The 72,089-nt window shown below is 39.5% G+C and overlaps 1 protein-coding gene and 1 long non-coding RNA gene across 5 annotated transcripts; one reads left to right on the top strand and one right to left on the bottom strand.

Moving 5' to 3' along the window:
* Positions 1 to 28,781: 28,781 nt before the first annotated feature.
* Positions 28,782 to 65,713, top strand: bnip3 (BCL2 interacting protein 3). Of its 4 annotated transcripts, XM_052027793.1 has the most exons (7): positions 28,808 to 29,092; positions 45,086 to 45,171; positions 49,851 to 50,013; positions 59,138 to 59,222; positions 61,953 to 62,059; positions 63,963 to 64,112; positions 65,575 to 65,713. In XM_052027793.1, the coding sequence occupies exons 3-7, from the start codon at positions 49,883 to 49,885 to the stop codon at positions 65,618 to 65,620; spliced, it is 519 nt and encodes a 172-aa protein (XP_051883753.1). In that variant the 5' UTR covers positions 28,808 to 29,092; positions 45,086 to 45,171; positions 49,851 to 49,882; the 3' UTR covers positions 65,621 to 65,713. The 4 variants fall into 4 exon arrangements, with proteins under 4 accessions (XP_051883751.1, XP_051883753.1, XP_051883752.1 ...); XM_052027791.1 differs by lacking the exon at positions 45,086 to 45,171 and having other exon boundaries at positions 28,782 to 29,092; XM_052027792.1 differs by lacking the exon at positions 45,086 to 45,171 and having other exon boundaries at positions 29,073 to 29,182.
* Positions 29,221 to 36,131, bottom strand: LOC127576973 (uncharacterized). The gene is made up of 3 exons (XR_007957302.1): positions 35,992 to 36,131; positions 35,728 to 35,827; positions 29,221 to 29,615 (listed from the first exon to the last, which is right to left on the bottom strand). It is a non-coding gene; the product is annotated as an uncharacterized LOC127576973 (long non-coding RNA).
* Positions 65,714 to 72,089: the final 6,376 nt, after the last annotated feature.

Below are 72,089 nucleotides of genomic sequence, written 5' to 3'. Positions count from 1 at the left end.
GATGATGAGATTTCAAAAAATTCTGAGATTGTTTTACAGTAGAGCTTTGTATATTAAATTTCACTTTTCCACATTTAATTTGAATTTTAAATTATTTTTCCACTTGCTATTGCTATGCACCAATGAAACCAAAAGTACAGGTTCCAGAGCAAAAGCCTGCCATGGAGATGCAACAGCAAATTGATATGGTCCAACATCTGTCATGTAGCAAAAATAGTGAAATGGTTTCACAAATAGGGATTGGATTTAAGAAAGAATTCAGGTATGTGGCTGGAAAAGCAATTTCTAACCCAAGAGATTGAGACAACACATCGATAGAAGGAAAGGAAGGAAGTGATGGTGGTGGGGGAGGAAGGATGAAGTGGTGGGAGGTAGAAGAAGTTGGGGCAAGATTCTTTATATCTGGCCCTGCAATCATTGAATTTGAACCTTGCAGGGACTTGTATTGCTTCAGTCTTCTCATGTAAAGAAAGAATTCGGTATTCCAAAATCTGGTTTTACTGAGCACAAATAGCCAGGTGCAAGCTGTGTCAGTGCAAACCAATGTTGATGCGAGGCTTCCCCTTTTGCGTTCCCTTTATTTGCACTTGCAAACAGACTAATGCCCATTTCAGATGTGGGCTCTAGATATTAACATTGTTTCTTTTGCAATATGGCCAGTGGCAAACTTTCATTTAGAAATACTTATCATATTGGGAGCCTGGATATCTTGTTAACATCCACAGATATGAACTGGATATTTTTATACCATGTCAATATGTTAGGACAAAATTATGAAAATGTTTTCCAGTGAAAATAAAACGATATTCATTTGAATAGTTCCAGTTAAACATTTTGCATGAATATAGTCAATGATCTAAGAAGACTATTACTGTGAGTTTCTGAGGTGCAGCAATCAAAATTGGTGTACTTTGCCCATATTCTACAAGAGAGAACTGCCCAACACAGGCTGTCCCTAAGTAATGAATGGGTTCCAATTTAAAGATGTCCATAAGTCAATTTTGTCCATAAGTCAATTTTATCCATGTTGGAAAATACTCAAAAATCACTCGATATGGTAACCATACCTTCACAGTATTGTGATGGATGACATCAAAACCGCATAAGACTGACGAAAAAGAACAATTACTAACAGTGGAGAGAGAGAGGAAATATTTGTAGCAATGAACGTATGTACGTACGTGGGACTTCTAAATTTAATGATATTATTGGGAGCTTGTTCACATGTAGGGTTGTCCATAAATTGGGCATTCTTAACCCGTAGATGGCCTGTATTACAAACTTATACCAAATCAAATAGATGATAAGTAAGACATTGCAGAGAACGGACTATGATGTTGCTCCATTTCTAACTATCATTCAACAACTACTACGGAGGATCTCTCCTACAAGTATTAATCCCATTTAGTCTTTGAAATAAGCTCTTGAAAAACAATTATGATTTCTGGGTAATTGTAATATTTAATCAAAATTCACCAGTTTTAGTATTTTAACATTTACTACTCTGCCGTAAAACTCATTTAACAGTCATGCTGTTTCTCAGGCACATGGTAATATCTAGTTGCTATGCTGTTACACTGCTCCAGCCTAACATTCTTCCTCTAGGGTAAGCTTCTCTGTTGTTATGGATGGTCTTTAACTATAAAAAGGAGAGCCAAAAATGTTAGAGCCTCAAGTGCCAGAGATGCAATCATCCATGTGTCTGGGTAATAACAGACATATTGTGATAACATACCATGTAAAACATGTAGTCTCATGAATGCAAGTGACTATAGAGAAGTGAATGAAAGAGTACATCTGTAATTGAACATGGTAGGGTATAAAGGAACCTCAATCACTTTCTGAGTATCAGCCTAAATCTTGCTGGAAAATAGCATATGGCAATGTTAACATATTTATGGCCCAGAAACATGTCAAAAGAAGAGATTTTGGCAGGAGTTTCAAATTGCTAAAATTTGCTGATTATGCCATTCCACTGTTTTCCACATCCTCGATCTTCATATTACTTCTAAGAACCTGTTGAATTTATAGACTTGGCTCAGTTTACAACAGTCACAAAATGTTAAAGTTGGCACTTAACAAAGTAAATACACTTCTGATGGTATGAAAATATTGCAATGCTAATTTGCTTTGTAGGCTCAGAAAAAGAAGTCTTTATGACAGTGGCTTGAGGCTATAAAATATGCCGGGTAAATTCTCCACCCACTCAATTCCGTTGAAATTCATTCTGTTGAAATCAATGATTTTAGAATGTAAAGGTGATCCACTCTGCCTCTTACTCCCAATGTGGACAAGGTAAAGATTTATCTCCTTATTTTTAGGTGATATTGATAAATAATTGAGCTTCACTCTTCGTACAGCAACTTAATGATGTGTTTCTGTACCATAACTAATGTCAAACCGAGTATTGCTCATTTAAATACCAAAACTACCACAGTGTTTTATAGTATAGTCGTATCTCTCTCTCTCTCTCTCTTGCCCGCGCACACACGCGCGCAAAGTTTTCTCTCTCTCTCTCTCTCTCTGGCAAACTTCTCTCATTACTTGAGGATAACCTGAAAACCCCAAATCCTACTCTGTTGATAACTGGTCCTTCTGAACTCTCTCTGTCCTCACGTCACTCACACAAATGTCATAAACCATTCCCATGCTAGATAGGACCGCATTATGCTCCTTTTTCTTTACTCAATTTTTCTTTGACTCCCTCTGTTCAACTCGCACAACTCAACCTCCTTGACTGAATATCTACTTACTTTGTTGAATATCCATCCACAAAGGTACTGTTACCTTCCACCTTTAGAAATGGCTTAATCACTGCACTACTTGCTCTGACTAAGCAAAATAGAATTGTTCATTATTTATTTTTGTTATCCTTATTCTTTCAGTGGCTTATGATACTATTAAGTTCACTGCTTCCCACTCCAGAAGCAGTCTGGTCATGATATTATCGGAAAGATGCAATTACGCTGAAGAGGATGCAGAGGAAATTCACCATGTTGCCTGGGCTGAAGCGTTTCAGTTATGAGGAGAGACTGGAGAGGCTGGGTTTGGTTTCCCCTGGAGGTTAGGAGGGGACATGTTTAAGGTATATAAAATTATGGAGGGTATAGATAGGGCAGACTTCAGGAAACTTATCATGAGATGGATAAGACTAAAAGGCATAGATTTAGGATAAAGGGGAAGATATTTAGAGAGGATCTGAGGAGAAGCTTCTCACCTAGAGAGTGGAAAGTACTTAGAATATATTGACCAAGGGAGTGGTGAAAGCAGAGTCAGTGACAGCATTTAAGTGTCAAGCTGAGCGTTGGAATCGCCTAGACATAGGAGGCTCTGGGCCAAATGCTGGAAGATGGGATGAATACAGATAGGTGCCCACTGGTCAATGAAGACACTATGGGCAGAATGGCCAGCTTTCATGCTGTATGACTTTATGACTAAGCTCTTGCCAATAATTCACTGGTCTGACAATTTGCTCACATCATTCCATTCTTATCTGCCTTCCTGCATTCTATGCTTCCACAACATATACCCCTACATAAAACTTACATTCCCAAAGAATTGCCCATGGTGTACTCCATGCTTCCATCTTTGGCCCTTTCCTTTTCCTTAATCATATCTTGATTCAACAGTTGTCTCTCTGCAGTCCAGTTGTCTTTTTAATATTAAGTAATGAATGAGTTAAAACTTACTACAGCTCAACAATGGCAGATCCAAAGCAAAAGTTTGGCTCTGCCCGTAGCTTTCATACTTCAGTCGTTGATTCCATCTCTCTTCTGAGAGAAAACTCAGCCTGATGATGCCCATCTTCATGAGCCTGCTTGTCACTGTACTAGCTTTTCCAAATCCTCCTCAGTAGTCCCAAGATCCAACCAAAACAATATGCAGAATTTTGCCTGCCTCATCCTATTCTGGGTGTCCTTTTCATTTTGGCAAACTCCACTCCCTTAGTGTAATTTCATGATCATTGTTCTCACATTCAAACCTTTCCAATGTTCTCCAGAACAATCCTCCTGGGAATACATTCTACTCTTGTAGGCAGAATGTACTGCCATTATTCAGTCAATAGTGTCAGGACATTCATCCATCTTGTACCATGACAGGTACTCAGTTTTCAAATGCCCCATTACTGTCATATCTTTCTCTAACTTGCAAATTATGATATTGGCAGTAAGGATTTCTGTTTACATTAAACTGTAGCTATGAAAAACTCTTTAATTATGGTGAGCATTGGCTTTTAGTAAACGTAAGTTTCTTGGAATTACCCTATCTGGTGTGTGCACACGTGTGTGCATTTGCACATGTGTATATGCATGGCTTACTGCCAAAAAATACCCAGAACATCCATTTTGCCATTGCCTGTTTTGGAGAAACATTAATAATTGTATTGAACCAGTAGAATAGACTAACAATAAATATTAATGTTATTTAAAATAGGGACACATTATTAATCCATATTTTATATAATATTTTAAGTTTTATTTTTATAGTTTTTTGCAAATATATCATATTGTTATTGTGGATAACTCCTGCCAAAAACTTTGTAATATTGTTAAAGAAACAGTCTATAAGTAATGTAAGTAACGTAATCTGTACATGTTCTCCCATACAGTGATGAAACTAATGCCGAAACCAACACTTATTTTTTTCTTGAAATTTAGTTTAAAATTTCACAGAATCTATGTCACATATATTTTCACCGTGCAATCTTCATCACAGAAGCTACAAAATTTGTAATGATCTCCAAAATATGGTCATTTAGATATGTTAAAGAAAGCAGCCTTCCAAACATTACGTTTGTCACTGATCAGCATGTAACACTCAAAAGTCTATATATTATTAATATAAATTTCAAGAATTTCAATGTAATTTCATTTTATAACTTCACAAAAACATGGAAGCAAAGTGTATGACAGCATAATTCAGTTGACATATTGGTATCGAGCAATTCTTTGCCTGTAGTGTTGGAAGGGATCTTATTAAATTAAAACGTTACCACATAAAAAAAACAACGTGCAGACAGCCCCAGGATGATACTTCCTTCTCCTGATCTTATACTTGATATTGTTCTATTTACAGCAATTTTTCCCTCTTTATTCCTGTTGCCTTTTATTATTTCATTACATTAATTTCAGTGTCGTTACTATAGATACAAAAACATAAAACAATTAAAATGTGCTGGGAGGGGAAGGGGGCTGGAGTTGGGGAATTAACATGGAAAATGCGAAAGGAACAAATAGGATCTATAGCCTTTTCTGTGACCTGTTAGCTTTTTTCTAGGCCTGCAGTGTGGATTAGATGCCATGTTGTGCTGGCAGTGCAGGCAGCTAGGGTGCTACTATTCAGCTTTTTTGGAATTCAGCATTTTTAATAGCATACCAGTCATGCTAGGTATCAATTCTTATTCAGCACTTTGAGCAGTCATATGTCAACTGCAATTAGGCTACTGCCTACTAAATGCTAGCTTTGATTTGTTTTGTTTGCCGCCCTTCAATGAACATTAATAATAACTTAAGGCTCACAATTACATCTCTATGAAGGCCTTTTTACAAAAGAGCATTATAGTAGTGGTGCAGTAATCCTATTCTTCATCATCTGACAGCATTGTTATGTGGAATGAATGCCTGCTAGATTGCAAGACTATCCACAGAATCTTTAACTTCCACAATCCACCCTCCCCCAGTCTCATCCCTGAGCCAGGCACCTACCATCTTCTTTGACTAAAGTTAACATTTAAAGAGCATCTAGTTGGGTTTCACAACACAGACAAAATTACCACACCACGCACTAACACATTTTAATGCACAGCTCATTGCACCTGTCCAGTCATAAAATAAAAGGCTTTTTTGTTGGTGTCAATAAATTTAAAAAATGATCCCTGCAGAATTAACCAAAAACAAGAGTGAAAGGCAGTACATCACTGCTCCAGACCCATGCAAAGTCTCAAATGAAATACAAACAATAAATATCCATTCAAAGTAGAATTATGAAATAAAACACTAATAATATCTTAATTGAAAATAGATGGATGACTATATTCCAACGAACCATGACAGTTTTGAGTGATCTCCCAGATTACAAATGTCCCACAATCAAAAGCTACCGTCTGCATTTTAAACAGTGACCAGACTCGAGGCCTTTTCCATCAATTAGGATACTGACTTTAGTGAGATAAAATGAAATTTATAGCTGAGTTGAAATAAAGCCTTCCTGGTCAATCAGATTTTAAATGATACTAAGCAAGAGCCCTTGGACAGCTGTGTCATTATAAACATGCAAATTTAACAGATACTGAGACAGTTTAAGTGATAAAACCGAAGAACATCTGTCAAATGTAATATCTGTTAAGAAATCAAATGTTTTTTAAAATAGCTCCAGTTTTTTTCTATTATGATAATAATATTAAATAGGCCTAATTCTTCTTTGGCTTTCCTTCAAGGCACTGCAGCTTATTTTATCCTGATACAACCAAGCAACACAGTACATCAGATATATAATGTAGCCTGTAGCATGCAAGGTGAAACATCTTCAGACAGAATAAAATCACTAACCTTAAAATGCATGTTCCAAAGTGCAATGCACAGACTGCTGTATATGGTAGTGTTCTAACATTGAGGAGGCGCCTTTTGCTGTCTGCATCACCAATTATCCTCCCAAGCTGGTTTTTTTCACAAATTCATTTAAAGGTATTTTGGCACACATGCAGGACAGCATTATCCAAGCAGAGTGGATCTCTCCGGATGTTTTAGAATTTAATTCAGGCCCTCAGCCTCTCCAATAAAAGGAAATGCTGGAGTATCAATGATTCATCAAAAACCACTCCGTGCATAATTTGAAATGAATCAAACAAGATATCTGCTTACCATGTGCACAGCCCCCAAGTGAAGAATCAGGCCAGCAAAGAGGGACTGAGGATGTATTTCACACACGAGCTGCAGCTTCTCAGTGATTCACTCTGAGCCTTGCTCCCTCCTGGGAGAATGAGCTCATTCCAAGCCGCCAACAGCCGCCCCTCAGCCATTGCAGTGTCACTGCAGATCGTATACCGAGTGCAGGCACGTCATTAAAGGAGATCAGTTATAAAGCCAACCCGTACCATCCCTTCCCTAATTTACAATCTGAATGGGATATCTCTTGTTAGTCTGTCACCAGGCAAAAATAAGCAAACACCTGTGATAGGTTGAAGCAGAGAATTTAAAGTCAGTCAGAAATTACCCCAAGGTCCTTCAATATTAAGACATTTTATCTACTTGAGAACACAGTGAAAAAAAATTAAAGGGTTACCATGGCACTCCAGCTGCCTTTTCATTCACACAATATTATCTTTTTTGAGGCAGGATAATATAAATGCACAATAGCAGAATGTTGCAGTGTGCAGCAGTGACTGTCTGCATTCATTTTTAGAAAAGCTACAGCACATTTATCATGTTTAACATGACTTCTAGATGCTTACATACATAATCCTGCAGGAAAGGGGTACAGACAGGTCATCTGTGATAACAGCGTAATTACAAACGTTCACTATGTAATTAGTTAATTAAGTGAAAATTATACAAATTGCTTCTAAAGTGATATAAATTGCAATTGCATTGGGGAAGCATTGATGTGAACTTTACTGTTACTCTGAAATGATTCCTAAAACAAACCTTCAAAATCTAACTTAGCAAAGTAAAACTATTATATCGATGTACAACATAATGTTCCAAAAAAAACATCATTGTATATATTTGCACACCAAAATTGTCGGGTGCTAACCAGCATGAATTTATTTATTCATACCTGAATCAACAGTATCTGATTACACACAACAGACATTAACTGAAAGCACATTGATGGTGTCATATTTATGTCAAGTTGCTACACCATAATAATTTAAAACACAGGGATCAGAAGGATTCTTGGCTTTCAGTTGACAAAACTCTTTATATGTATATCAAACACACACACACACACACACACACACACACACACACACACACACACACACACACACACACACACACACACACACACACACACACACACACACACACACACACACACACACACACACACACACACACACACAAAAAATAGCGTTTTAGAGAAGGATTGAACCCATCCTAGTAATGATTGGCCCAGTCTCAAATTAAACGAACATTACAAGACAAAATAATTTAGATTCAGATGAAGAAGAAATTGATTTTGTACTCCTCTGCCAGCCTTCAGAAATTGGACCCTATTTTCTCTTGACTGCCTCTATAATGCCGGGGTTACACTTTGGCAAATGATCTACCAGCAAATGCAATCAACTTGGCCACTGGCCAGGAGTGAATCAATTGCTTCTCAATACTTAAAAACATTCTTAATGCAGATTCAGGACATTAACTGCACTATGTCTCTTAACTTTTAGAAACAATTTGAAGATCATGGGTAAAAGCTAGCAAGTACTTCTTTAATGATAATTTGCAAAATTGCTATGACTTTATAAAGCTTAGTGGAAGCATTATCAGGACCATGCAGAGGTCTTACTTGCCTCTAGAATAAAGTGGTTGGAAGTGCGCTGCACCTCACAAATACAGTGATTTTCTCTTCATCCCCTCAGTAAGGCAACATCAAATGCAGTCCTGTGGACTGAGAGATATATAACACCATTACTGAATCTTCAGGTCGACATCGGTTCGAGTTATGTACCGTTTTAGTTGTTGGTAATAATATATACTAATGTTGTATCAACAGAACTCTCAACTTACTCTTTTGTTCCTCTTTAATAAGGTACAATAACTTTATTTTGAAAGAAATATGCACATCTCAATCAACAACGGTCCAAATGGAGTCAAATTCAAGTTGTGTAAATAAATTTCAGATGAACAATATCAATTTATGAGTATAGAGAGCACTCAATTTGGGGTAATGATCATTTCCTTTAGGCATTTGAAAAGAATGCTGAGAGAATGACATATATTGAAAAGTTAAGAATTGAAAACCTATTCTAGCATTAGTCCACATTGCCAATAGAGCATACTTCATAAAGACTTTGAGTTGGTTGCAGTAATTACATGTGCTAACATAATTATAGCTTACACCCAATTCTAGTACATCTGCTGCTGAAGATCCCAAACCTTCAATGTAGTTGTCTTCATAGCGTGTGTGTCAAAAGTTCTATGCTTATTCTTACTGACAAAATTGTGTCACAGCACAAAAATGCAATCATTAGAGAACTCATCACACAAGTTAAAACTGCCCTCACCATCACAAAATATGGTTGCTCAGAGTCAGTTCTTGTGTAACATGCATCATTTTCAATCTTAATGTGCTTCAGCAGAATCTTACTTCAACAAACTTTCTGGGGATTTCTGGATTGGATTACTGTCAATTTTAAAATGCAGAATAGTTTTCAACCAAAGTCAGCATGAACCCAGCAGAGATGCCATAGCACTTGTCAAAGATGCTTATCATTTTCAAGTTTGGTCTTCATTTTAATATTACTTGCCAGTGTAGGAGGCTAAGCAATCAGCTGGCTCCTATACCTGGGCTGAAAGGTTAGGGAGCTAATTGCAGAGAGAGGTGTGCTCCTATTTGTCTTTTGCAGATGGAATAAATTAGATATTTTTGTTTGAGCAAATCCAATCTTCGATGGCAGATTATTTACAATTATGTGCAATTCACTCAAAGAAAAGTCTGTACAATTAGGGCAGTGAAATTTTGTACATGTGTATCTATGTATCAAAAAAATTTGCCAGAAATAATCTATTAGCATATACAAATGTTTCTACAATGCTAAAAATATACTGAAGACAAAGAAAAATTTGTTTTCTTTCTATAGGAAAGCTTTCCAGTGGCTCAGTATTTACTATGCTCCATCAAGCTTAAGCTGAAGACTTTTTTTTAGAATCAGTGAAAACCTAATAGCCATTGAATGAGTGTTTTAATTTTAGTGTGCTTAACCTACTGCATATTTCCCACCAGTAACTCATGGTTCAAGGTAAAGAAAAACAATTATCTTAAGAACAAGTTGTTCCATTCTTGGAAATGCAAATAATGATAACATGTTCCAGCCTGGTCTTGATCTGTCAGAGTTATGAAAGAAATTGATTCATTTTCAAATAAAAAGGTCAACATTTGGGAGAATTTTTAACCCTAATTATTATTGGCGAGGATATCTACCCAAAACAACAGGATCATTTCTAAATAACCAATATTGTTATCAGGACTTAGTGATATTGTTTTTATATATTTATATAATATTTTTACCAAGGTCCTGTTTGAGATGCAGTGTGGATTCCTGAGAGGTTAGACCTCACTTGTACAGAAACCAGGGCCAGAAGATGCTCACTAAAATTACTTCTTGAAATCTTTTCTGAAATTTCTTGTGGACTGGGAAAAGCATGGCACTCATTCAGGCCCCACAACAAGACCACGCTTTTCCCCCTGACTGAGTCCTCAAGGCCATTAAACACGAGCCATGGACTAGTTCTCTGGATCCTTCACTGTGGCCAGAACCCAGCAGATTTAGTCACCAGATTCCAATTTTCCTGGCCAATTTAGAAGTTGGGCATCTCTGGTGTAACCACTGAGGCTACAGCCCCAAAGATGGACATCATCTGAATCTTGCAATTTATGAGTAGGTGTTCCAGTTCATTGCATTTTATTATCGGGGAAGAGACACCAGAATTTGAGGGCCTGAGGTGGCAAAATTGGGCTCAGTAGCAATCATTTTCTCGGTGCTATAATGCCCCTTAGGGCTTCAAAATGATGCCTTCTGATGCAATATTTGAAGGGCACTCTACTGGTAAAGGGGATAGCATGTAACAATTAATGCCCACTAGATAAGTGGAGGTTAGACTGATCATAGAGTCATATTGATTTGACATAAGTGCTGTCTTCCTGGAGCTCCAACTCCAGCTAATAATCTCAATTAACTTTGCACAGCTGAACATGAGGAAAAGCTGCAAGGAACACCTACTTAAAGGATTTTTAATTACTCACAGGTCAGGATACTGGTTCATTTCTTGTTACACAGGAGTTCATTATATAGTACATACAGCAAGAAGCAGGCCTCTAGGCCCAACCCCTCCATGCTGTAATTGCTTCCTCCTAAGGTACAAGTCTACACCAGATAATAGTGCTCTGTGGAATTGTTGCAAGTTTCAAAGGTTTGTAGGGAATGGTGTGGCAGGAACAGAAACACTTTTTGCTGGCCAAAGCTTCAATGCAAGACTGTTTTCCAGACAAGGATGGGCTAGCAGTCCTACCTCTAGGAATGGAATATGACAGGAATAATGAGCAGAAACCACATAGGGCAGGACAAGTTGCTAGAAGAAGGACAAAGAGAGACATTTGCAGCAAAATGCTACATTCACCCAGGGTCTCCAGGGAACAATTCCCCAGCCCAAACCTCAGCTGGAAACTGTGGGAGACTTCAAGGAGGTTGTCACTGGAATCTGCTGCACACAACTCCAACTTGAGAGCTGTGCAAGTCTCCCTGTGCCAGTGGTTGTGGAAATGGCTGTGGTGGCTGTGAATTTGAATGTGCTTTGTTCCTTCCTGGCTGTTGTTGGAATAAGTGGAAAGACCTCACAGTTTGTAATGTGTTTTTGCAAGGCCACTGAACCTCTTTGTGTGAAGAGAGATGACTTCAATGCATTTCCTTTCACCAGAGAGAAACAAAGAGGAGTCACCATGAGTTGATATAAACCTTCCTAGTTTCCATGTTAGAAAGGATGGATTCCAAGTTCTGTGTACATCCCTATGCAATGTTGGTGTCAGGCATTTCCAGGTTCCTTCTCACTGCAACCAGCCTTTCTGGCTGACTTCCCAATGTGTCATCAATTTGGTATTGGTATTGGTATGTTATTGTCACTTGCACCGAGGTACAGTGAAAAACTTGTCTTGCATTACCATTCATACAGATCAATTTATTACACAGTGCGTTGAGATAGTACAGGGTAAAAACAATAACAGAATACAGAGTAAAGTGTCACAGCTACAGAGGAAGTGCATTGCAATTTCAGTGTGTGCATCTATCACCTACTTTCCATAGCTTGGTCAAGTGAAGGTCTCATCCGAGTCCCCCTGCTGTGGATCTGAGACTTTTGCTAATCCTGGCTACAACTCACTGACAGCATTTGGCAGCTCATTGACTGTCAAGGCTGTAAACAGATTTTTAAAGTAGCTTTTAAATACAGTACATATGATAGAGATATTTAAAATCTATTGTGCATTTAAAAGCTATTGACATTGATATAAATAGTTGAAAAATAGAACATTTAAAGGAATAAAAATAAATGCATTTAGTTCAAAACAAGTAAAATAAGTATAATACTTACCTAACACATAACAGTTACCTTTCTCCACACAGTCAGTGTTGTAATTCTTTAAGAAACAAGGTTCCATTTAGAGATGCTGTGATTGTATTGTTATCAAATTCGCACACAGAAACACATGGTGTCTTAACAGTTGAACTGTAAGTTTTGCTGGTAGCATAGTGGTTAAATTACTGAACAAGCAGCCAGACTTCTGCACCAATAATCCATTAAAGAATTACAACCCCAGCTACAATAGTGGAATTCATACTCAAGCTGAGGAAGTTAAGTTCAAGTAATTAAATAAATCAGGAATTCAACAAAATATTCTTATTAATGGTAACTATCAAACTACTGTACAATAATAACCCATTTGGTTTAGTTATGTCCTTCAGGGAAGGAAACAGCCCATCCTGGACTATTTAGGACTCCAGGCCTACCAAAGTGTTGATTCTCAGCTGCTTCCTCGCTTCATGGGCAATTTAGGCAATGCTGCTAATCCCCACATGCTGTGAATGAGTTCCCTAAGGCCTATTAATCATCTAGGTATTTATCCTCCATGTGAGAAGTAGCTTGAATCCCATGCCCCTATTACGTTTCCACATTTCTTTTAGTCAAATGAACTTTAATCAATCGATGGATGTCCCAAAGCATATTACAACCATGAATCACTTTTTTTGAAGTTTAGTTCCTATTGTAAAGGAGGAAAGTGATATAATCCAACACTCACAATACCTCAGGTAAAATAAATTATTTGTCCCTTTGATCAATACATCACATATTAATATCATGATCCTGAAATCCCAATAATTTCTGCTCTTCAACAGCACCCAGCATAATTATAACTTTATTTCCTTTAACAAGAATGTTTCACGTCACATTTGAAGACTTTTAATTCTATTTTTGACCCATTTCATCATAGTTTCCATAATTTGAATCCCAGGCTCCTCTGCTCTTCTACATCACCAGCCTGCTCCATTCACAATATTATTGTTACTAAAATGTACCATTTCTCATTTACTCATTTTGAATTCCAAATTCCCTAACTTTACTCATTTCAACAATGCAATACTCTTCCCTTACAATTTTCTTTGATATTTATGATGTTTACTATTTTGGTATCATCTATGGATATTTGCATCTCTTTATCCAGTCCTTTATTCAATTCACTGATGTAAACAGTTCTCAAAAGCAATCCAAGAACAATTCCATTTTCAGCATTAAACTATCACTCTAAGAAAATGCCCTTACCTCCTACTCTCTATTTCTTCCCACTTCATCAGCTTTAAATCCAAATTGTCTATCCTCCCTTTGCCTTGCTCCAAGAATCTGCTGTGCCAAAAGCCTTACCCCAACTTTGTCACTTCCTCAAGTAACTCTATTAGATTTGACAAACTCCCCCTTCTGTTCAAAAGTCCATGATGTCAGGAGTTCTTTTTCCCTTCACCTAAATACCCAATGGTTGCATTTCTCATTAAACTTTCAAAAGAACTCCTTACTATATGAGTTATGGTGATCAACTGTGTTGGTTCTGACTTCATTTTTCAAGGCAGATATTGCACTGACCAGTCTTCCAGAACACATCTATCTATAAATTAAAATTTATAGCAACATGTTTTTTTTTTTCCATTTTACATTAATCTTGTATTTGCCTTACTCTATTTACTGTAGGGTGTTTTTTAAAAGGTAAATGATAATTGGTATCACAGATTATAATAATTTTTTTAAAAAATAGATAAACAATTGAACTCAGATTGGTATTTGTGATTTATTATTCAGTAAGGCTGTTATCAGTATTCATTCTTCTCGGTCTGAAAGACCATGACTGGGAAGAAATGATGTCTTTTTTCCTTGGAAAGTCTGAAGACTGATTTAAGTGTTGCAGGCTGGTTTGTAATAGATTGACTTCACTGACAACATGACATTCTATTCTTGAGGCCTGGCCAATGACCAAGAAAGATTGCTCACTGAAGTCCAAGATATAAAAGCCAGAGACAAGCAAGGATATGAAAAAAAAGCCTTAATGTTTACAATTAATTTTATAAATTCTTGAGCTATTGACACATACATGGAGTTTTGTTGCAAAATTTTAAACTTGTTTGAGTATTAATAGAGTGCTGTTAACTCTTGAAATTGTTTTTGACAATATATAGCAATGTTCTGTCTAATTCCTGTGACAATTTAAGAACACTGCTCTAGGGGGTAAAAAAATAGTTATTTTGTCACATTTTCTTACAACCTGATCAATATTTACTGTAGACACAAGAGACTGCTGATACTGGAATCTAACTTCAGTTTCAATGGTTATTAGAAAGTTATGAGATTTCTGCTAGCGTGTTTGCCTGTGTCTGCAATGAAATATAGTGGTATCAAGTGGAACTTCAGAATTTGCAGGGTGATTTATTAGCAAAGGGGACATTCAACAAAAATTGGATACTCCAAATAAATGTAGCTGTTGCTATTAATAATGCAAATAATAAGAAAAAGAGTGAAAAGACTAGCCATGGGCACATGAGATTATTGTACTCAAACGTACAAAATGTTTCCATGTTGGATCATATTGTCAAGAAATTTAGGGGATGGAAGGAAACCGTATGGCTCATAATATACATGACAACCAAGAATGAATTATTAGGGCTAATCCCACTTCTGCAGGCTTTGGCACTTCAAGGGAATATGATGATTTCTACCATTCAGGCAGTGAGCTCCCCTACCAATCTTAAGGTGATTTTTTAATCCTCTTTTACCCTTGCACAAATGAATTTAATTCTCTGTTCCTTTATATTCACCACTGCTAAGGAAAATGGGTCCATCCTCTTTGCTCAATCTAGGCCACTCATGAATTTATACATATGATTAAATTTCATTCAACATCCTATGATCCAAGAATCCCAATAAGATGGACTTCCACTGAGCCTCATTTACCCCAAATGCCCATCCATGAGATCATCTCTTCACCTTTCTTTTGTTTTTAACAAATATTCCTTCTGTCAAACAATTTGCAAGAAGAGGTGCCTACACAAGCAGGTTGATTTTCTGTATCTTGCCCCTGTGAAAGAACTCTGCTTGCATTCCTGGGGCCAGGTATTTTTGCACAATCAGGCAAACTACAGGAATAGAATGTAACATAGCAATTCATAGAAAGTTATATAGCATGGAAAAGGCCCTTCAGCCCAACTCATCCATACCAGCCAAAGTGCCTTTCTGAGCTAGTTCTATTTGCCAACATTTGGAACATATCCCTCTAAGCCTTTCTTATCCATGTATCTATCCAAATATCTTTTAAACACTTAATTGTACACACCACTTTCTCTGTACTCACCAAACTCTGTGTGAAAAACTTGCCTTTCAGGTCCCCTTTAAATCTTCTTCCTCTCACCTTAAACCTATGCCCTCTAGTTTTAGACTCCCCTCCCCTGGGAAAAAGACTGTGACAATCCATCTTATCTATTGCCTCTCATGATTGTATAAACCTCCTTAAGGTCACCCCTCATCCTCCTTCGCTCCAAGGAAAACAGTCCCAGCTTATCCAGTCTCTCCACATAATTCAAGCCCTACAGTCCCAGCAACATTCTTTTGAATTTTTTCTGCACCTCTAGCTTAATCACATGTTTCCTGTATTATGGCGACTAGAACTGCACACAGTATTGCAGGTGCAGTCTCACCAACATCTTGTACAGCTGTAACATGACTCAATGCCCTGTCCGATGAAGGGCATATACCTGCCATATGCCTTCTTCACCAATTTGTCTACCTGTGATGCCACTTTCTAGAAACCATGTACTTGTATCCCTAGGTCTCTTTGTTCTACAACACTCCCCAGCTCCTGCAAATTGGATTCAATCCTGCCCTCCAGCACTGTCTGCAAGGAGTTCACATGTTCTTCCTGTGTTCCCATATGACAAAGTCCTGAGAGTTGGTGGATTAATTGGTCAACATAAAATTGTCCCTAGTGTCGTGAGTGTGGGGAAAATAGGGTACAAGAAAAAATAGTGAGGGAATGGAATTGTTCTGTGAGCTGAAATGCTCTCAATGGTTTCCTGTTATGTAGTAAGAAAACATGGAAAACCTAACTTTATATGTAAATGGTTCAAGCATGTAATTTTCTTCTTCAAAAATGTTATAGAATTGAGAGATTTTTCCTGGACTAGAGTATAAAGGGAAATAAAATGGAGGCAAATGGATGAGGTTAAGACACAGATTTGTCATTACCTTACTGATAGCAGAAGGCACTAAGAACTTCAAGCTTCTTTGACCAGAGCCTTTGGAAATCCAGTGAAAATGGCGGTAGGCCTACACCACCTCTCACATTACCCATAAACCTACTTCTTCATTCATAACCTGCTTCACATGTGGCAGAGTCTGTGGGTACAACATGCCTTTGTCAATAACCTTCAATGTCTCAGAACTTGAGTAGAAATATGTCATCGCCATGGGACTGCCAAGAAGGAATAGTAGAGAAGATAGAAGAGATGAATGACCTACATGTGTTCCTATGTTTCATCACCAATAGTGAGTTCATAGACAGTGATGCCCAATGCATTCCATATTAGAGATAAACAATGGTAACATCATAGAATTATTACTGAAATTCAATTTATTAAAAATTAACAACTGGTTGACACAAACCATTGATGGCAATATTTATCTTCTCTCCGGGGACAGCAGTGATCCTTCACACAAAAATAATTTTCATATGAATTAATGGAAATAAAATTAGTAGAGTTTTTATGTGGTCAGCTATTTGCTTTATCATTTAACTGCATTGCCCCTCCACCACCCCCACTCCCTTCCAAGTAGTGAAGGTGAAAATCTACCTACTCTGTATTGTAGGCAATTGGGAATTGCAGGTAGGAGCAGGACGGGTAATTTGAAGCAGGTTCTTCTCTTTTAAAATAACTTAATTTGGTGTTCAGACACTGTTTAATAGGTAATAATATGATTAAATGCAAGTTGGCATTAATTATGCAAGATTAGGGAAAACAATCCTATGTTGTGATGAAGAATAGGCTTTAACATTACTGCATTTTAGAAAATGAGATCGAGTGAGATTTCATTTTTCCTGTGCATTAGCTTTAGATTTCATGTTTGTAGGTGAGCAACTTGTTCCCATCTCTAACTGGTCTGTGTAACCATATTTTTCACAAAATTGAATTGGGATTACAAGTTGAATTATTTGATATTTGTTTATAGTTGGAGGCAGACTGAAACTGCTAATAAATGCCTGAATATGAAGAGAAGTTACAAATTAACTTACTGTAGGATAATATCTATTAGTGAATAATTGCACATCATCAGGAATCATAAAATTGTATTAAAGTCAATCCTAAGGCCAGTATGACTGTTTGGACCCCTTAGATGCTGTAGCAAGCTTTGCACCAAAGTTGATTCTCATGGAGAGTGATTTGATGGCATGCATCTCCCCTACAGCTAAAGCCTACTCCAGCTGATATTTTCAGGCGACATCCCATCCAAGTATGTCTTAGTCCGCTTTGGATGGGATGAGATTATTGATTTGCAGATCAGGTCATCAGGCTAAATATACTAGAGCCATGTTAGAAGCAAAGAAGCATTTTACAAGAACACAATCCACAATGAAGGGTGGAAACTGTCAAGAAAATTGTTGCCTCGGTTACAAGCAAGGGTGCAGAACAAATGACAACTATTTTCAAAGTGTCAGTTAAATTAACACAATCCTTAACAATTATAGAGGACCCATTTCTCAAACTCCAAAAATAGAACTTCAATAAAAGGGGCATTCAAACAAAAGTTTCACTTCATCTAAATCCTAACCAGTATGGCATGAAAATTGCTCTCACTGATAAGAAACAGATAATATAGAGAAGAAATTAATTACCCTGACATAATAAACCAAGTTTTTTTAAAGTTTAATCAGAGTTTTTCTAGAATTAATAAATAGGCCAAAATTTAATATTCAATACAGTTGAATAATTTAGAATAAAAATGAATTGATTAGCATCAAAACAGAGGTGGGTTAGGATCTACTGAATTATTTCATCATGTTGCCTGAACTCATATTAAGGATATTGCACACTTTATTGTTTCATATGTACATCATATAAATGTACATATTTAAGGCTATTATACACGATAGTCTAATTTTGCTAGGACTTATTTTGGCAATGACAGTACTGTCAGCATAATCATGTAAATTTGTTGATTTAAGCAGCTCATTCCTGGAAATTCCCAAAGTATTCCTGTAAATCTTTTATTGTTTTATTATCATTATTGTTGCTAACTGAACTACTATATTGTGCAGTATACTTGCTTAAATGAAATGTCTTATTTCCAGCATAAAGTCTTTGCTATAAATTCTTGTTGTCTCTAAGTAATAACTAGCCAATAGACATTAAGTACATCTTAAAAAATGTTTGGCCTTGATTTCTTTTCTGAGATTTTTCTGTCAGCCGGGGATAGATCGAAACTAACTGCTTAGAACCATAGAACCATAGAACACTACAGCACAGAAAAACAGGCCATTCGGCCCTTCTGGTCTGTGCCGAAATGTTATTCTACTAGTCCCATTTACCTGCACCCAGTCCATAATCCTCCAGACCTCTCCCGTCCATGTATTTATCCAATTTATTCTTAAAACTCAAGAATGAGCCCGCACTTACTACATCAGATGGCAGCCCGTTCCATACTCCCACCACTCTTTGAGTGAAGAAGTTCCCCCTAATGTTCCCCCTAAACCTTTCCCCTTTCACCCTAAAGCCATGTCCTCTTGTACTTATCTCTCCTAATCTAGGTGGAAAGAGCCTATTCTCATTAACTCTGTCTATACCCCTCATAATTTTGTAAACCTCTATCAAATCTCTCCTCATTCTTCTGCGCTCCAAAGAATAAAGTCCTAACCTGTTCAATCTTTCCCTGTAACTCAACTCCTGAAGACCCGGCAACATTCTAGTAAATCTCCTCTGCACTCTTTCAATCTTACTGATATCTTTCCTATAGTTAGGTGACCAGAACTGCACGCAATACTCCACATTTGGCCTCACCAATGTCTTATACAACCTCACCATAACATCCCAACTCCTATACTCAATACTTTGATTTATGAATGCCAGGATGCCAAAAGCCTTTTTTACAACCTTGTCTACCTGCGATGCCACTTTCAGGGAATTATGTATCTTAACTCCCAGATCCCTTTGTTCCTCCGCACTCCTCAGTGCCCTACCATTTACTGTGTATGTCCTACCTTGATTTGTCCTTCCAAAATGCAACACCTAACACTTGTCTGCATTAAATTCCATCTGCCATTTTCTGGCCCATTCTTCCATTTGGTTCAGATCGCTTTGCAAGCTTTGAAAGCCTTCCTTGCTGTCCACAACGCCTCCAATCTTAGCGTCATCAGCAAACTTGCTGATCCAATTTACTACATTATCACCTAGATCATTGATATAGACAACAAACAACAATAGCCCCAGCACAGATCCCTGAGGCATACCACTAGTCACAGGCCTTCAGTCTGAGAAACAATCATCCACTACCACTCTCTGTCTTCTCCCACACAGCCAATTTCAAATCCAGTTTACAACCTAGTGTCTGAACCTTCTGAACAAACCTCCCATGTGGGACCTTGTCAAAGGCCTTACTAAAGTCCATGTAGACAACATCCACAGCCTTTCCTTCATCTACTTTCTTGGTAACCTCCTCGAAAACACGATCTACCATGCACAAAGCCATGCTGACTATCCTTAATCAGCCCTTGGTTGTCCAAATACTTGTATATCCGATCTCTCAGAACACTTTCCAATAATTTACCCACTACTGATGTCAGGCTCACCGGCCTGTAATTACCTGGCTTACTTTTAGATCCTTTTTCAAACAACGGAACAACGAGCTACCCTCCAGTCCTCCGGCACCACACCCGTGGCTAAGGACATTTTAAACATATCTGCCAGGGCCCCTGCAATTTCTACACTAGTGTCCCTCAATGTACGAGGAAATATCTTATCTGGCCCAGGGGATTTATCTACCTTTATTCGCTGTAAGGCAGCAAGCACCTCCTTCTTTTTAATCTCTATATGTTCCATGACTCTATTGCCTGTTTCCCTTCCTTCCATATCCACTATGCCCGTTTCCTGCGTAAATGCTGATGCAAAAAAATTGTTTAAGATCTCCCCCATCTTCTGAGGCTCCACACATAGACGACCACTCTGATCTTCTAGGGGACCAATTTTGTCCCTTACTATCCTTTTATTCTTCATATACTTGTAGAAACCCTTCGGCTTTACCTTCACGTTATCTGCCAAAGCAACCTCATGTCTTCTTTTTGCCTTCCTGATTTCCTTTTTTAGTATTTTCTTACTTTTTCTATACTCTTCAAGTACCTCATTTGTTCCTAGTTGCCTATACCTGCTATACACCTCTCTCGTTTTCTTAAGCAGATTGCCAATATCCCTTGAAAACCAAGGTTCCCTATGCTTGTTAACTTTGCCTTTAATCCTGGCAGGAACATGCAAACTCTGTACTCTCAAAACTTCGCCTTTGAAGGCCTTCCACTTACTGAACACATCCTTGCCAGAAAACAACTCATCCCAATCCACTCTTCCTAGATCGGTTCTCATTTCCACAAAATTGGCCTTTCTCCAATTTAGAACCTCAACTTGAGGACCAGACCTGTCCTTATTCATAAGTAACTTGAAACTAATGACATTATGGTCACTGGACCCAAAATGCTCCCCTACACATACTTCTATCACCTGACCTGTCTGGTTCCCTAATAGAAGATCAAGTATTGCATTCTCTCTCGTTGGTACCTCTATATAGTGATTTAGAAAACTTTCCTGAACACATTTGACAAATTCCAAGCCATCCAGCCCTTTCACAGTGTGGGAGTCCCAGTCAATATGTGGAAAGTTAAAATCCCCTACTATCACGACTTTCTGTTTCTTACATCTGTCTGCTATCTCACGACAGATTTGTTCCTCCAATTCTCTCTGACTATTGGGCAGTCTATAATACAACCCTATTAGTGTGGCCACACCTTTCCTGTTTCTCAGCTCCACCCATATGGCCTCTGTAGACGAGCCCTCCGGGCTGTCCTGTCTCCGCACAGCTGTGCTACTTTCCTTGACTAGTAATGCCACTCCTCCCCCTTTCATCCCTCCCCCTCTATCACGTCTGAAACAACGGAACTCCGGGACATTAAGATGCCAAGGTTACCTTACAGGCAAGGTTTCTAAATAATTTTCCTCAATAGCTTTGCTTGCTTTGATTCTGGCAGGATATGAAAAGTTACTACAGCTGCACCATCTAGTGGCATTTAATGGTCATTCAGTGTAATTACAGTGAGTCTGCTGCACAACTTCCAGGTGGTGTTACTGCCGAATTTAGTTTGTGAATTTTACCATCAATGCTCCCATTGCATGGAGTGGCAGCCATAAAATGGACAGAAAATTATACAGGCAGTATGTTGGATGCATTGACCTGTACAACTAAATACTCGATGTAGGATCAAAGAAATTATAGCAAGGCATTTGCTTCATCAGGATTGAATCTTTTTTTCTCTCTATATATGCTGCCTGACCTGCTAACATGTAAAATTTTACCCTTAAATGTTTTAACTTATTGGTATTTTTCTAATATAATACTCCCAATGAAGTTGTTTGATCCTAACATTAATATCAGAAACTGCCACTGCAACACAAATTTGTAAAATTGATGTTTGGTACAATAGGTTTTCAAATAAACACCAGCAATGATGACCAAGGACTATGTGTAACTTGACTGATCCCCTGAATACCAGTTATGTTTTCAAGCAGGAAGTGTCAATTTACTTGTGTGTATTTCCATACAATGTAGGAAGTGCTCAATGGAAAAAGTTGAATGTTTCTCTAGTTCACTTTCCTGCATCCTGGTAGCTGCATGGAACAAAAATGAAATAGGTAACTAAGTGTAATAATCAATCACAATCAGGCAATTTACAACAGAACATGGTGGAAATACTTACCAGGTTCGGTAGCATATGTACAGAAAAAAAATACAATTAACATTTTAAGTTGAGAATCTTTCATCAGAAATACAACAGTTCTAGATATATGATATAAGGATAATCTGTGATTGACAGCTTTGTGAACCATAGGAAGAAGTTGCCTGTTCTTCCCAAACATTCTGTACTCACCATATGTCATGTTTTGAATTATTCATATAATGTATGCCAATTGTTATTTTTTGAAAGAAAACTACTTTTTATTTAAATGAATTATTACTATTTTCTTTTAAAATTTCCCTAGGGAGTCAATAGCATAAGTTGACAGCACATTCACAAAAAAATCCTGTTTTGATTAGTTTTGAAAATACATAGCTCATTCAAGTGCTGGTTGCATCTCCAATGTTACAGTTCTCGTCCTGGTAAAATAATGTTATGGCCAACATTATTAGGTTCATCAAGAATCCTCCTGACATCCAGTGAAGCCAAGCTCAATTAACATAACTACTCTTCATTATCTAGTCCTTTTAATATATTAATCCTTTTGGTTATTCTCTTCTGTATCATTTGAAAAGGTGCTATATTCCTTTTGAGTTCAACAACTGTAATTAAATTGCAGTCAGTTCAAAGTGGCAGGATTACCTCACCAAGATGATCCAATACCTCCTACAAAATCTACAATATTTCCTTTGAAGAAGAAAAATTCTGAGTCTACAAAATTTTAGGTGTGTAAGACATGCAGAAAACCCATCTTGCCTTCTATTCTGAAGATTGAGGTAATCCTTGAATTAAAGGGACATCATGATTCTTAATTGGCAATGAGGATCTGACTTTCCAAGAATGACTGGGTACTTTAATAATGAAGATGAAGATGGAAATTTATGCTCCTATAGCCATTAATCCACAGCACAATATTTACTATAAAATGATATTGGTATTGACTTTCAGAGAGTATGCTGGGCCTGGATGGACAAGAAAACTACAAACCATAATAGGGGTAGTGACCTTGACCCATTAATGGATTGTCTGCGGGGCCAATGGTGAGGAAATCATAGGTTTGCACTGCTCCATCCTACTTGCAAATATACACACTTTATTGCGGTGTCCCATAAAAGCTAGGAGCAAGGAGCAGGACTGTTTGTGCAGAGCCGTTGGAGAACATTAAATACATTAACAGTGAGCTTGCAGACATTGTTTTTCTCCTCCAGTTTAGTTTTATTTTTGCTTCCTTGTGATAGTGGTAAAAATAGTTTGACTTCTGAATAGTTTGGGGTATACGTGTGACTTTATTTTATATTTATTTGTCCCCGAGAAAGAAATCATTTTTACATGATTATGTTGCAGTACTAGGAGACAGTCAACATAGATGATCAAGGGCAAGAGGAGGAAGAGACTTGGGGAACAAAGTTTTAAATAAACTGGTGTTTCAAGAGGATGGTAGGCAGCCAAAAGAACACCACAACAGCCCAGGATCCACACATACCATCTCCATCAGCAAGATATGGGGCCTCATGTTCTTTCCAACCACAATCTGTTCAGGTCATGAGTCTTCTGCTGTTTCACGTGCATGTAGAACTATTTCTTTTCCCTCGATACACAGTGGAGCTTCCAATGTAGGAATACATTATGTTTACACTTAATTAACCCCAGGATCTCTTGGTCATTCTCATTAAATCAATTCAATTAGAGAAGCCAAGAGTTTCTTCATAGGTACTAATTAATGTGAACTTCAGGGTAGTTGAGACTAACAAGAGCAATCTTTGGGGAGTCCTTGAGAGCTACAACATTGATTCTCTTGTTACAATGTTTCTGTTGTCACTATTGTTTTGCGGCAAGGCTGATAGAAATATCACAGTGTATTAGGCTTTCATCAGTCCAATAGTACTTATCAGGGTGTGAATAATGTACTGTAGACATCCTTGCATCTCTTGTTCAAATGATGATACACCCAATAGGTGTCAATACCTGGACCGGGGTGTTGCATGAGGTCACGTACTTGACTTTTTGCAAAACTGGATGTTGATTACGACAAGACCGTGCTCCATGCATTTTGGCAGGAGTAAGATCCTATTGGATTAAGTTTCTGCCACTTGTTCCTCCCATTTTGCCTATCACACCTTGAGAGAGAGTTGCATCTTTTCCCACTCTGGTGATGAAGTTGCTCAGGGGGATCAGTTTGTCTCCCTCTGGGACGTGGGCAGGATTTTTCACTATTTGAGTAGGAATTCACATTGGCCTCATCTGTACCTTTCAGTGATACAAGGATACAAATTAGGAGCGGGTCACTTGATCCCTCAAGCCAGCTCCACCATTTAATAACATTATAGCTGATCTTATTGTAACTCAACTCCGCAATCCTTTCTACCTGTGGTAAACACTCACCACTTTACTTATCAAGAATCTACGTCTTAAATATATTCAAAGACTCTGCTTCCACCAACCTTTGCGATGTTGATCCTCTGTGAAAGAAAAAATCTGCCCCATCCCTGTACCAATTGGGCAACCCTTTATTTTCAAATGACCCCCAGTATTAGAGGAAATATTCTTTCTGCTTCCACCTTGTCAAGACCCACACAGGATTGTATATGTTTTGATCAAGTCCCCTCTCGCTCTTCTGTCCAACCTTTCCTCATAAAATAACCTGCCCACTCCAGATCTTAATCTTGTAAACCTTCTCTGAATTGTTTCCAATGCAGTAATATCCTTCCCTATATAAGATCAATACTCTACACAGTAGCCCTGATGTGGGCTCATAAATGGCTTTTGTAACTGAAGCAAAACTTCCGTATTTTTGTATTCAAGTCTCTGAGCAATAAGCAGTAACATTTTGCTTGCTATAACTGCATACTAGCCTTTAACAAATCATGCACCCCAACACCCAGATTGCTTTGCCTCTCAGAGCTCTGCTTTCTTTCACCATCTTTTTTTTTCTTACAAAAGGGACAATTTCATATTTTCCAATGCATCAACTATCTCATTAGTGACTTCTTTTAAGAACATAGTGTGCTGATTCCATGTCAGAGTGAATTGGAGAACCGTGTTTACTTATTCCACTGGGAGAGTCAAGACCTCAAAGTAGCTCATCCTTGACAGCAAAGCCATTGCATGAAAAAGGCATTCCTCCTCCAGTTTGCTCTTTCAGAAGAAGGTGTACTCATTGAGTTGGCCATCTCCTGCACATCATGTGTCACTTAGGATGGTGGTATTGATGTTAGAGTATCTAATCATGACCTGTGGTAGCAGAGCAATATCTATGCTTGCTGCTGTTGGGCTGAGGGCTTAACTGCTGTCAAGGCCAAGTCCAGCTCAAGCATTCAAGTCTCCATCACACTGAGATATAAGTGGTAAAGTAAATTTAACAAGTATAGAAAGGCAGTCAGCTTCTGTTGGAGAGAAGACTTCAAAGATCTTCTCAAGTGTGATAATATCCTTGACATGTTTACTCTTGACTCCATCTTTCAGCAATCTATCCAGTCCAGCCTTGCCACATCATTTCCATTTTACATTTGTGATGATGGCACATAAGCTGTGATCCTAATGGGTCCACAGTAGATCTCATCTCAGTGTAGACTGGTGTCAAACAAGGTGACATTAGTATCCCAACACTTTTTCCAAATCTTTCTTGCTGCAGTGCTCAACCTCATATTCAACACCCTTTCTTTTTGAGTGGAACTAATCCATGAGACTAAAGGGAAACTGTTCAACAAATGTTGTCCCCATTCCAGCATAAAGGTCAACTCAACCTCAATAGTCAGATCCACACAAAAGGATAGGCCTGAACATCCACAAGACAATCGGCCTCTGTTGTACATGACCCTCTAACGTGGAAACTCCATGATGAGATCCTCAGAAACATGGATTACTTCCATATCTTGGGAGCCCCCTCTCAAGGAAGGCTAAAATTAATGATGAAATTTGTCATTGCCTTCCATGGACCAGCATAGCCTTTGGCCATCAGAGATAAAAGGCGTTTGAACATCAAGCCCTCAAAACCATGGTCTACCATTCAGCAGTGATCTCTTCCTTCCTACACGATTCTGAGATTCGGACTATCTACAGCAGGCAGTTCTAGGCATTGCAGAGATGATACCACTGCTGCCTTGACAAAATGCTCGAGATCCATTGGCAGGATAAGCAAACCAATGCCAGTGTCATCTCCCAAGACAACATTCCCAGCACTGAGGCTCTAATTACACTCAACATGTCATTCTCATGCCTGACCCTAGATTCCTGAAATGGATACTCTGTTTCAAGCTCTCACATTGGAAGAGATTACCAGTGGGACATCCAAAAAGTTGCAAGAATACTCTCAAAATCTTAAAAAATGCAATTATCCCCACTAACTGGCCAGATTCTGCTCTAACTCCATCTACAAGTTTGCAGATGATACCACCGTTGTAGGCCGTACCTCAAACAGCAATGAGGCGGAGTACAGGAAGGAGATAGAGAGCTTAGTGGAATGGTGTCATGACAACAACCTTTCCCTCAATGTCAACAAAACTAAAGAGCTGGTCATTGACTTCAGGAAAGGGGGCGGTGTACATGCACCCGTCTACATCAATGGTGCTGAGGTCAAGAGGGTTGACAGCTTCAAGTTCCTGGGAGTGAACATGACTCCTGGTCAAATCACGTAGATGCCACAGCCAGGAAAGCTCACCAGCGCCTCTACTTCCTCAGGAGGCTAAAGAAATTTGGTTTGTCCCCTTTGACTCTCACCAACTTTTACAGATGCACTATAGAAAGCATCCTACCTGGATGTATCACGGCTTGGTATGGCAACTGCTCTGCCCAGGACTGCAAGAAGCTGCAGAGAGTTGTGGACACAGCCCAGCACATCACGGACACCAGCCTCCCCTCCTTGGACTCTGTCTTTACCTCTCGTTGTCTTGGTGTAGCAACCAGCATAATCAAAGACACCACCCACCCGGGACATTCTCTCTTCTCTCCTCTTCCATCAGGTAGAAGATATAGGTGCCTGAGGGCACGTACCACCAGACTTAAGGACAGCTTCTACCCCACTGTGATAAGACTATTGAACGGTTCTCTTATACAATGAGATGGACTATGAACTCATGTCACTTGTTGTGACCTTGCACCTTATTGCACTGCACTTTCTCTGTAGCTGTGACACTTTACTCTGTACTGTTACTGTTTTTACCTGTACTACATCAACGCACTTTGTACTAACTCAATGTAACTGCACTGTGTAATGAATTGACCTGTATGATTGGTTTGTAAGACAAGCTTTTCACTGTACCTCAGTACAAGTGACAATAGTAAACCAATACCAATACTAATGACTGCTCAAAGTGGAGGAACATTTGCAATGGCACTGAGAACCATGGGTCCATGCATCAGATGCACACATATGTAAATAGGAGAAAGGAGCACACCGTCTCCCAAATTACCTCCCCAGCCACCAAACAGCTGATGCCCTGCCAGTGGTAAATTCTGCAGCTCCCACAGCAGTCTCATCAATTACCTCAGAAATGGACTGGAAAAGTCATCTTAGAGTTATACAGCATGGAAACAGTCTCTTCAGTCCAACTCGTCATGACAACCAAGTTCTCTACTTGAGTTAGCTCCATTTTACTGCATTTGGCCCATATCCCTCTAAACCTTTCCTATCCATGTACCTGTCTAAATGTCTTTTAAATGTACCCACCTCTACTACTTCCTCTAGCAGCTCATTCCATATACCCACCACCCTCTATGTGAAAAAGTTGCCCCTCAGATCCCTTTAAATCTTTCCCCTTTCACCTATGCCTCTAGTTTTAGACTCTCTTACCCTGGGGAAAAAACTATGACCATTCACTTTATCTACACCCCTCAAGATTTTATAAACCTCTATAAGGTGACCCCTCAGCTTCCTACACTCCAGGGAAAAAAAAGCCCAAGCTTATCCAGTCTCCCCTTGTAGCTCAAGCCCTCTAGTCCCAGTAACAGCCTCTTGAATCCTTTCTGCACCTTTTGCAGTTTAATCACATCGTCCCCCTACCCAGGCAACCAGAACTGCACATAGCATTCCATCCATGATGTTGAGATTCAAAGACAAGGCGAGCTCAAGCAGCAGATGACTTCAGATTCAGGGCATGCTATGTTGGGGCTGGAAGCTTGGCGACACTTGCGGGCTGCCCCAGAGCATTTGACGCAAAAGATACATTTCACTGTGTGTTTCGATGTACATGTGACTAATAAAAATACCTTACCTTAGTTTATTGTCATATACAACAGGGTGCAATGAAATTCCTTGCTAGCGTGAAGCTCACAGAGTAAACAGTATTCATGGTAATAATAAATACAACAATAAATATAGTGATGAGGGGAAAACAACAAAATGTTGCAAAGATCGGAGTGCAATGTGAAATAGTGCAAAAAGAAATGCTAAAGTGACAAAAGAAGAAACCCACTGCAGCTTCACCCTCCAATTTCTGGATGCTGCTGGCCCCGCCCCCTCATCTATGATTGGCTCCTTCCGCCCTCGACTGCGGCATTGGCCCCGCCTCCGCCTGTGGTCAGTGGCCCCGCCCCCTCGGACCCACAGCCCTGCACGGACCCCGGGGGTGGAGTTCGCCCCGCCCCCGCGTCAGCCCCGCCCCCGGCTCAGGTCAGCGGCCCCGCCCCCGATCCATTGACATCGGCGGGAGCGTTGGATGTAGTTGGGCTGGTTCGGGTTTCGGTTGTGAGTGGGTTAATGTGAGTGCAGGTGCTGCAGGGCAGCGGTTTGGGCCCGGCGTAGGTCCGGAGTCCGAGCAGCGGAGCCAAGAGTCCGGCGGCACCGGGGTCAAGCGTTCCTGTAGCAGCGGCAGCGGCGCCATGAGCGAACGGCAGAGCAATCCGGACGAGGGCCTGCAGGGTAGGTGCAGCCGCGGCCGGGCTCGGTCCGGGGCTGTCGCTTAGGGTTGATCGGTCGTCGCCGTTGAGATGCCGGGGGCACTGAGAAGAGGTAAATTTGGGCAGGTGACGGGGGAGTAGATCCAGTCCATGAGATCATGAGGGGCAAATCCAGGAGATGAACAAGTAGACGGAGTGGGTGAGGGGATAGATCCGGGGAAGGTGGAGGTGTTGCTCTAAAGCAATGCAGCAACTCTCACCTCATCTCACCATGGTCTCTCCCTTCACTCAGGAACAGCCCAGTAATTTGCCAGCTGACTCTTGAAGCCCCGGTGCGGTGTTGTCTTAATTTCTCTGGGTTTATCGATCCCCTTGAATGGGCTGACCATACCTCATTTGATCGGTGGAGGCTTTTGAGTCTTGGATTTTTTGACCACTGGATTTGAAGATTAAAATGCAAGGCTTGAATTTGTATTGCACTGTCACAACTTCTAGTTGCCTTGAAAGTGGATTACAGTCAACGAAGTACATTTAGCGCGCAGTCACTGTAATACAAGAAACGTGGCAAATAAATTATGTGCATTAAGCTGCCACAAATAACAATATGATAATGACTTGTTTTCATTTGTGTGTGATGTTAACTGTATGCTTTAAAATGACGTTATGGGATCTCTACCTGAGAGAGAAGAGGAGTCTGAGAAAATGAACTGAATTAAGTATTTCATGTTGCAATGGAGTGTCAGCCTAGATTTTTATGGATGGGTAAGATGTGAACCTATTCCCTTTGGTCTCAGAGATAAGTGCTAAAAATTGACATTTTACTGTCTTTTTTTTATTGATTCCTGTTCTGTTAGTCTGTGGTTTATTGAACCCTGGATTGTTGATCCTTGGGTTTAGTATCAATGAACTCTGTACTGCTGCTCATTAATAAAGTAAGTGGTGGGTTTTTAATGGATGATATCACTGCTGCTTTATGTAAACAGAAGTCATAGCAGAGAATGAGATACAGTTGCACATTTTGCCTTTTCACTTAATATTGTGGAGGCTCACCAACCAGGAGCACTTGTTGAGGATTATGCCCTCCTCCTCTCTCCAGACACCTCACCCCTAAGGCTAGATAGATGGGGTGAGGTGTGGAGGGAGAAATCTGAGGGTGAGGCGCAGTGGTGAGGAAATACTTGCAGAGGGTGAAAGAGTAGATCCAGTTCTTGAGGGGTGAAGGCAGAGTGTGATGAGTAATTGTAAATGATCCCCTGTAGCTGCAGTCCTGTTTTGTGAAGCTAATTGCCAGGAGCCCAGTTTTGTTAATTACCTTTGAGTGGGTCTTGTATGGAAGATGTATACCACTTGGTTTTTTTTAGCACTCTGGAATTGATGTGCACCTAAATGAAATCATCTGTTGCGAATGCAATACATCCAATCCTGTAGTTTACGTTTGTTGGTAAATGTTATTGGTTATAACTTGGATAGCTATTCTTCTCTGACTGCTGAAATGAAGACATTTATGTGAATCCTGCAGTATATCTTTCTTACTTTTTGCTCTTTCTCCATTAAGTTTGGAATTTGATTCTGGCATGATTTTCAATCCTAGTGTATCCAGTTTGGCTTTTGTTCCTTAACCCTGCTCTGGTATCTTGCCTAGAAATTAAACAGTTCCATTAAACACAAGAGTGTTTGCAAATGGAGAAACGAATGATGTCACTTCAACCGTGGTTTGTTAACTGATCTTTTATTAGCACTTTGAGCTCATTGAGCTTGACGTGCATAATCTCAGATAGAAACAACATGTTGGGAATACTCACCGTCTAAGGCAGCATCTGTCGAGGTTAAAACAGGATTCAATGTTTCACTTCATTAATAGCTGTTGATCTAAAATGCTAAATGCTTCTTTCTCCACAGGTACTACAGCATTTTTGTTTTTTATTCCAGATATTCAGCATGCACAGTAATTTGCTTTTATCACAAAATCTCAGTTTGGGAAAGATGGATGTTAGGATGAAAACTGGCAGGCATAAGGACTTTTGTGTACTTCATAGTTTATACTGTGTAATGGTTATAATAGAAAAAAAATCAACTTGGCTTGGAGTTCAGCTTAGGATCTTGAATAGAATCAGAAGTCTCCTGCACCTCTGGGGGCAAAAAAAAAGCACTTGGAGAATTCCCACATTTTCGTGACAAAATAATTGAGGGAGGTATGGCCATATGTTTGAAATATGTTCTCCTTTTGGACTCTGCATTGGAAAATCAATGCCAATTTTCTTTATAGAGGTGAGCATTTTTTTAAATTTAGCCAACTGTAAGTTAGTTTAGAACATTGTTCATTTTTGTTTATCTTTTTCATTGCATGTTGTCACCTCTGGCAAGATGAGCATTTATTGCTCATCCTTAAATGCTCCATGAACTTGTTGGGTCATTTCAAAGCAATTCGGAGTGATTGCTACAGGCCAGACCAGGTAAGTATGATAGATGTGTTTCAGTAAAAGGGCCCTTGTGGAACCAGATGTGTAATGACTATCTGGTAGTCCTGGTGTCGCCATAACTGCTTACCAGCTTTTTATCCCAGATTTTTTTTTAAAGTTTTCTGCTGCTGTGGTGGTACTCAACCTTGTGTTTCCCATAGCCTTGGTCTATTTCCGAGGTTACTCTTCTAGCAACATAAGCACTATGCCACCCCATTCCATTGATGACAGCAGCTTGATTTTCAGATGAATCTTTATACCTTAGTTTTTTTTAATGACATGCACAACAAAAGGAAATGACTATCAGAATATTCATTGAGTCTACTGGGTCTACATATTAAATGTAAATAGCCCTTTTAATAATCCTATGTTGGGGAGTTAACGTAACCACAGTTTTTAAAGGAGTGCAGTCAGAGGACTGGAATACTGATTAGAGAGGATATCTATTACACAACCCACATCAATATGTCTGGTCACATTCACTGGAAAGAATTCAATCTTTAATCTGGAGCAAATATGATGGGCTACATGAAAGGAGTGCAGTTAGGAAAAGCATTATGACAGCTGTTTTATTTTAGATGAGGGGCTTGTGTGCATTTAGGTTAATGATTAAGCTGTATTTGTAGAACATTTTTAAAAGGTCTAGAAAGGAACAGATGTCTTGAATTTTGTTGTTCAAAGGAAAATACGTTATACCTTATTTTGCTGGGGCTACTTTTTGTGTTTAATTGATAGTAATTACACTGGTGTGTATTCACTTAGGAGAACTTATTCCAAATAAGTTGCTGAAATGTGATAGTTTGAATCTAACATATGAGCTCTGGCTGTTGCACTGAATTAGACTACCTGGATTAAAAATGCTGATCTTCATTGTGTAATATGTTTACTTTGAGTAGTGAGGAAATTACAACTGCAGTTTTATATGGTGTTAGATTGGGCTATACAATGTCCTTTCTTTAGCAGTTACCGAATGCTGGAATGTGGTCAGAAAAGTACATCCACACACCCAGTGCCAACGTGGCTAATTTGGCAGAGGTTTATGCACAAGTGCTTAAGGTTTATTGGCACAATGCGTTGAATGCTTACTTATGCAAATTGATTTGCACAAGGATTTGATGCCAGTGCTGTTATTTTCCAAGCTGCACGATCCAGCCAGCACAATGTTAAACACAGTGGAGGAGACCGCAGCCCCTCTCGCCCTCACTGTTTGAAGTGAATTGCAAATTATTTTTGGTAGGAGGATGAAGTTATTTACTTTAGTAGGACAAATGGAGGATTATTTTCAAATGTTAAACTACTAAACATTGAAATAAATATAGAAAATGCTGGAAGTACTCAGCATGTGTGGTGAGAGAAACAGGGTTAGCATCTCCACTCATCCCGCTGCTCTGAAACTTAAAATGATTGATTTTTGAAACTTTTTTTCCAGTTCTGATGAAAGGTCATCTCTTTACACACTTGCTGCCCCAGTTGCTGAGTGTTTCCACCATTTTCTGATCATGTGTAGTCTGGTAAGGCTTTTTTGGGGAATTGGGTGCTTGGTGATTCCAGACCCACAACAAAGTGATTTTAAACTTCTTTGAAATGATCAAGTAAGTTTTCCACTTGTATCACACATGCACAATAGGAACAGGAGTAATGACACCAGGCCCCTCAAGCCTATCCCATTCAGTATGATCAATGCTGGCATTAACTCCTCTTCTGTACCAGTTCCCCATGACTCTCAATTCCTCAATTTTCAAGTATTTATTTGTCTCCATCTTAAATATATCTAATGATCTGGCCTCCACCACCCCCGGGGCAGAGAATTCCAGAGATTCACTGCCCTCTGAGAGAAAAAGTTTTTCTGCACCTCAGTTTTAAATGACTGACCCTTCACCATGACCCCCACTGCAGAAAAAGTCTCACATCTACCCTATCAAGCCCTCTTATGATTTTATATGTTTGTCAAAGATCAAAACACAGCATATAAATACAGGCAAATCATTTGACATTGACTAAGACACCAGATTTGGATACAGCAAACTCATTCCCGGCCTCCTTGCATGCACCAGTGTCTAAATTGGGAGAGTTGTCCCACAAGCTAGTTAAGCAAGTTCCTGATGTAGTAACATTCATGGAATTGTACCTTAAAGCCAATATCCTAGACTTCCTCAGTGTAAACAGGACAGAATCGCCAAAGATAATGGTGTTGTGATGTATCATCAGGAAGGTATGGCCTTAGAAGTCCTCAATATTGACTGCAGAACACATGAATTCTGAAAGCATCAGCTTAAGCACTGATGAGAAAACCTTCTGATTACCATCTCCTGTCTTCCATTATCCAATGAATCAGTGCTCTTCCATGTTGAATACCATTTGGAGGAAAGAGTAGCAAAGACTCTAGGCAAGTTGGTAGCTATTAGCAAGACTGAATTGGTAGCGCTGACTTCATAAGGAAGTGGCACCCAAACTGATTGTGAGTTTCTCAGAAAATTATTTTTTTTTCCAGGTACAACAATAAAACTGAGTAAGTGGTTCTGCAGATTTCTCCTGTCATTTTCAATGATTTTTAAAATCAGGGTATTCACAGTTGTAGGACTAAGTATTACGAACCTGTTATTTTTGTTCCGTTTTCTCCCATGGTAAACCCATTTTTAGCTGTATTAATAAAACTGCACTGGCTCAGTTTTCCCAGAAGCATCGATAATAGGAAATGATTGTTTTTATGCTGACTGCTTTGTACGTGAAAGATTTTATGATTGTGTTAATGCAAGGAATTTTAGCTGAAAGTAAACTACATTGTTACAGCCTAATTTCTGGCAGATTTTCAATCCATATTTGTAATTGCACCCACAGGGAAAACTTAACAACTTCATCTTCAATATTAATGGTTTTAAGCTAACATATCTTCTGCCTCCTCAGATGTGTTCTGGCAGTGGATGGTAAATCTCACCATTTTGTTTTAACAAGTGTTGAACCATAATCAGTAAAACAGTGCAGTTGTAATGTCAGTTGAATATAATTGTGATGTAAGAAAATGTTATCAGTCAAATAAATTATCATTGTAGAAGAGAGGAGAGTGTGTTTATTTAGTTCAGAGGGAGTTTATGATTAGAGCTGGAATTGTGCAGTTTGACCTTGAATGAATTGTCAGATGCATTGTATAATCACAGGCTCTTCTATCCAGTGAACATGTTAGGCATTCTGAAGAGGAACAAATGTGGCATCATACATTGTTTATAAATATCTTTAAAATAGACAAGGTATCAGCTGGCTGTTCAGCAATTGGGAGGTATGCCTTAAATATGTATCAAACTATGGTTCCCTTGTGACTGTCACATGGGTTTGACCAGCGTACATACTGGGAAGCACAGTGTGCTAGCAAAACAAGAAGGAGCTGACGAAGGCTGCATTTCCATGAATTCAGTTATGGGAATAACCAATCTTATGCAAGGATTATAAATAGCAGGAATCCCAAGCAGAATTTGGTTTTGTGCAGCAGTTTTTCATATTTTTAATTAATTGGTTTGTTATTGTTTGAAATCATTCAGCTGATTGGTAGAACAGTAGAGTTTCTGGAATACTGGCCTGGTTTCTAAACATGACCTGCTGGGTCTAGATGCATTTACTAGCATGTGGAAAACCCAGGCGTGCTGCACGTGTCTATGGCCTTTTGTACTCTGCTGACTCATCAGTATTTCACATTTGGGTTTCCTGTTTTGGCAACAGCAGCAGTGGGATTGACGTGGACCCATTGAAAGGGACTTGACATATGGAGAACTGAAAGTGTTAAAATGAATCCAGATGATGGATAAGTTGTTTCAGTTAGATCTCCTTAAACATTTTACTGCTGCTGTGAGGAGTAGAAGAGAGTTTTCCTGAGCAACAGGAGGAAAATGTCTGTAAATAAGACCAATAAAATGTGGTTAGTGGCATTTGAGGAAGTCAAAAGATGGAGAATAGTACTATACTTCTAGATTTAATGCAAAAATGTGGTTTAATGATCTAAGCAGGTATGGATGCTCTATGTGCAACATCCTATTTACATGTGCTGAATCCACTTCTGCTTCATTGCATTACTTCTCTCATTTACTTAACTTGCAGGTGCACCCATCCTCTTGTGCACTTCCCGACATTATCGCTTTCCATCCGTACACCATTCCTATTCATCCACATCTAAAGCATTGTCACGCATTTCTCTCATTGTCACCCTTACCAAATGAACTTCCTCCATTCTAGGTCTGTTCTTTCTCTCTTTGCCATAGAGAGCACAGAACACCAGAGAAGTGGCGAGAGTCCTCCAGAGGTCATACAGTCTGTAAAAGGAAGAAGGCATTGGTGGAGTTGTGGAGTTCCTGACTTGCGGAGGTGTGGAAATGGTGCCTAGCTGGTGATGCAATTAAGTCTGTCTCCGTGCCATACGTTACTCAGTTACTTTGACGTGGTTTCAACAATAAATGAAAACAAAATTATTTCTTACCAGGACTAATTGTATGTTATCTTTCTTGGGTGCGCAGCAGGAGTTGGATATCCCAGGCATGAAGTCGTCAAAGGAATTGAGTCCTTCTGAGGGTGCGCCATAATAGAACTGATTTAGACTATGAACCAGCTCAGATTCTTACTCTTAACTTGTGAGGGAGAGTCGAGGGTAGGGTAGAAGGCAGCAGTGGAGAGTTCACATTCAAAGCTGCAGTTCTCTCCTAAGTTGTACACATGCTACATTTCAAAGCTGACAATAAAGATGTGAATTGTTGTGAAGCAACAATCAATTTGTACAAACCTTCAAAGTAGTCTTGCCACTTTTACGGGGATATTGGAGGAGCTTAAGAGGGTGGAGGCTGTAGCTATTGAGATGATTTTGTACTCCACTCAAACAAGTTCAAGCATGCATTGAAAACATCTTTGTGCAGACTCTGCATGCCAACGTGTCTGTCATCTTAAACTGAGGATACATACTGTAACCTTGTAGGAAACACTTGGATTGTGGAAAGTAACCTGTCGCCAAAAACCCTGTAAACAAACTCCTTCTCAGGAATAGGTAAGAAAGTATATGGGTACTTATGAGCATGTTCGTCTAGACCGATTTTTGCTGCCACAGACTCTCCCCATTTATTAATGCATACTTGCTTTCTTTTCATTGACATGTTTCACAAAGCCTGTTTAAAAGAAAAAAGAATTAAACCCAGAAATGTTTTGATGAAGGGCCTGGGCCCGAAATGTTGACTGTTTATTTCCCTCCATGGATGCTGCCTGACCTGCTGAGTTCCTCCAGCACTTTGTGTGTATTGCTACAGATTCCAGCATCTGAAGAATTTCTTGCATCTCTGTTTTGCTGCTCCACTGCGAAGTCTCCCCCAGGGATGCCTACCCTAAAGAAGTTTTCCTCCTCTCTTTGGGAGTTCTGTGAGACCCTCTCTCACTGCTCCAGCTCTTTGACTATGTGTTCACCCAGACTCGCTTCCACAGCCACGTGGCCTTCCTGGGCACTTGCTTCCGCCGTCATCTGGTGCCACATGGCTTCCAGCTCCACTTCCAGGCCTCCCAGTTTGGCCCCAACAAGGATCTCAGATGCCTACGTTCTGTTGACTGCTTCTCCCTCCACTTCTCCTGCTGGATTCTACGCACCAACCTCGCTGCCATGTGCAGATACCTGCGGGCCCTATCTCTGTCTCTGCCACAGCTCCGGGTGTCACTCTCCACTGCCTGCCACAGACCCCGCCGACACTTCATCCTCTGCCGGATCCATGCCTTCAACCGCCGGCTCTTCTCCTTCCTCGCGTCCAGGAAGGATCGGAAACTCGCCTGCCTCCAGGCTGTGATCCCCGCTGCCACTGGCTCTGACCTCAGCTCTGGCCGCCCCCAGGCGACGGCTCCCACCACCTACTGCTCTGACCTCAACCTCGGCCCCGGCTGTCCCCGGGCCATGCCTTCCGCCACTTACGGCTCTGACCTCGGCCCCAGCCACCCCCAGGCTGAGACCTCTCACACCACTGCTGGGTCCTACTGCTCCACTGCTTTCACTAACACACCCCCCCCTTCCCTGGTCTCCCAAGCCTCTCCCCATCCCTTGACCGCCCCCCCTTCATTTCTCTGAGCCCTCTACTTCCTCTACTTCCTCCCATCCCACTTTCCCTGGCCCCTCTAACTCTTCTCTCTCGTCTGACCCCTCCAACCCTCTACCCTCCCCTATCCCCAGCTCCAACCCTTGCTGCACCTTCACTATCCCCTCCAACCTTCCCCTCTCTGAGGCTGACCGTTCTGTCCTTGGCAGCGGCCTTACCTTTGTCCCCCTGCACTTGCATCTCAACGAGTTCTGTGCCAGCTATGACGCCAAGCTCTTCTTCTGCCACCTCTGTCTCCGGGCCTACTTCTTTGGCAAGGATTCCCCAACCCCAGTGATGACCCCTTCTCCTGCCTTAAGCCCTCTTCCTCCTCTTGGACACCTCGTCCTGGCCTTCTGCCCACTCTGGATCTCTTTATCTCTAACTGCCGACGGGACGTTAACTATCTCAATTTCACCACCCCCCTCACCTATTCCAACCTCACCCCCTCTGAACGCACTGCCCTCCACTCCCTCCGCACCAATCCTAATCTCACTATCAAACCTGCAGGCAAGGGTGGTGCTGTTGTAGTCTGGCAGACTGATCTGTACGTTGCTGGGGCCAGACGTCAACTCTTGGACACCTCCTCTTACTTATCCCTCAACCTGGACCCCATTAAGGAGCATGAGGCCATTGTCATCCTGACCTCATCGCCTCCGGAGACCTCCCCTCAACAGCCTCCAACCTCATTGTTCCCTACCCCACACTGCCCATTTCTTCCTCCTACCCAAGATTCACAAACCCAACTGCCCTGGTAGACCCATTGTTTCTGCCTGCTCCTGCCCCACTGAACTTGTGTCCTCATATCTTGACTCCATTTTATCTCCCTTGGTTCAGTCACTACCTACCTATGTCCATGACACTTTGCATGCTCTCCATCACTTCAACAACTTCCAGTTCCCCGGCCCTGACTGCCTCATTGTCACCATGGATATTGAGTATACTTCCAACTACACTTCCATCCCCTATCAGGAAGGCCTTAAGGCTCTTCGTTTCTTTCTCGATAACAGACCCAACCAGTTCCCCTCCACCACCATCCTCCTCTGTCTGGCAGAACTGGTACTCACTCAGCTCCCTCAGCTCCTTTATTCTTTCAGCTACTCCCACTTTCTCCAAACTAAAGGTGTAGCCATGGGCACTCACGTGGGCCCCAGCTATGCCTGCCTCTTTGTCGGCTACGTTGAACAGTCCATGTTCTGAGCCTACACCGGTAACGCCCCCCAACTCTTTCTCTGCTACATTGACGACTGCTTTGGGGCTGCTTCCTGCACCCGTGCTGAGCTCGTCAGTTTCATCAACTTTGCCTCCAACCTCCACCCTTCCCTCAGGTTCACTTGGTCCATCTCCGACACCTCCCTCCCCTTTTCTGGATCTCTCTGTCTCCATATTTGGAGACAGATTAGCCATAGACATTTTCTACAAACCCACTCACTCCCACAGTTACCTTGACTACACCCCTTCCCACCCTGTCACTGGTAAGGACGCCATCCCCTTCTCCCAGTTCCTCCGCTTCCGCTGCATCTGTTCCCATGATGAGGCTTTCCATTTTAGGACATCAGAGATGCCCTCCTTGTTCGGTAACTGGGGTTTCCCTTCCATCACATCAATGCTGCCCTTACCCATATCTCCGCCACTTCCCGCATATCTGCCCTCACCCCCTGCCAACATAACAAGGATAGGGTTCCCCTTGTCCTCACCTACCACCCCACGAGCCTCCGTATCCAACACATCATTCTCCGCAACTTCTGCCACCTTCAATGGGATCCTGCCACCAGGCACATCTTCACCTCACCCCCTCCGCGACTCTCTTGTCCACTCGTCCCTCCCCACCGGTAATCCCCCCAGCACTTATGCCTGCAACTGCACCAAGTGCTACACCTGTTGCTACACCTTCTCCCTCACCACCATTCAGGGTCCCAGACAATCCTTCCAGGCGAGGCAGCGCTTCACCTGTGAGTCCGAGGGTGTCATTTATTGCATCCGGTGCGGCCTTCTGTACATCGGTGAGACTCTACGCAGATTGGGTGACTGCTCCGTCGAGCACCGTTGCTCCATCCGCCGCAACGGCCAGGATCTCCTGATGGCCACCCACTCCAATTCCACATCCCATTCCCATACTGACGTGTCTATCCATGGCCTCCTCTACTGCCACATAGAGGCCAGGTGCAAGTTGGAGGAACCACACCTCATATTCCGCCTTGGGAGTCTCCAACCTGATGGCCTTAACATCGATTTCTCTAACTTCCGGTAACCCCACCCCTTTTTTCTCGCCAACTCCTTTGTCTTCCCTTATTCCTATGGGTCCCTTCCCCTGCCTTGATGCCCACCTCCTCTCCTCCCCTCCCCTGTCCTTCATTCCATGGTCCACTGCCCTTTCCTACTGGATTCCTTCTTCTTCAGCCCTTTGCCTCTTCTACCTGTCACTTCTCAGCTTATTACATCTTCTCCTCCTCCCCCACCCCTCTCACCCTCTCACCCGGACTTGCCAATCACCTGAACTCACTTACCCTCCCCCTCCCCCCATCTTCTTATTCTGGCTTCTGCCCTCTTCCTTTCCAGTCCTTCGGCCCGAAACATTGACTGTTTATTTCCCTCCGTGGATGCTGCCTGACCTGCTGAGTTCTTCCAGCACTTTGTGTGTATTGCTCCAGATTCCAGCATCTGCAGAATTTCTTGTGTCAAGTGTTTTGATATGTTGCTCTAATTAAGCAATTAGAATATGGATATTGACTTTCTGCTTCGCCCGAAGGGCTTACAGCCCAATGCATTGAGTGAAATGAGGAAATTAGGTGGGTTGGAGCCAGTTTCCAAAACAGCCATCAATTTTGTAAGTTTTAACTTTCATCTGCTTCTAGCCCCACATATTCACAGGGTCATCTCACTGGATGTCAGTGATGGCATTCCAGTTATACCTGTTCGGAAACATAATTGAGAGTGTCTAACAAACAGCTATGACAATCAAGAACAAAGTGATAACATTCTTTTGTTTTAGAGGCCTTGGTGAAAAATGAGTGGATTATTTACCATTAAATAAGAAGGATGTAGTCATGAAAGCAAAGGACAATATTTTTTTTGTGCAGAATTTTGAGGCAGAATATATTGTAAATTGAAAGCTTATCAGAGCTTAATCATCTGAATAAAGCAATATAGATGTTACCTCTATCTCCCTCCTCTTCATCTCAGGCAGTTTTTAAAATGTATTTCAAACATTTCAGAAAACATACAGCAGGTCAGGCAGTACGTGTGGAGACCTGGTGTGATCATTGACTCTGTTTCTCCCCATCGCAGATGCTGACAGTTTCTGCTGATTTATTTCTTGCATTTTGTTTTTATTCCAGATTTCCAGCAAGTGTCTTTTTTTCCCTTCTTTTAAAATTCACTTCTTTTGGCCAAGGTTGCAATCGCCTGCCCTGATATTTCTTCACGTAGCTTAGTGTCAGATCTTGTCTGAACCCATCTATGTTGTTATTTCACTCTAGTAATGTTATTGGGATTTTGTTAACACGAGTTTAAGACAAATACTTTTGTGTAGAATAAACACCAATTTAGACTGACAAAGCTGAATGATCTGTTTCAATGAATTATATGAGGGTCAAATTAATATGTAAGAAACCAGATTAATAGTATGTAAGTTACTTAACTGAAGAAGACTCGGTCCTTTCCTTCCATCTCCTGTATTAATCTGGAAGAGTCTCCTAGTATATTACATGCCAGCTAAAGCAGGTGGGTGTCTTGGGAATTTGTCAGCTAGGATGCCACTGTCAGTAATGGCTTTTTAATTGGTTTGGAAATTGGTGTGAGTAAGAAGAGTGACATGAAAAATATTTATTTTGTGGGAGTCTAATTTGGGGTCTTGAGAAAATTCATGGATTTGCTTTCCCTTTACTATTCATCATACCTCAATTGCAGCTTTCCTGTGAGGCTCTCCTGAAATCTCATCCATTTTCCCTATCACTCACCTGGGATTTGGTAGGCAAGCAATACATGTAAGTGGACTTGTGGTATTTAAAAATGCCTTGCAGTTAAAAGCACTTTTCCACTCTGATGCATCTGATCAACAGAAAATTAGTTTGCCAGAGTGGTTTCCTGCAGGGAATGCACTTCAATTTAATATCTGTCTCTACCTAAAATGCTACCTAATGGATTCCTTAAACCTCAACAGAATAGGCTTCCCTGGCCTTTAATTTTTATTCCATTTCAGCAGTGCTGAATGTTGGGCTGCTAATTTGTGTTTAACGTTGTGGTGTGTAATCTCAACATTTGTATCATTTTACAATAGCCCTGCCCGTAAGCAGAAGGATTGCTTGTATGCCCTCCACCTCTGATGTATGAAATAGCTGAAAGTCATGGAATTCAAAGAATCTTGTGCCCCATTCTGCTAAGATGTTCTAGTCTTTAAAAAAAAATCTGTATCAACATTGGAGAGATCTCTCCTGCTTTCAGTTGCTATTCTCTAGTAACTATCTTTCTGTAACAGTAGATGGCATACTAGTTATGCAGAAAGAAATGTTGCAACTCCAAATATTTTAATTGTTGCACAAAAAAAGTTGTATAGCTAATCAGCCCAAAGTACATCAGCGTTATAGAATTCTTCAGAATCAGGTTTATTAACACTGTGAAATTTGTTGTTTTGTGGCAGCAGTACAGTGCAAGACATAAAAATTACTATAAATAACTAAATAGTGCAAAAAAAGTAATAATGAAGTAATGTTCATGAACCGTTCAGAAATCTAATGGTGGAGGGAAAGAAGCTGTTCCTAAGCCAATGAGTGTGGGCATTCAGGTTTCTGTACCTCCTCCCCGATATAAGTAATGAGAAGAGGGCATGTCCCGGATGGTGAGGGTCCATAGTGATAGATGCCACCTTCTTGAGGCACTACCTCTTGAAGATTTCCTGGATGGTGGGGAGGGTTGTGCCTGTGATGGAGTTGGCTGAATCTACAACCCTCAGCAGCCTCTATTTAGTTTTCTAAAGGATATGACCGAAATATGAATTTGCATACAAAAAGATGAGTAAAGACCACAAAGCTCAGCAAATCTGCCCATCCATTTTGTATCCTGCTCACCCAATCCCTAGCTTTTCTTCTATGAAACTTCAATCAGGATAGAAACATGTGGACGATTCAGGAATATTGTCAGGAGATCCAATTCCTTGGATATATATTCTTGGGCTGTTCCTTGGAGATGACTTGCTTCTGCCCCACTGTTGTTGGTTCTGAGGTGGCTAATGAGGCCAGTGTGGAAACCCCAATCTCCTCCATCCTCCATGGATGAGACAAGTGGTGACCAACGGGGTGGCCAAGTGGGTAGTTTGTGAGGTGGTGTGCTCTTGCTGATTATGCAGGGTCACTTTGTGCTCCCAATCCTGAATACTCCGTCTTCACTTTAATTATAAGCCAGAGATTTCCAGGAGTCAGATGTTGCATTTCTTCAAGGAGGCTTTGAGCAGACCCTTGAGTCTTTTCCTCTGTTCATTTTGTAATTCCTTCCTAACACAGAGCTCAAAATAGAGTATCTGTTTAGGGAATATGGTGTTGGTCATATGACCAATGTGGCTGTGTAACTGACTGAATGTTACTATGGCCTCAATACTGGGGCTGTTGGCCTGGGGGAGGATATTGTTCGCTTGTGCTTCCAGTGAACTTGGGCTCTTTATGGAAACTGTTGGTATTTTCTGGTCATCTAATCAATTGTTCTGTTAAGAGCTTCATAGCTCTTGAATTGTAAACATAATATGGTGCCACAGAGCAATTGTTATGATGATCAAATAATTTGTTCAGGTGGTGTTGGTCAATTGAATAATTAGGACTTTAAGTAGTGCCTTAAAATAAAAACAAAAGTTGGAGGGAGCTTCAGGTCAGGGGAAATCTCTAAATTTTAATGAGAAAGTTTAAAGCCAATAAGCACTGTTGTAATTTGGAAGATAATTACCAGAGTGTGACAGAAAAGTAAAGCAAATTTAACAGTAATTGATCCCCTTTCTGAATCACATTTGTGTCGTCAAGCAGAGTGTTAAGGAAATAATACAATGAGTTTTTAAAAAATACGATGAGTTTGCAACTTTGTCAATGCTATAATTGTGGTATACTTCAATCTTCATGCAGACTGGTCAAAACAAATTGGCAAAAAGGTACATTGGAGCCCGAGTTCCCAAAATACATTTGTGAGAATTCTGTGTATTAATGCATTGCAAAGGCGACTGGAGAAAAGATTATTTTGGATCTTGTCATATGTAGCGCATTTGGTTTGCTTGGTAATATCACAATAGTGATCTTCTAGAGAAGAGTGATCATAATAGAGAATTTGCTTGGGTGTCAGACTTTGGTATATAGCTTAAACATGAGAATTTGAAACCTATATCCATGCATCTATTATAATGTGTCAGTCTTTTCCAAATTGGAAAATTAAAGTAAAAGAGATAATGGAAAAAAACAGTGGCAACACTGGGAAAAGAATATTTTATAATTCTCAGCAAATATGTATCATTTAGGAAGCAAGAGCCAACACCACATATCTACTGGTACTCTACCCACACGCAAAGGTATTCTGTGAACATGCGCACCCAGACCCCTCCTATTAGATGCTTTGCTCTTGGCCCTACTCCCTCTTTCACTTCCTTCTCTCTCCATTTGTGTAGCGTTGCCAGGGGTGCCTCTTTCAGAAGTGACAATAAACACTTTCTTTCACTTCCTTTTCTCTCCAGTGACATGAGGAATCTCACAGTCAACTTTAGAATAGCAGCAGGAGAATCATCCCTAATGTCCAAATTTTAACTTGTCTTCTTATGATTGTTGACACCCAAAAGTAGACCATTAATATTCTAATGTATACATTGCATTGTTTTGGATGAAATAATTGCAGCTGATAAATCCAGCTAGTCTCACTGTCCTGCCCTCTCCCAATAATGCTGAAAATTATTTCCATTCAGTTACTTATCCAATTCCCTTCTGAACCTAGTAATTGAACCTGCCTCCACTGATTAACCTCCAGTAGTACCTCCCAGAATATAATCACTTACTATGTTTCCTTAAGAAAAACCTTCATGTCACTTTTGCCATTCACCTTCATTCTGTGCTTCCAAGTTCTTATCTACTCCTCCAGTGGAATTGATTTTTCTTTGTCTACTGTCTTTTGCTGTCATGATTTTAAATACCTCAATCAGATTGTCATGCAATCTCCGTGTTCCTCAGAGAATCCCCAACCTCTCCAGTTTATCCACACAACTGAAGTCCATCAATCCTGGAATAATTTTGGTAAAGTGAAAGTTATAGAAACAAGCAAAGGATGACTAAAAATTATGATAAAGGATAAAGCACAAGAGTAAACTGGCAAGAAATGTAGAAGTAGCTTGTGAAAACTTCCACAGAAATGTAAAGAATAAGAAAATAAATGTCCCTTCAAGGCAGATGAGAGAAATTCTAATTGACAAATAATTTGCTGAAGATATTAATTATTTTCTATCTGTTATCACAGTGGAAGACAAAGTACCTGAAATTGCAGTATAAGAGTGGGGAACCTAAAATATTTGTTTTAAAAAAGGACTGGAGAAATTAAGAGAAGTAAGTACCCAAATTGCCTGGATCTGGTAATCTACACTTTAGGGTTCAAATAGCAGGTGGCTGCAATAAATGGATGCATTGATTTTGTTTTTCCAAAACTTTCCAGGTTCTGGAACAATCTCAATGGATTGGGAAGTAGCAAATATAATACAACAAGAAAGATGTGTAAATGGAAATAAATGTGATAGTTAGCTTAGCATCAATTCAAGAAAATGCTGTAATCCATTATTATCAGCAAGGCAATGATGGACTTAGACCATGTAGTTTTATGAAAGAAATTTCATGTTTGACAAATTTAACAGATTTTTAATGTGAATGTAGAGAGATTTTGGGGTTACCTTGTATACGAAACACAAAGCCAACATATGGATACAACATGCAGTTAGGCAAACCATATGTTGCAAGTGGGGTGCTTTAGAAGTACAGGGCTGTCTTGCTGCAAATGTAAAGATATGTTAAGATATACAAAGGATAATACAAAGTTTTGGTCTCTGTACCCAAAGAAAACCACTTTTTTGGGGGGCAGTGGAACAGAAGTTCAATTGTTTGATATTTGAAGTGAGGGGGTAAACCACGAGAAAAGATTGATTGGAATAAGCCTATGCTTATTGCAGTTTAGAATAATGTTCTCCTTGAAACATGGGTAGATGCTAAGTAGCTGTTTCCTTTGGCTGGGTAGTTTACAGCTGGATGTTAGTCTTGCAATAAAGTATCTGGCTATTCAGGATCCCCTTCACTCAAAGGGTTGCAGATCTTTGAACTTCTTTTCTAGAATGGGAGCAGGTAGTTTGCCAAGGTTGAGATCTAAACATTTTTGGACACTAACCCTCACTCTGATTTGTTCCTTTTTTTAACATATGAAAGCAACAGTTTAAAAGAAAGTGACATCTTGTATTTATTATAGCGCCTTTAAAAATGAATGTGCAGCCTATTTGCCTCATGGAGAAGTAATTAGTAAAATGGACAATCAAACAAAAAAAATGGGCAAAGAAAAGTTTGCTCAAAGGGGTGGGTTTAAACCAGGGCTGTGAAAGAGAGGAGGTAGGGGAAATCTGGCTAAGATAGGGAAGGAATTCCAGAATATAGGGCAAGGCTGTTAAAAACATGGCTTCCATTGGTGATATGAGAAAATGGTGGGGGAGAGTAGACACTGGAGGTTGATATAGGAGGAACAGAGAGTCAAGGGAAAGAGGTGAAAGGCTGAAGTATAGAGATGAGGAGGCATAAGGCCTTGAAGGGGTTTAAACACAAGGATGGTAACGATGTTTGATACATTGTGGGATTGGGAGCCAGTGGCCCACCAACATTTCACCATACATACTTTTGGAAGTTATGATTGCCGTGCAAATACTGAGGCCCTAAACTTATTGGTGATTTGCCAACAACACTGTGATGTTATGCATCTCATGAGATTTAGTGATGGAGTGACAACTGTATTCGCTGCATTTCTGTGGGTTTGCAATCAGAAGATCCTTCACTGCCACTCGGGACCATGTTGCCATTGGAAGATCCATTTCATTTAAGTGTGCATGTAACGGCTAGGTCAGCTTATTACTTGTAGCTCGGGAAGGAAGTTTATTGTTGAGTTAGAATTGATGTAGGATAGAAGTAGCAACAAAAGGATGAATGATTTTTTTTTTGATTGTTGAAGGAAGATCATTGATCAGAATTCCAGGACAACTGTTTACCATTCAAATAGTAGACAACGTGAAATACTTAACATTTGAGTGAATAGCCTTAACGCTTTAGCCATAAACTGGAACTTCTTGTAATGAAGTATTTCTTAATTTCTGCAAAGGAATAACAGGTTTGGTCCAACCATTAATCAATCTACAAAAGATGTACATTTGTGGCAAATGAATAAAGTGAAATTTTGTAAATCATAAAATGCTGAGCAAAATGCACAATGGGCATCATAGTACAAGGTACTCCCTGGCAGTGAGAGTGGTGTGCTATTTGTTTCAGCAAGAAAATAGATTTGTAAATTCAAGACACAAATCCCAAAGAAGTCATTAGTGTTACAGTGTAAATTCATAAATTAAGGGATTACTGTATAAATCTTGAGCCCTCAAGTTTTGGTTCAAAAGTGAGAATGTGACATTAAGCAAAACTAACCCAGCCATTAACAAGGTACCTACATGACCTAGAGGAATAGTATATTCAACCTAATGTGAAGTTGAGTTTCCTACAGTTTGAATTTGCTCTTCAAAATTTTCTAACTTCCATTTTATACTTTGAAAGAGTACCATTACCTATCAGGGCTCCAAAATACAACATTTTATTATCAAAATCCAAGAATCTGCTAATTTCTTAGACCCCAGTTTGCAATGAAAACATACTGTGTGGAAATATCAATAAAGTGTTCATAAATGTCTATACCAGTACAAAGGTAGAATTGTTCTTCCAATAAAAATGTACTTTGTACATCTCCTGTGAGCTAATTTGCAATATTTTTTTGCATCTGCAGGCAGTTGCTCTTCATTTATCATTGATTTAAGTGGACATACTTTCCCATTGCCTTTCAAAATTCACCCTATTAGTGTGTAGCACCTGAACATCAAAGTGCCTGTCTCATCTGGATTCCTTCAGTTAGACTTGTGCCCAAAGAAGTTTATCAGTCTGCCCAAAGAAGTTTATCAGTCTTACCAAAGAGATACCAATCATTCGGGATATACCTTCTGATGCAATTACTAAGCCACTTCCAGTAAACAGGCTATAAATACACATGCAGTGAGGAAAACCGAGCACAAGCAATGACGTGGAAGTAAAATATGAGCAGGCAATGATTTTATGCTACGTTTAACCTTGGTTTTCTGACCAATATTTCTCCATCCTTACAGACACCATGCATGAGAAACAAACTGAACACACTAGGACTGAATGGATATACGGGCAAGAGATGGTAGAAATAAGTTTGGTTCCAGGATACCTGGATATTAATTTATTCTGCATATTGTTACAGGAAAAAAAACACCCAACCACTTATAGGTGCATATCTGAAGCTAGAAAAATGTCAAGAAAAATGTAAATACAGTTATTAGTCTTTGTGCAATGCATATTTCAGCTCAAACTGACACGTATAAGAGCTCCAAGCTCCGCACACTGGTCAGGGAACTATCTCAGGAGTGCCAGGATCACGTCGTACTATGTTGTTGCTTCACTCGAGATTTAAAAGGATCCTCTGCTGATATAAGAACAAAGAGTGGTTAATATGTGGAACATGCTGGCAAAGGACATAGTAGAATCTGATACAATTACTACATTTAAGTGGCATTTAGATGGACATTCAAATAGGCAAGGAATAAAAGGAGAATGTCCTAATGCGGTCAAATGGGATTGGGGTAGATGGCGAAAAGGTTGACATGGATGTGGTTGGCTGAAGGGTCTGTTTCCCTGCTGTATGACTCTGACTTTATGACATCACAAGCATCTCCAAAGCTGGCCGTAGACTGCTCAGATCCATTCGCTATTTAGAATGTGCTCAAATTAATAGTTGCATTTTGGAAAATGTAACAAATAAGAAAATAATATGATATTTAAGTAGCATCAGAATGAGGCCAGGATGGCAGTTGTTTCCTGGAGGGTAGCTGATCCTAGAGGAGGCATTGCAGGACTACCCAACTGCGAAGACTCTCTCCCTCTGAGCCTCACTCTTCCTCCACAGCAGCCAGTGTGCGACTGGTGTCTGGCTGCCATTGGGATTGTGTCTGTCAAGGGTTTGACAGTTTTTTGAGTGCTGCATAGCACAGTGGGGGAAGCGGTGTTATAATTCAAGTCCTGAATCAATGCTTCACTTAAGATGGAGATCACAACAACTTGCTTACACAACTGCCTTTAACAAATTTTTGCAATTTTCTTTGGGGTGGGGTGGCCTTAGTGCTACAGGCAACAATGTAAAACTACAATCCGGTTGCTAGGCAATAGTATATGAAGAATCATCTTTGACATAAGGAAATTTATTTACAGAAAAATCCTCAATTTTAACAATTTTTATTATTGATTTAATCACATTTGGGACCTCATTTCAGTTTTGAAAGATTTTTTTTAGGTTGTATCTAATAGCAACAAAGTTAATAACTGAAAACACCTAATTTTGTCAAACAGCAATATAAAACAAAAACCACCCCAAACTGAAACAAAAAGTGAAAAATTCACGCACTAGTTTTATATTGTACAGCATGGAAGTCTTTTGTATTCTACCCACCAAGAAACAAACTAATGCATATCTCAGTAGGTGATACAGTATGAATAATGGTCTGTGGCTTCAGGTTTGTTATACTGTGTTAGCAGCTAATAAACAACTTTGAAAGTAAAACTGAGTGCTGATCATAGAGCCATAGCTTATTATCTGTGAATGGTGATATTCATCAAACAGTCCTTCAGGCTATAACATCTGTACCATGTCATAAAAATGCATTTGGAGACTATTTTGTTCACTCTCATCCAGAAACTAAAAATTAATCATGGCATCAGTTGTCTGCATATCCAGTGTAAGATGATTGAAAGCAACTGAAACCTTGTATTTAATGGAACATCTATGCTATTGTTGACCTGGTAAAATGTAAACATCAAACTTGCCAAGAACAGTGTTACACATTATTCTTTCAGGATATTCCAGCATGTTTAAACACTGATTATTTACATGTAAGTTTGACATGTTTTCCTTTTAATTCATTCAGGTTCTTGGGTAGAGTTACACTATAGTAACAGCATGCAAAATGGAGGACAGGAGCAGGTTCCAGCTTCCACTTCTATCCTCAATGGAGAAATGGAAAGAATACTTCTAGATGCTCAACATGAATCTGGTCGGACCAGCTCCAGAGGTAGTTCCCACTGTGACAGGTAGATGCAACATGTATTTCTGTAAAGAAAAATGAACAGCGAATGTATAATACACTTAAAAATTGGAGATTTAAATGGTTTGATTTAAAATTCTCAATGGCACTTTGTTTATTTGAAAGCTGCCCATCCTAAATTTCCCAAGGTAGGAAGAGCAAACAGCATGCAAGTTGGTTTCTTCGTGGTAGATAATTTTCTGAATTTGGTTTAAGATGTTATTTTGAATTGTTTACCCATCTTAAGATACAACAGGAAAAGTAATGCAGAAACAAAAAACCTACGTAGTTAAGAATAAGATTTGTTTTATTTATAAAGATTTTTTCCCATAGGATGTTTAAATCTGAGGAAAATAATTGTCATTTACAGCATAACTAATCTCCCAAGACCATTATTATGCATAGCAATATCTTTAATGCCTCCAAATTATGACTACTACTTGAACATGTACACACAGCAAATTCTGTCCTTGCATGTCTACCTTCATTCCCTTCTACCATTGGAACCAGACACTTGAAAACCTACTCCAGTTATTAATTTGGAGATCTCATCAAATGCCAAGTGCTTTTAATTACAAATTGCTGTGCACAGTTGAAAATTTTGCATTGTAGATGCCCTTTTTATACATTTTTTAAGCTCTTCCTGTATTGTTTTGATCTTGTTAATTCTTTCATTATTGCTTTTCAGCATATTGACAAATACTAGATAAGTTTAGAATCTTAATACCATATATCTAGGAGAAAGGAAAAGGTTACTCAAAAAATATCAAATACATAAAAACAGAAACATTTGTGAAATGTGCTGATAAACAAAATGAGAAGAAACCCTGGGGTCCTTTTTCAGAATGCTGTTCTCATCTATTTCATTAGACTCAAGTTGTTAAATGGCCTAACCTTGTTCTTATGTTCAAATGGGCATGGTGAGAATACAGCTGCATCCCAGCTCAGCCAATGGATAATTGCATTGACTCTGCTTCAATGCCTCTTAGAATTCTGTTTGTCAATTGAACCAGCTCCACCTGTGTTGCTCAGAGGAAATGTCCTGGTTCAGTCTACTTTAGATATTTGTTATTGGAAAAGATCAGAGGCAAGTTGAGCCAAGATGGGTTTTGTTGCAAGAAGCTTCCTTAAAAGACAATGAGTTCCCTGTTGGCCCCTTTCCTTAGATTTTGGAATAGACAGGACACTACACTTTCACTTTAATGGTTCACTTCTTTAGTTTTGGTTCTTCCCTTATCATTTGATATAACTTTATTACTCTGTTGTGATATTGCCCATACACTTATGAACTGGCCTGGTCCTTGAGGGATATTCCTGACACTTCAACTCAGACATGGGGGTTGCCATTTCTGTGATGGCTGGTCTCTGGACTTGTAGTTGAAATCAGAATTTTTCAGTCTCCTTTTAAATATAGTTCTTTCAACATGATTGTGTCTGCTTTTTGAATGTTTGAATGGCTCCAAACCACACATACACATAGGATGTCCTCACCATGAGGCTCCATGCACATCTGGGTGTGACTCCTGTCTCCCACTCCTTTTGTTATAATTTCCTACATTGCTTGCATGGCTCATCTGAACGATCATTCTGCTAGAATTTCTGTCCTTGCATACCTACTATTCCATGCCTGGGGCATGTTGGGATGTTTAGCATTAGTGCCTGCCATTTTGTGGCCAAATCGACATTTCTCAACGACATTCCACAGAATTGTAGATCAGTAGGTGAACAGATCACAAGTACAGTGTGGGATTTGAAGAGTCAGTCCATTAATCTTGTTTGAATGTTCAGAGTCCTTGGTGTTAGAAATCTTTTTGTAGTCTTTACATTGCCAAAGAAAAGATGTTAGAAGTCGAGCATTGGACAGAAGGCTGCAGTGGGAGAAGCAAAACATTGCTTTGGGATACCTTGTGATTGTACTTTAAGCAAAGAACCCATGGAATTATTTTAGAACAGCCACCAAAATGGCATGCAGCCTTTTCATTAGTGCACAAGAAAGAATTTTGTAGAAATCTGCCTCTTAACAAATCTCATGACTGGCACATTGTCTCATCTCCTTTACCAAGATGCTATCTTTATTTTAAGGCTGTGCCTTAGCTCAGAAATACATGTGTTCTTAGGATCTGAACAGGCTTCTGAAAATTAGTCCTTCCATGATTTAATAATCTTCTGTGCAGAACTGTTTTATCTATATTAATCTTTCTCCATTTAGTGGTGAAATTTATGCCTTCAACTTGCATATTAATCAACCAGTGGAACTAGATTCTTTGTCAGATATCCTCATGATTTTGAGATCTACCAGCTCTTCCTCATGATGAACTGAGGCATAATTTCACCATGTATAGACTCTCTTCAGTGAGATTGCAATGAAATTTCTTCTTTATCCACTATCATTCTGACATTCTTCCTGAAATAGAATGCTAAAAATTGGTCACTAGTAGAAAGCTGTTATTATCTTGTCCATTTGCAATCTGGAAAATGATGGGGGAAATGACCAGCCTTAGTGTCCTGAGAACCAAGAATTGTGGAAAAATATTAAAACATACTTTGGGCTCCTTGCATAAATGCTAATAAGATACCTAATGCCTGGTTTAGGATCACTTCAAGAAAATGGGGCTGTTTAAGTGGAATAGGTGCAGAAGCTGCTGCAGTCAGGATTTCAAGCAGGTAGCAGCCAACAAGGTAAGTTTTTAAAAAGATGGAGTGAGGCCAAGAGGGATAAAATTTCTGAAATTGTTGAAAAGGACTTAAAGGTAAAGTATTACCTAAATTGTTGAAAAGGCCCACAATTCCAATTTTGGGTTATCTTTAAGTCTCCTGGTTGGGAGATGTACTGGCAGATTTCTCAATTCTGAGCTTCGGCTTTGGGAGAAACTGTCTTTAGGTTTAAGCTATTTGAAGCACATTATGAAATGTTATTTGAGTCATATGAACATTAGTTGCTGAAGGAAACATGGAACTGTTTAGAAAACTGAAAGATTTCTGAGAAACTGATGATCAGAGTGCATGTTAGTCAGATTGCAGAATGTCAAGTTTACAATGGAAATGCCCCAATAAATATGAGATTGGCATTTAAAATGCAGGGTGGGGAAGAGGGTGACAACAAATAAAATGACAGCAGTGTAAAGTTGTACAAACAGCTTTTTGTACATGCAAATGTTAAGATGGCTTAATAGGTTGAGGTATCTGACAAATTATCTTGTAAATGTGTTTTAAGTGCTTAAGAATAACTGAAATTTCTGAAAGAATCAGATCAGTCTGCATGTTTTCAACCAGTTCTCACTTTGCGTTGACAGATCTTGGTTTCCCTAGTGCTAAATCCAAGGCTCCAGATTTTCCCTAATCAATGTCTTTGCAGCACTCGGGCATAGTAAGAGCACAGCCTCAGGTGCAACATGAAAGTTACATGAAAAATTATTGAGCCTAGTGCAGACACACTGCATGGCCCAAGACCTTGTATACTTCCCCAGGAAGCAATTATGTTTCCTTCAGCTTCTCTGCTCATTTTTTCTTCTTTACAGGACTCTGGAATGCAAAGTGAGAGCAGATCTGATGTAGTCCCTTAGGAAATTTCAGACATTCTTTACCAACTGAGACACATTTACAAGATCATTCTTTGGGTTAGCTCACTGAAACATTGCACCACAATGAAGTATATTTTCAGATACCTTTTTTTGTTTATAAGATCTGCAATAAGACTTCCTTTTATCAGGACTGTGGATGAAAGGCAACTTTTTGCAGATTGTGATTAGTGATATCATTAACAGCAAAGAGCACTTACAATGTTTATGGGTTTCATACTTGACAGAAAATGCCACTCAAACACCATTCATTGCCCTGCACTACACATTAAGCATACCATGCTTTGCAGAAGTGGAAACAAAGAGCAACATATAAACCTGTGGGTACATTATTTAAAGTACTATGATGTACCTTTATTTCCCTGTTATATTGAAGGGGGTCATTGTGCTCTGTAAAATACAGGGTAATTACCTCCTGTCTGTTTTCCTTGGCTTTTGTAGTATAGAACTGGAAGTCGAGGATGTGGGATAAATGATTGACAATTTAGGACTGGGATAAGGAAATTCATCTTCATTCATAGGATTCTAAATTGTTTGAATGTTCTTACACACAGAAATATTGGAAGCTCAGTCATTAAGTATATTCAAGACTGATTTGGATAGCTTTAGACACTAAGGAAATCTACAGTGACATCAATTGGGCAGGGAAGTGAAATTGATAAGAAGAAATACAATGTGATCTTATTGATGTCACAGCATCCTCAAGAGGTCCTTGGCCCACTCATGCTCCTATTTATTTTATTTTTAAAAATGTTCTTCACTTGCTAAAAGTAATTACCTCACACAATGCATCCACATTTCATTGCATCATTTTTGCCTACCATTTTCATTTACTTTTTAAAATTCCTTATTTTATACTCAAAATGATAATCAGAATCAGTGGAGACAGGAAACTATTCAAATTGAAGCCTCTTATTGTCACTTTTATCCTCTTCATTTGAAATATGCCTGTCATTTGTTCACTGATCTGCCAATTTCTTTGCTTTCTCCTGTGAGTTTTTTGTGGGTTTTCCTTGGGGCACCATTCCAGTTTCTCCTTTCACATGGGTACCTGTATTTTTATTTTCAGTAAAGTTAATGTTTCCTTAGTTAAAAAAATTGTAGTACCTTTTTGGCACTATGGTACCTAGTTGTGCTTGCATTTTTGTAGGGGGACTTGAGTGGAAGAGTGAAAATGCATTACTTTTGGAATGCAAAGTGTGCAAATTTTCAGATCACATTGATCCATGTGGTTATAGATTAGTTCAAATGCAAAATTTAAACACAATCTGACCACATCCAATCCAAATATGGTCCTAGTCTGAAGATCCATAATTTTTCAATACCTGACCCGATTTTCCAGCAAGAATCCCATCCCAAGCAGATGATGTGTGCCCACTCAACCCAGTATTGCAGCAAATCTGGAAGTGGATCCATGCATCTATAAATGTTGCAGGACAGGTAAATAATATGGTTTAAAAAAGCCATACATTTATTCACCAAGGCATAGTATATGAGAGCATTGAGGTTATGCATGTTAGGCTACAGCTTGAGTGTCATGTACAGTTTTGGTTCTTGCAGGAAAGATTCAATTGCACTCAAAGTGGCACAAAAGAGACTTACAAGAATCTTGGAAAGGTTTAGCTATGAAAAGAGATTGGTTAGGTCAACAACTTTTATCCCTTTGGAATAGTGTAGGCTGAGGGGAGATTGAAGTGAGATATACAAAATAAGAGTAAAAAGAGGATCTATTTCACTTAGCTATGTCTCAAAAATGGTGGGGGGCAGGGGGGGTCGTATAGATTTAAAGTAATTCATAGAAGTATTAGAGATGAGGAAAAATATTTTCCAAAGAGGCTATGAGTGGCATTGGTGCCATGTACATAGAATGTGCTAACCCCATAACACTGAACGTATATACTATGAATGTAGAGTAAGTCATACACTATTTCTGTATTTCTTATTTTTAAATTTTTTGAATTTTTGAAAAACAATTCAGACAATGGGCACTAAATGCACCAACCTCTAGTTCCCATCCCCCTGCCAAACTAGTTTAAAGCCTCTCCAACAACTCTAGCAAACCTGTCTGTGAGAATATTGGTCCCCCTCCAGTTCAGGTGTAACCAATCCCTTTTGTACAGGCCGTACCTTCCCCAGAAGAGATCCCAATGATCAACAAATCTGAAACCCTGCCCCCAGCACCAATTCATCAGTCACACAGTCACAAGGGTAGTAATCTCTGGATTGCTGCCTGTGCCAAATTATCCTATTCTTACCCTCACTGGCACATGGCACAGGCAGCAATCTAGAGATTACTACCCTTGAGGTCCTGCTTTTCAGCTTCCTACCTAGCTCCCTATATTCCCTCTTCAGGACCTCATCTGCTTTCCTACCTGTGTCATTGGTACCAATATGTACCAGGACCTCTTGGCTTTTCACTCTCCCCCTTCAGAATGCTGTGGACCCGATCAGAGACATCCCTGCCCCGGCACCCAGGAGGCAACATACCATCCATCTCCTGACGGTCACCCAACTACCTGCCTCCTGCAGTTTAGGAGTGACTGCCTCCCTGTAGCTCTTATCTATGTACTCCTCATTATCCCATAGGAGCCAAAGGTCATCCAGCTGCAGCTCCAGTTCCCAAACATAGTCTGTAAGGAGCTGCAGCTGGATGCACCTCATGCAGATGTAGTTATCAGGAAGACTAGATGTCTCCCAGAACTCTCACATCTCACAAGCTGAACACACCACTGACCCCAGAGCCATTCTCACTACTCTGGCCTGGCACTAAAGGAAACACCAAATCAAAGAAAGAATGGAACCTACCAGAGTCTTCTCCTCTTCTCACCAAAGCCTCAATACCCCCACTTCCAAATTGGCCACTCCACTTATACCTGCCTTCCCTTTATTTACTGCTGTTAATAAGCCAATCAACTGGTATCAGTTTGCAAATGTGCCTCGTTTAGACTCTTGCAGGGTGAAACTCACAAGCACGGGCACAGAGACTTCTTTTCAAAGGTCCTGCTCCAAATCTGGCTCGAACTCCAGTTGATCAATTTTAAAGAGCAAAATCCTTCCAAGTACCTGATAGATCAAACAATAAAAACTTACAATCTTGTTATAAGCTCATTTGCAGAAGTATTCGTGAGGACAGGCGCAGAGTCCTTTTTTTTATATAAAATCCCTCAAAAAAAAGGTGAAAGGACTTGCAAATTGTCAGATAACAAGAGAATAGAGCCAACGATGAAAAGCTTGAAGGCACTTCACTGATCCATTAACCTTCCAGCCATTCTGAAGTTCCTCAAACTAATGCTACCACCAGCTGGAACACAAAATATATTTCTAGTTAGCCATGCCATGGCAGTTCCCACTCATTTTCCATCACAATCACAAGCCTTCATGATTTATGCTGTTCCACTTCTTAATCTGTGCCCTATTTCCATGTGAGCAGAATCAGTCAGGGCCTTCTTGACAGTTGTAGATACATCATTAGCCCCTTACTTTAAAAGATCTATTTTTTTTTATTCTGGGCACTTCAAATTAAATTTCACAATGATGTAGCTTGGTTTTTTTCCATTTGATTTGCAGTTTTGGGCAACTGTGCTGTAAGGCCAGACTATTTCATATAATTGGTCAAGGATTTTTCATGTTTTACAGCCTCTGCAAACTATGGAAACTAATTCCATTGGATCAAGTGCATGTCAAAGATGCTGTTATATACATGGTCTTCTCAATTTGGGCATTGATATGGTCTTGGAGCAAGCACTACGTTAGCACCCTGATCTGATATCCAGAAAAATTTGTGTAAATTTAACAGGTTAAATAAAAGTTTTTTCCATTTGCAGCCTTAGAATCTTGTACCTGTTGTTTTCACTTTTTTTTGCATCTTCCACTGGAAATGTTGATGTTGTTTAAAAACTTCATATTGCATCTAAAGTCTGACATAGTGGCAAGTAATTATCAAATAACAAATTTTACATTGGTCATCCATCCACATGCCAATGTCATTTGACACTTGCATTCTTCAGTATCTCTTTGATCTGTGAAGCCAGTTACAGTAAAACTTCAATAATCCGCTATCCTATTGTTCAGAAATCCCAATGGTTTGGTAGCTAGCTCACCTTGCTCTGTTTCCTGCACTCCTTTTAAACTCATGGGGGCCCATTTCCAGACCAGAGGAAGCAGTTGGGTGAGTCTTCATTGCAGATCCTCTATGATAAGTCTATCTTTTTTTTAGGTAAGGAGTCTAACAGGGCAAAATACTCTAGGTGCAAATTATGTATTACTGCTTTAAATGCGAGTCATTGTTTGCCCGCTATTATATGTTTTTAATGTAGTCTTCCAGTGAAGATATAATGTGTTAAAGTTTAGATGATAATCTGGAAAACTGGATCAGCAAATTTGTGAATGACACCAAGATTGGGGGTGTAGAGGACAGTAAGGAAAGCTATCAAAGCTTGCAGTGTGATCTTGACCAGTTAGGAAAATGGGCTGGAAAATGTCAGATGGAATTTAATGCAGACAAGTGTGAGGTGTTGCACTTTGGGAGGACAAATCTGGGTAAGACTTGCACAGTGAATGATAGGGCTTTGAGGTGTGCAGTAGAACAAAGGGACCTGGGAATACAGATCCATAATTCCTTGAAAGTGGCATCACAGGTAGATAGGCTCGTAAAGACAGCTTTTGGCACATTGACCTTCATAAATCAGGGCATTGAGTACAAGAGTTGGGATGTTATGTTGAAGTCGTAGAAGACGTTGGTGAGGCTGAATTTAGAATATTGTGTGCAGTTCTGGTCACCTACCTGCAGGAAAGATATCAATAAGTTTGAAAGAGTGCAGAGAAAATTTACAAGGATGTTGCTGGGACTTGAGGACCTGAGCTATAGGGAAAGGTTGAGTAGGTTGGGACTTTATTCCTTGGAGCACAGGAGAATGAAGGGAGATACAAAATTGAGAGGTATAGATAGGGTGAATGCATGCAGGCTTTTTCCCCTCAGGTTGGGTGAAATTAGAACTATAGGTTTAGGGTGAAAGGTGAAATATATAAGGGGAATCTGAGGGGAAACCTCTTCACCCAGATGGTGGTGCGAATGTGGAATGAGCTGCCAGTGGAAGTAGTAGATGTGGGTTCATTTGTAATACTTAAGGAAAGTTTGTATAAGTACATGGATGGGAGGGGTTTGGAAGGATATGGTCTGGGTGCAGGTAGGTGGCACTAGGCAGAAGGTCAGGTGGCATGGACTAGATGGGCTGAAGGGCCTGTTTCTGTGCTGTATACTCTTACTCTTACTCTATGAAGCACAACACGCCCCTCATCCCTTTAGGGTTTCTGTTGTTTAGATTTGAGGCCCTTGTTTTAATTGAACTACATCAGTTTCAAAATAAATATAAAACTCTATCATGATACAATACCTCATCTCTTAAGGCCCCTTTACAGCAAGGTTTTAATTAACCCTTTGTCATCGCACAATACTAGGCAATCCTTTTTATTGCCAGCTTTTTTTACATTTCCAATGTAGCTAACATCTAAAATATTATAAACTTCAAATTATTCATTTTGATTCTTTTGTAGCCCTCCACGTTCCTTGACTCCACATCAACCACGCTGTGGTTCAGAGATGGATACACACAGCATTGGAGAAAAAAACAGCTCACAGGTATGAGAATTTGAAAATATTTCATCATTCTTGCATCTGAGTTGATAACATTTTCTTTAAAATATGATTGAAATTACTTTCAGTCTGTTCTAGAATTTGCAGAGTGATCAAATAATTATAACAGTTTGGCAAGTAAAAATAGATGTACAGACAGTGGAGAGAGAAACAGTGTTAAAGCTTCAGGTTGAAGACATCTCATCAGAATAGATAACCCAACAAGGAGAAATGTCTTCATAGCATCCACCTCCTCGGGGTCTTGCATGTTTTAATAAGATCACCTGTCATCTAAACTGTTACAAGCCCAGTCTGCTTTGCCTTTCCTGATAAGACAACCTCTTCATCCTAGGAATCTCTAAACTGTCTACATAACAAAGTATACCCATCCTTAATAATGTGGCTTAAATGGCATGTCATAATCCAGCTGTGGTTGTTCCAGTGCCTTGTATAGTAATAGCAAGACTTCCCTACCTTTGTGCTCCATCACCTTTTGTATATTGACAGCACCAAAGCAGTAGCTTATGTGTGGTGCCAGGCAATGTAGGAAAGGTCCTAAATGAATAATTGATCATCTGGAGCAGGTCAGTATTAATGAGGCAGAGGTGTAAGATGTCATGGGATGCATAAGGGTTGCTAAATCCGTAGGGCTGGATGAGATCTACCCAGGTTGCTATAGGAAGCGAGGGAGGAGATGGCTGGGGTCCTGATGAAGATTTTTGCATCTTCATTACCCACAAGTGAAAAGCCAGAAGACTGGAGGATAACTAATATTATTCCTTTATTTAAGAAAGGCAGCAGGGGTAAGCTAGGTAACTATAGGCCAGATCACAATCATAGCCAGAGGTAGGGAAGTTATTGGAGAAAATCCTAAGGGATAGGATTTGTGTACATTTGGAAAGACACAGACTGATCAGAGATAGTCAGCATGGCTGTGCAGGAGAAATCCTGCCTTGCTAATTTACTTGCGTTTTCTGAGAAACTTAATGAAGGTAGGAGAGTAGACATTGTCTATGTGGATTTTGGTAAGGCATTTGCCAAGGTTAAAGCATGTGGATCCAAGGTGAGCTGGCTAATTGGTTCCAGAATTGGTTTGGTGATAGGAGGCAGAGGCTAGTGAGGGAAGGATGCTTTTCTGTTAAGTCTGTGACCAGTTGTGTATCACAGCAATCATGCTGGGATCCTTTTTGTGATGTATATCAGCAACTCAGATATGAGGTGCAGGAGGTATGATTAGCAACTTTGTGTAGACACAAATGTTGGTAGTGTGGATAGTGAGGAAGGTTGTCTATGGCTACAATAGGATATAGATCAGGTGGAAAGTTGGGCAGAGTGTTGGCAGATGGAATTTAATCCCAACGAGTGTGAGGTGATGCATTTTGGGAAGTCAAATAGGAGTAGGACATGTATAGTAAATAGAAGAGCTCTAAGGAATGACAATGACCGGAGGAATTCAAGTGCACAGTTGCCTGAAAGTAGCAACACAGGTCGAAAGGGTGATGAAGAAACTACACAACATGCTTGCCTTTGTTTGTTAGAGCATAGTAGAAAAGTCGCAACTTTACAAGATGGTGGTTAAGCCACACTTAGAATATTGTATGCAATTCTGGTTGCCACACAATGGGAAGGATGTGGTTGTGGAGGAGTTTTGTTATGGGAGAGAGAGATTGGATAGTCTAGGTTTTTTTTCTGGGCATAAAGGAGGCTAAGTGTTGACCTAATATAGATATATAAAATTATTAGAGGCATAGATGGTCAGAATCTTTTTCTGATGGTAGGGATATCAAAAACAATAAGGCAAATATTTAAGGTAAGAGGAAGGAGTTTAAAAGGGAATTTGAGTGGCAAGGTATTTACACAGAGTGGTTGATATCTGGAACTCATTGCCAGAGGAGGTGGTGGAGTCAGATGCAATCACTATGTTTAAGGGATATTCAGACAGGCATTTAAATAGGCAAGGCATAGAAGGATGCAGTCCTAATGCAGGCAGATGGGATTAGTGTAGATGAGCAAAAAGATTGGTATGGACATTGTGGGCTGTGATTCTACTTAATTGAAGGAACTTAATTTTAGCAAGATCATAGATTATGAAGGCTAAAGAGATGACCGATATTAAAGGGAGGGTCTGATTACAGTGTGGCATATTTCCACAGGCAGTTTCCATTATAAATCCAAGTGTGGAAAATTATAAAGCAAAGCATTGATGGGAAATGCAAAATGTTTAACTTATTGCAATGAGTTTCATGTGTCTTATGGTCATCTGGACATTTTCTTATTTGTAAGCAAAACAAAACATTTCAAAGTAGAGGGCAATGTCTTCAAACAACTGTTACAAATAAATTTTGCAATGATGACCTATTGTTACTAATCACGCAAAAACTTCTGATAGCATTTTCCAACAAGTATTAAGGAAAAAAAAAATTAATACTTTTACTGTTGTTTCGGAAGAAAGAAGTGAAATGAAATTGTTTGAAGAACCTAGCTTAATGGTGAGCCCAGAAGTGAATGAGAGGTAGTGGCTTTAAGCTCCTTGAGTCAGCTGGAAGGTGGTTACAGGTGTTTGGAGAGTTTTGCCTCCATGTTAGAAAAATGGGGCATGAAATTACCATCATCATTCCCTTGTTTAAACATTATAGTGTTACTTCTACAAAAAGGTATGATGTGAATTATGATAAATGTGCAAAAAACAACTATTGTGAATACATTCAGTAATATCTTCCTGATTTCTCAATTTAGTCTGAAGAAGATTATCTAGAAAGAAAGAGAGAGGTAGAAAATATAATGAAGAAAAATGCTGACTGGATATGGGATTGGTCAAGCAGACCAGAAAATATCCCCCCGAAGTAAGTACAGACTTGGATTTATTATCCATCATTAACCATGATCCTCACCTAATCACTGCCTCTCAGCAACTTAATCCGTAGGTAGGGGATCAGCAAAATTAGGACAATCCTAGAGAATTTACTACCCTATCTGAAAGAGATGTTCAAAATTATAAAGGAACTTCATAGACATAAGTAAATGTGGTTGTTTGTCAAGTTTGTATTGATGGGACATGAATTTAAACTAATAGTAAAAAGAAATGAAGGAAAAATTGGGGAAAAATACGTTATGTGGATGACATTGAAACATGCGAGTCTCTGCCATGGCCAGTGAACTAGAGAGTGTAAATTCTCTTAGAATTAGTTAATACTTGAAAAGTTGTAGTTTTAAATGAATTGTACATTCCGTTAAAAATGGGGAGAAAACATCCATCCAAAGCTAGCTAAGGAGGGAAAGGATAGTATTAAAGTAAAGGAAGAGTTGTAATGTTGCCAAGAAGAGCAGGAAGCTCACAGATTCGGTGAGTTTTAGGAACCTGCAATGGATGGCCAAAGTAATCGCTGGAGGGAGAAAGTAGAATAAGAGAGTAAACTGGTCATTCCCTAGTCACTGACGCACCCCCACCCCGCCCTCAAAGTTCACTAAATCACTTAATTCGACCCACTCTTCTCTTACTGGCAGCCAACCTTCATGCTGACCTCTTACCCTGCCACTGCCCCCCACTCCCACTCCCCCTCCTCCACATTTTCATTCAATGACACCCTGGACCTGCTGGAGGCTCTGCACTGGTACAGCATACAGTATAAAGGGTTTCCTTCATCTAAGACCTATTCAACAGCATCAATTGCCCTTGGCACTTACAATCAATAGACCCGTGACTAACACAGTCATGAGTGACCTGTGCTGTGACCAATTAACATGCCCCTGCAAAATGAAATTCTAGGCCTGGTTAGGGAGTGAGAATGTGGCCTGTCAAAACAGCCCAAAAAGACCACAAAGGGATATATATGCAGGCTAAGCAAGCAGGCTAGAAGATGGCAGATGAAATATAATATGGGAAAATTTGGAGAGCAAAAAAATAAATATTTTTGAATGGTGAGCACTATTAAATATTGGTGCAGTGGTTCATGAAATATAGAAAGTTCACAGGCAGGTACAACAAACAATTAGAAAGCAAGCAATATGTTGGCTTTTATTACAAATGGGTTGGCATATAAAGTTCAATATGTTTTGCTGCAATTATCCAGGGATTGGTGAGACAACACATGGAGTGCTGGGTGCAGTTTCAGCCTCTATGCTTAAGTAAGGACATACTTGGAGGAAATGCTGCTTGGGTACTGGCTTAAATTCTAGGATGAGCAACCTGGCTTAAGAAGTGAGATCAAATAATAGTTTGCTTTCACTAGCATTGGGCAAATGAGTGGTGATCTCATTGAAACACACACATTTCTCAGAGTGCTACTTCCTCATGATAAGGAATGTGGAACTAGGGAACGGAGTCTCAAGACAAGGCGTCAGCCTTTTAATAGTGACAAGGAAGTATTTCTTTCCTTGGGCTTGTAAATGCTGATGATATTAAAACATGGTCTTTGTGCATGTACAAGACAGATTGAAAGAACTTGCACAGTAAAGGTATTAAGTGATATGGTGGGAAAGTGGTACTGAACCAGCTATGACCTTGCTGTACACAGTTTGAAGTGCTAAACAGCTTACTTATGTTTCTATTTCTTGCATTCTTTTGGTTGAGGGAGCAGACAATAATCCACAATTAGACTGATGTATGGTTTGTATGGAAAAAATAGTTCCACTGCACACATGATGAACCAAATGACTTGTTTGTGTGTTCTGACATTCTATGATTTTAATGACTATGGCATTTCTTTACCACCACAGCTCTACCTAAAATTTCTCTTTCTGAACTAGGGAATTCCAGTTCAAACACCCAAAGCGTTCTGGGACTCTGAGCATGAGGAATACTGGCGTCATGAAAAAAGGTGGTATTTTCTCAGCTGAGTTTCTGAAAGTCTTCCTGCCTTCACTGCTCATCTCCCATGTACTGGCTGTTGGTTTGGGGTAAGTTGTTATCCAATGCCTGTTTGTTCAGCTCCAGAGTTATGTTAGGATCCATTAACTGCACAGACACAAATGTTTAAAGGAATTGTTCCAATCTGCAATTCTCATTGAGCCATGTTAAGATATTTTGTGAATTAGCCTGAATTTAACACATTCATACTGAACTTCAGGTTCTGAATTTATCTTGATATAATCACAAATATTAGTTTTTTAACCATAATTGAAAGACAGATTTGTCAAATAGGCTAAGGAAGTACTTCCTGTGATCAGTTTCTTGCTCCCTTTTGAACTTTGAGCCTGTTATACATTTATCTGTATCCTCAAAAGACATAGCATTCCTTGCCCAACATCACACTTAGCTGGTTGTGCTTTGTGTTCCTGCATTCAAATCCATTGCCACCTGCTATTCCCTATCCAAACTTTGACAGATGTATGATAACCATTCCCTAAGTTTTCAGCATAGTTGTGAGTTAAGAGTGCAAAAATTCTGCCCTTGTTTCTTGCTTCAAAGGGTAACATTGAAAATAAATGAATTGTATAATTAAGAAATAAATGTTAATTCCTTAACCTTCTAAAAGGTTTTTTTTTCTACATCCATTTTCTTAAATATTTTTTTTAATAGTAAGCTTATAGGAGAACCCGATAACATAAAAATATTGATTTGCTCTTTTTGAAACCAGTATTACTATTAGACTGGCATAACGAGTATTTCTAGAGGCTTTTTGTCAGAATGTTGGCTAAGAATAGCCATAGAAAATCCCCAGTTCTTCCTGTCCCCCTTCCTATGAAGGGAAGTGTTACAATTTAGTAGTTACTATTCCAATTTCAGGTAACCCACATCCCTTCTGTTCCTTTCTCTCTCTCCTCCTGATCCACTTTGGCCCTCTCATAACCCATTCTTTCCAATGACCTTCCTCCCGCCCTGTAGTATTTCCCAGTTACTGTCCTTTTTTTTTCCTGACCCCCCACCCCCCACCAATCTGGTTCTATCTGCCTATCGCCCACACGCTCTTCCCACTTAGTCCCCTATGCCCTGCCTTCCTTCCACTGTTCCCCTTTTGCCAGGCATCCCTCCCTTATCTGGTTCCACTCACCACCTTGATCCACTTATCGCTTGACAACTCCTGCCTCAACCCTCCCTTTCACCTCTCTATACTGGCTATCTATTCTTTACATTCTCTGTCCCGATGCAGGGTCTCAACCCAAAACATCAACTATTCCTTTACCTCCACAGATGCTACCTGACCCACTGAGTTCCTCCAGCAGCTTGTTTTTTGCTCCACATCCCAGCATCTGCAGTCTCTTGGGTCAGCATTTAATGTTCTCAAACTGGAAGTTCTAGGCCAGAGTTATTCTCAAACTACATTGAATCATTTATCTGTGATCGATGCAGTACTAGATTGCCATCATTATTTGAGTATTTCTGCTGGAAAATTCTCTGATCAACTTTTTTTCTTTCTAGAATCTATATAGGCCGACGCATAAGTACCCCATCCAGTGCTGTCTAAGGATATTCCATTGAAAGTGTTTGTGTGTGATAAAGTAGCAGATCCTATGAAGAATTCTCTGAGAAGCGGCCATTGGCTATGATGTAGCTACTGTGTTTTTAAATTATTACAATACTAAGTACTGTGTTCATAGTTGATTAGCCCCATTCTTCTCCCTGACTAGTTAAATTTTTACCTGTTCAAAGTCATTTCGCCATCCCATAGACTCACTGATTTCTGGAAAAACTAAATTTCAATTCATAGAGGAAAAATGTGATGTTATTTAGTAGTGGAAATATATAAACTAAAAAAAATTGTTTGCTGGAAAGCTAACTTACCAGTTTTAAGATTTGTCCATTCGAGGGTGGATGGGGAGGTGCTGTTTATGCTATTATCTATACTTTTTTCCATGATCCACTGATCAATAAAAAGGAGATATTTGTATGAGAATTCTACTTACTATTTGTGATAAAACAATGTGAAAGGCCAGATTTGTAGTACTTAGTTACAGCTGTGAAAATATTGAAATACAAGCAAGCAAGAGCTAATTAGGTGGGAATATCGTGGTTGAATGCTGGAGTGTTTTTAAGTTGATGGCCTTTATGGCATTTGGAATTTAACCAGAGTAAGATCAATTACAATGGATCTTAGGAAGTTGTTTGGACTTTTTAAAACCAGTTAGAATATAGAACATAGAAAAACTACAGCACAATTCAGGCCCTTCGGCGCACAAAGCTGTGCCGAACATGTCCCTACCCTAAAAATTACTAGGCTTACCCATAGCCCTCTATTTTACTCAGCTCCATGTACCTATCTAACAGTTTCTTAAAAGACCCTATCATATCAGCCTCCACCACCGTTTCTGGCAGCCCATTCCACGCACTCACCACTCTGAGTAAAAAAACTTACCCCTAACATCTCCTCTATATTTATTCCCCAGCACCTTAAACCTATGTCCTCTTGTGGCCACCAATTCAGCCCTGGGGAAAAGCCTCTGACTATCCACACAATCAATACCTGTCATCATCTTATACACCTCTATCAGGTCCCCCCTCATCCTCCGTCTCTTCAAGGAGAAAAGGCCGAGTTTCCTCAACCTGCTTTCATAAGGCATGCTCCGCATTCCAGGCAGCATCCTTGTAAATCTCCTCTGCATCCTCTCTATGGCTTCCACATCTTTCCTGTAGTGAGGCGACCAGAACTGAGCACAATACTCCAAGTGGGGTCTGACCAGGGACCTATATAGCTGCAACAATACCTCACGGCTCCTAAACTCAATTCCCGGATTGATGAAGGACAATACACCATATGCCTTCTTAACCACAGAGTCAACCTGCGCAGCCGCTTTGAGCGTCCTATGGACTCGGACCCCAATATCCCTCTGATCCTCCACACTGCCAAGAGTCCTACCATTAATACTATATTCTGCCAACATATTTGACCCACCAAAATGAAGCACTTCACACTTATCTGGGTTGAACTGCATCTGCCACTTCTCAGCCCAATCCTGCATCCTATCTATGTCCCTCTGTAACCTCTGACAGCCCTCCAAACTATCCACAACACCCCCAACCTTCGCGTCATCCGCAAACTTACTAATCCACCCCTCCACTTCCTCATCCAGGTCGTTTATAAAAATCACAAAGAGTAAGGGTCCCAGTACAGATCCCTGAGGTACACCACTGGTCACCGACCTCCACTCAGAATATGACCCTTCAACAACCACTCTTTGCCTTCTGTGGGCCAGCCAGTTCTGGATCCACACTGCAATGTCCCCTTGGATCCCATGTCTCCTCACCTTCTCCATAAGCCTCGCATGGGGTACCTTATCAAACGCCTTGCTGAAATCCATATACATTACATCTACTACTCTCCCTTCATTGATGTGCTTAGTCACATCCTCAAAAAATTTAATCAGGCTCGTAAGGCAGGACCTGCCCTTGACAAAGCTATGCTGACTATTCCTAATCATATTATACCTCTCTCTCTATATATATATATATATATATATATATATATATATATATATATGATACACAGATGTATTTAAGTTAGATTCCAGTAGAACATTTGTCATTGATTGCACTTGGGTTTCTTGGTGATGAAATACATTAATATAATATCTAAGACATCTCATCAATAATTGTACTGGATTATATATGAATTTTTAAATTCTGCCTAATGCATTTTGCTTTATATTGTGTTTAGAGACTTGTTTAATATGTTTGCAAGAAATTAAACTTCACTGAAACATACAGGGTCGTCAATAAAGGGAACTCACCTGTCTGGTGGATAATTGAAAATTGCAGTTTGGTTTTTACAATTCTGGCTTCAGAATTCATTAAATCCAAGAATGTAGATAAAAATAGTATAAAATAAAAGGAATCATTAGAAAGCTATAAAATCAGGTCATGTTTCACAAAGAGCATTGTCATGCAAAAATCTTAGCCAGTAGTCCCAATGCTTGTAATACAACTACATACAAATACAATGACTTGTTTAGTGTGATGCCATGTATAATGTAATAGTATTTATAATACATATATATAAAAAAGACACTTTCAGTTTGTTTGCTTTGAGTGACTGCTGAGCAGAATTTGTATTATACAGTTAAAGTCTACCAGAGAGAGGGTTTAATATTTCAGTGCTGTTTGTTATCAGTAGGTTGGATTTCCTTGGTGTTTTCATATCACATCCTTGTTACCTGGATGAAGTGACAAGTTCAACAAAGTTTGAAAACATCCAGAGATAATGTTTTGGGGATATAAAACCTTCATTTTTAAAGTGTAGAACCAATATGCGCCTCAGGAAAGTGAGGTTTTCCTCATCAAAAGTCTTTGAGTGCCTCTTAATGAGGTGTGAATTAGTGAGTGAACACAACTGCTTCTGCCTGAAATAAATGGATTTTAATTCTTTAACCACGAAATTCTCATTAATGATGACTACTTTTTGCCCTATCCATGTGACTGCCTGCTTTAAATGTTCATGTTTTAAGCAGTGGGAACAATAACTGGAAACAAGGATAATTGGATCAGATTAATGGAGCTTTCTATTTCCTCGGATTTGTCATGTAAAGCAATTGTTTTAAGCAATTATGTCATGTTTTACAGAATGCTGTTGTGTTTCATGCTTGTAGTTAATACTGAAACATTGATTAGTTTTAAATGTTTACAATATAATAAAAGCTGTAATAATAAATGTGTGATTATTGAATGAAATGATGTTTTTGTAACAATTAACACTGAGTTTATATGTTAGAAAAGTCAGAATTAATAAACAAAGCTTAATCTATCCAGTGATAGAAATCAAGTCACTACTATCACAGGGTTACCATGCTTGTCTACAACAATCAGCTAATTTTTCACTCTAATGACATCTGCTTCTGCAGCATGTTTAACAATATGAAATATGAGGAGTTACTGTATTACTGAAGAGATTTCAGACACACAGTTGGGCAGTGCACAGTCAAATTATGTAATAGTCTGGGTTTTGCATTATTCATAATGGTGACATGAACTTTTTCCACCTGTGGTGTCTCATTCCTTTTGGTAAGGATTCAAAAAAAAATACTTTTAATTTTTTTAAAAATTTCAAGCAGTATTCAAACAGGCTGTTGGCACTGGCAGAGTACCAAAGAGCAGATGGCACTTAAATTAGCCTGTTTTTTTACTTGAAAGTTGTTGTTCAACCGTCAGACCAAAGTGCACCTAGAACAACCTCAGGGAAAACTTAACACGCTGCTTCTACACACAATTTCTAGACATTGTCATCTGACCCATCTCTTTTGTATACCCTATCTTTTATGGTAGCACATTTCAACTGAACAATAATTATAATCATTGGTCTTTGTGGAAATGCAATTTGGATTTCATTGGAAGATAAGTTAGGGCAAAGTAAAGCATGTTCAAATTGATGTTTGCTAATGACCCTACTGATAAAAACATGTTGCTTGAACCACCCCTACAAAAGTACCATGTGTATAGTATAATGTTATTACAAACTTCTTTGCAAAGCACCATTTTAAAACTGGAATAATATCCTTTAGAATGCTTCCCATATCCCACAATATTTTTCATATGTACTTGTTCAAAAGAAACCAGAAATAAACTGAAAATGTTATCTTCCTTTGAATGCACTTGTAAAAGGATCACCTCTTTTTCAATATTTAAAGCACTAACAGAGGTGGCCATAATAACATAAGCTCATCAACAAATAGGTTCTGCTTATCGGCTGTTATCAGCTTCTCTTTGAAGGGTGAATTTTCAGCCAGATGCTCACGTCTTATAAACAGCCACTGATTCATGGTGATTGAATGAAATTGTATTTTTATAATTGTGTAACATTGACTATAATGACAGTATTGGAAATAATCACTAGTGTTAGATCCTTGCGCTCCCAGATCCTCCATTGGTGAATTCACTTTGCAGTTTTCTGGAAAAACTAATTTGAATACACATTAGTAATCACAGCAGTGATTGAAAATAATACATATTCAAGGACAGGGCCCAAGGAGCAGAATCATAGATTATTTAATAGGAATCCATTTATGAACAATAGCTTCAATCTGATAATGTGGGACTGAATCACTGTTAACAATTTGCATTTATTTCACTACAAAATTGATAAGTAGAACTTATTTGCATGTGATTGTCTCCCAAACTACAAACAATCCCTAGCAGTTTTTCATTACATCTGGAATCCAGACTTAACTCTCAAGCTTGATAAATATTAATTAAAAAATATCAATGGGAGAAAATATTGTTCTTGCCTTGCTGCAAAAAGACCTAATATATTGCTTAATTGACATTTCATATTTCAATTAAATCCCTGGAACAAGATACTAAAAATTTTAACCTGCTGTCAAGTTAATGAGGAGTTGAATACTTCACTGATTCTGAGCCCTTCAGCAGCACAGAGCAAAAACATATGACCATTTTCTCAGTTGTATAAGAATTGTCCTGTTTGATTTCTTCCATTTTCATTTTTTAGTCATGTACAAGGCTATAACGTTCTGAAGCCTAGCCACAAATACAGTGTCCTAGTGGATAACAATACTAGACCAGTGTTTGGAGGCCTGGATCCTTGACCTCGTGACATGAGTTCAAATCCCATTGTACCAGCTAGGAAGTTTAAATTCTAGTCGATAAGTGAATCTGGCACAGAAAACTGTTAATGGTAACCATTAATCTACCAGATATATTGTTAAAAAACCAACTGGTTTACAGATATTCTTCAGAGAAGGAAATTTGTCAGCCTTACCTGGTACAGCCATGATTTGGGATGCACCAATGTGTTTGACTCTCAACTGACCCAAATTAATAGTTAATCGTTTAGGGAGATTTAGAAATGAATAATAAAATACTGGCATTTTCAGCAATGTCTACATGTACAAGTTCTTTATGTATTTGTTTAACTAATTTGATGTAGGTCCATATTGGTAAGAAGTACACCGGTTTGTTCAAAGTATTCACAAGTGACACAAGTCACAGATAGTTTGCAAGAGCATTAACCAAGTTCCAGGTGGGCTTTTGTCATGGTGAGAGGGAGAATGTTTAAAGAAGATCTATGAGGTTTTTTTGCACAGAAAGTGTTAAGGTGCCTGGAACGTGCTTCCAGGGAAGGTAATGGAAGCAGATAACAACAGCAACATTTAAGAGTTATTTGGACAGGCGCATGAACAGGCAGGGAATGGAGGGATATACACCATGTGCAGGCAGATGTCCAGTTTAGATCTGCACAGACACTGGGCTGAAGAGCCTGTTCCTATCCGGTACTGTTCTATGGATTATTCTTTAGTTTCTTACTGGAATTCTACAAGGTTAATCATCTGTAGTCAGCATTGAAACACTCTGTTTAATAACTCCAGGTGCTTTCTACTCACCAGTCATATCTTGTTTACTTGTAACATTCTGGCTATGCTGTTATTTGCTCATCCTGCATGTACACATTCTTTCCCCTTATCTTTTTACAACAGTCTGTCTGATTAAAAGAATGTCATAAACTCTGTGTGTCATCAGTAAATTGTTGTTCTACCTACAAACCTGCTTTTCGTAATGTGGTCTGTAGCTAACTTGTCCTCACAATATAGCCCCTCCCTTACCTAGGGTGAGCAACTCCATGCTATGCTAACAAAAAGAGTACAATTTTTTTTCTAGCTGTTGCTATCTTCATCTCTCTAATTCCTTAAGCAGGTGCTGTGTTCTCTTTTATCAATATTTTTTTCAGCTAGTTTACTGTGGATGACAGCATGACTGCTGTCAGTTATGTTTAACGTGAAAATCTTTAGTTCTGGATGTTAGAATGAGTCTTGCTGAATTTGCTGTGTGTTGATCACCATGTAAACAGCATGGTTGTCTTTTGCTCAGGATCATGACTGCATTGCCTTGTTGATCTATAGGGCTGAAGATACTGTGAATCTGTAAGTGAATGTTGGTTCAATATTCCTGTATACAAATGCAAGCAGACTTGCCTTACTTTTCCATCCTACTTT

Source organism: Pristis pectinata, chromosome 12, assembly GCF_009764475.1.
Source record: "Pristis pectinata isolate sPriPec2 chromosome 12, sPriPec2.1.pri, whole genome shotgun sequence".
Classification (NCBI taxonomy): Eukaryota; Metazoa; Chordata; class Chondrichthyes; order Rhinopristiformes; family Pristidae; genus Pristis; species Pristis pectinata.
The sequence above is the reverse complement of the archived record's forward strand: the minus strand, read 5'-3'. Positions and strand labels throughout refer to the sequence as shown.

What these genes read in the sequence shown, in the direction of transcription:
- bnip3 (XM_052027791.1), top strand. Translation starts at nt 29,053, where the DNA reads ATGAGCGAACGGCAGAGCAATCCGGACGAGGGCCTGCAGG. An exon ending in CCAGAAAATATCCCCCCGAA is followed by an intron (nt 62,060 to 63,962) that starts GTAAGTACAGAC and finishes TTTCTGAACTAG; the next exon opens with GGAATTCCAGTTCAAACACC. An exon ending in GTACTGGCTGTTGGTTTGGG is followed by an intron (nt 64,113 to 65,574) that starts GTAAGTTGTTAT and finishes TTTTCTTTCTAG; the next exon opens with AATCTATATAGGCCGACGCA.